The sequence below is a fragment of the Lucilia sericata genome, unplaced genomic scaffold (assembly GCF_015586225.1).
Source record: "Lucilia sericata isolate MDLA Ls3-8-SP2 unplaced genomic scaffold, ASM1558622v1 Contig001654F_arrow, whole genome shotgun sequence".
NCBI lineage: Eukaryota > Metazoa > Arthropoda > Insecta > Diptera > Calliphoridae > Lucilia > Lucilia sericata.
Window position 1 is genome coordinate 36,250 of NW_023995568.1, and position 67,008 is coordinate 103,257.

The 67,008-nt window shown below is 27.5% G+C and overlaps 1 protein-coding gene across 1 annotated transcript; it reads right to left on the reverse strand.

The window, feature by feature from the left end:
* Positions 1 to 16,823: 16,823 nt before the first annotated feature.
* Positions 16,824 to 59,747, reverse strand: LOC119612349 (octopamine receptor beta-2R-like). The gene is given in 7 exon segments (XM_037968151.1): positions 16,824 to 20,474; positions 22,545 to 22,722; positions 24,181 to 24,545; positions 29,719 to 29,817; positions 41,484 to 41,582; positions 59,083 to 59,134; positions 59,137 to 59,747. Coding segments are annotated over 7 exon segments (1,827 nt in total). The 5' UTR covers positions 59,384 to 59,747; the 3' UTR covers positions 16,824 to 19,687.
* Between the last annotated feature and the right edge of the window lie 7,261 nt (positions 59,748 to 67,008).

A 67,008-nucleotide genomic window follows, 5' to 3' on the forward strand; every position in this document is an offset into this window, starting at 1 on the left:
ATTTTTATATACTGTTTTGGTTATTTTTTCCTTTTCGATTTACTTGTTATATATAATTTTAATATTTACTTTGTGTTTTATATAGTTTGTTTGTTTTATTCCTTTAATTTCTTTGTTTTACATTTATGTATATGTCAATTTATTTCTTTTTAATATATTGTTGTCGTTTTTGTTTTCTTTATATACTACTTTATAATTCTACTATTTGGTATTGGAAAAAATCGAAAGCAATTAAATTTGTTATTAACACTGAACTTCACAATACAATACAAATACAAGAAATCATAAACAGAGACACACACAGATACACATACATTTAAAAATATATATTTATATGTTTGTATACATGTATTTGGAATAGTCATATGTTAAGGAGTATGCATGTTTATAGAATACGAGTTTTCAACCCAAAGGAAATACAATAACCAACCAAACTACTACTAATATAGCAAGCAGCCAGCACAAGTTGATGGTAATGGCCGCAGCAATTTTGTTGTTGTTTTTTTTATTTTCAAAATATATAATAATAATAGCAACTATATGCATATGACACACATTCATTTCATTCATTTGTATTTGAAACTCACACAGACGTTTATAATTTCTCACTCTCTCATACTCATGCCTACTCACTTACACATTAAAAAGAAACAATAACAACTAAAAATACTAGGAAACGGAAAGAGTCAGGTTTGGTAAGGGATGTTGGTAAAATAGTACTTTTTTTGTTAATTTGGAGTTTTGTAACCGGCGAAAAATATATGAGATATGATGTCTTCGTCTATGTGTCGCCATTCGCAATTCGATTAAATTTGTCACATACATCAGTTCTATCTCTATATGTATATATTATTATACTACAGTGGGGGACTTATTGTGCGTTTGTGATGATATTTATAACACCCAATACTCACTTTAATAGGCTGAGAATAAACTTTTGGACCAAGGACGATAAGTGTTGGTATTGCTTTGAAACTCTCACCCCATTTGATCATAGCTCTCATAACATTGAGAAGATTTGTTATAAAGAATGCTCCATCAATCTTTGTAAAATTTTCCCCATAACTGACTCAAGCTGAATTTGAATATCTTTGGAAAACCAGTCTTAACATTATGTCTGCAAGGGACTATAAGCTACTTTTGATTTCAAAATAAAAAGATATTAAAATTCACATAGACTCCTTAAATTTTTATACGGACAACTATAGCAGTCACATGAACATTTGGGAATAAAATGGGCAGACAGTCTGCCAATAGGCGTGGCATTTCCCATAGAAATAAAATATTAATTTTGTAAATTTAAGACAATACAAAAGCTGCAGTTTTTAAAAATGAATATGTAAGACAAAAATGGGAGGACTCTAAAAAGGGGCGTGGTAACTCTAGTATAAATATAACTAAAAATTTGAATATATAGGAAACTATTAGAGCAAGCATTTTTGCACAAAAAATTAAACATCAATGTAAAAATTTGGGGGTAAGAGAATATCGTCACCTGAAATACAAACAGGCGTAACAAACAAAAATTTAAAAATCGACTTTTTGATTGAAAATGGTCCACTACACCGAAATACATTTTGTCGCAAGTTTTTAGAACATTTTTATACCAGCAATAGTTTTAATTTTATTAATGTTTTTGTCTCTTCTGTAAAATTTTGAAAAGTGTTGTTACGCCCTTTTGCATTTCAGGTGACGATATGTGACCCTTTCATATTTATTATATAAAAAATTGTATATTTGGGAAACTATTAGAATTAGAATACTGAAATTTTGTACGGGTAATTTTGGAATCCAGATGGACATTTAAAAAATGAGTGAATTATATGCGTAAATAAGTTAATCCCTTTTGTGATAAATTTACTAACTTTACTGCAATGAAATCTAATTTTCCCTGAATTTGTTTATTATAAGTTTTAGTATAATTTCCTAAATTGACCGTTCCTAATAGAGATTTTAGTTCCTATTAAAATTGTTTATGTTAAATTGCATCTCTATATAATCTATCTTTAACTTACATAGCCCATCATAAGGTTACTCTATACCTTTCTGAATGGGATCTTAATGAGAATATGATTAATTATGGACCAATCATCATAAAATTTTATAAATAGATTTTCTTATGCACTTGATTATGTCCAGTTTTGTCTCAACACTGGTATTATTAAACCATGGTTTGCAGTTACAGTTAGTTTGTTTAAAAGGAGGATGTATATACATCAAATCCGAAGAAATACACCTAGGCCTCTAACGGTTCTGTTGTGTGCTCCTTAACCAGTGCCTCAGGTGGGAATCGAACCTTCAACCTCCGGTCTAGCAGACTAAAACACTAACCTACCTGAGGCTACCAGTTATAAGTGTTTAGGTCATTTTCTGAATGGGATTAGGGGGTATTGTACGATTGCTAATCCTACGGTATGCTAATTAAACTGTATGCTATGAGGGGGAACTTGCAGGGGACTTGGTTAAATCGTTGTCTGATATTGCTCATTTTCGATATCAAACAAACCTTATCAGTAGAAAATATTTCCGCAAAAGTTTAACCCTTTAGCTTCTCCTGTGTGGTCTCTATCGAATTTTCTACAGACAGACGGGCGGACAGTTGGATTCGGCTAGATTATCATTTATGACTTATTTAAACGTATTTGGAATATTTTTAACAAAAAAATGCATTTTAAGTTATTATTTTAACACGGTGATGATATTGGAGTCAAGTACTTACCACGCTCGTTAACAAGTAAAGAGTTAGGTAAGTACTTACTACGATCCCATTATATTGATGAGATATGTACTTGGCGACGAAGTAGGACAATTATTTACAATATTTTCAGCTGTTCTTCCCTGAACAAGTAAGCATGTTTCAATAAAATACAAAATTTTTTTAAATTATTTATAAACTTCATAGTTATTAGACCTTTTACAACTAAAACCAAAAATAAATTATCTAGGAAAAACTTTTATTTTAAGCTAATATACTATTAAAATCACAATGTCAAAGCAATTACGAACAAATACAACGAAAAAAGTACTAATTTCTCTTTCCTTTAAGTAAGATTTGTAATTTATATGTCTCAACTCTGGCAAGAGGTTTTTTTTAAATAGTAGAAATTGTTATAGAAATGTGGTGTAAATGTATGCGTGAGTTCATGTGTGTCAATGTTTGTCAGCCTTAAATTGTAACACATTTTTTTTTAAAACTTGACTCAATATTGATTTCGGTGTTTATTTAATTTTAAACAAATATAAATGAATATTTAATATTAAAAATATAATTACATTTTATAAACACTTTATTTTAATATATTTTTATATTAGCTTAAATTTTAAACACTTAATTATGTATTTTGTTACTAATATATTATTTTATTTTAATTTAATATTATATGTATATTAATGCTCTTAATTTTAATTTTTTTTTTTTTAATTTATTATATAGTTTTTTGTTATTTTTTGTTTATTTTTCTTCTCAATAATTGTTGTTTATATGGTTTTGTATTTTTTTGTTCACAATTTTTTTCTTAAATATTGTTTTGCTTTTTAAAGTTTTCCCGTTTTGAGTTTATCCTTTTGCTTTTAGAAACAACCGTTTTCGCCGCTATCCTTTAAATAACTGATTTGTATATATTGTAGACGCCTTTAACTAACGCTAGCATGCCTTCTTGCTTGGCCTGCTCATCTTCAGGCTTTTGCTTCTTTACAAGTTTTATTGAACTTTGTAAATTACATGGGTCGTTGAGAAAAATCTCTCAGTAATGAGAGTAATAGGTAAAAAGCGGTCTCTTATTTTCAGTTTTCTCTGATTTCTATAAGGATTTTCTTGTTTATATTAGGAAATTTTAAGGCGAATTTGTTAAAACAGGAGAGTAGGTAATACACATGCGCAGTGTGGCCGAATTTGAATGTGTATTTGTTATATACCGTTACATTGTTTCTAAAGCAGTGTTGTATTTATAAATTTCCGTTATTTTTGCTTATAGAGTTGTATCTTTAGGGTAGTAGATTTAGGGGATGTTTCTTTGAAAAATTTTTCGAGTTGGGAATATTTTCCGTTAGTTTTAAATGTAAAAGAAACAGGATGATATTATAACTAAGTGCTAAAATATATTTATATTTGAAGACAATATATCCAATTCCACTTTAGTCCCAGACTTAGCAATGTATTGATATGTTTAAAATATCCTAATTTTAAATTAACGGATTTTTGTTCAACCGTCTGTCAGGAAAAAAAAAAAACAAACAAAATCCTTATAAAAATATACCTCTGCTAAATTAAAAATGTCCTTTTTCGCAAAAATACCAATGTTAGTTATTCATACGTTGTGTTATTAGGAAAAAAATTGGTTTTTTTCATTCTCTTTCATACGGTGTATTTTCGTCATTACATTAGAAATTTTTTGCAAGGAAGTTAGTTAGTTAGTTAGTTAGTTAGTTAGTTAGTTAGTTAGTTAGTTAGTTAGTTAGTTAGTTAGTTAGTTAGTTAGTTAGTTAGTAGTTAGTTAGTTAGTTAGTTAGTTAGTAGTTAGTTAGTTAGTTAGTTAGTTAGTTAGTTAGTTAGTTAGTTAGTTAGTTAGTTAGTTAGTTAGTTAGTTAGTTAGTTAGTTAGTTAGTTAGTTAGTTAGTTAGTTAGTTAGTAGTTAGTTAGTTAGTTAGTTAGTTAGTTAGTTAGTTAGTTAGTTAGTTAGTTAGTTAGTTAGTTAGTTAGTTAGTTAGTTAGTTAGTTAGTTAGTTAGTTAGTTAGTTAGTAGTTAGTTAGTTAGTTAGTTAGTTAGTTAGTTAGTTAGTTAGTTAGTTAGTTAGTTAGTTAGTTAGTTAGTTAGTTAGTTAGTTAGTTAGTTAGTTAGTTAGTTAGTTAGTTAGTTAGTTAGTTAGTTAGTTAGTTAGTTAGTTAGTAGTTAGTTAGTTAGTTAGTTAGTTAGTTAGTTAGTTAGTTAGTTAGTTAGTTAGTTAGTTAGTTAGTTAGTTAGTTAGTTAGTTAGTTAGTTAGTTAGTTAGTTAGTTAGTTAGTTAGTTAGTTAGTTAGTTAGTTAGTTAGTTAGTTAGTTAGTTAGTTAGTTAGTTAGTTAGTTAGTTAGTTAGTTAGTTAGTTAGTTAGTTAGTTAGTTAGTTAGTTAGTTAGTTAGTTAGTAGTTAGTTAGTTAGTTAGTTAGTTAGTTAGTTAGTTAGTTAGTTAGTTAGTTAGTTAGTTAGTTAGTTAGTTAGTTAGTTAGTTAGTTAGTTAGTTAGTTAGTTAGTTAGTTAGTTAGTTAGTAGTTAGTTAGTTAGTTAGTTAGTTAGTTAGTTAGTTAGTAGTTAGTTAGTTAGTTAGTTAGTTAGTTAGTTAGTTAGTTAGTTAGTTAGTTAGTTAGTAGTTAGTTAGTTAGTTAGTTAGTTAGTTAGTTAGTTAGTTAGTTAGTTAGTTAGTTAGTTAGTTAGTTAGTTAGTTAGTTAGTAGTTAGTTAGTTAGTTAGTTAGTTAGTTAGTTAGTTAGTTAGTTAGTTAGTTAGTTAGTTAGTTGTCGAACAAAATTTAGACTGTTTCTCAATTTTCTTTAAAATAAAAGGGAATTTTTGCCTCGGTTTCGATTACTAAAAAAAAATATATCAAACGTTTCAAACAGACACATAAAACTACCAACTTTTAAGTCGAGGGATAGGTGTTGTATAAAATCCTTTTAGACGCATAATATATCCAAATACTGCAAGGTATACGTAAATCTAAGTATTATGGTATATCAAGGAGTAACTGCAACGTGTGTCATGATAGAAAACAAATGATAAACTTTCAAGCTTTAGTTGACATCGACAACTTGACATCAAATATAAAAATAATACATAATAACACATTTTTTGCACCCTCACGCACTTAACTACGAAAATACTCACGCAATTTAACATAAACAATATTTAAGACAAGACAGGTCGATTCAGTTACTCAGGCCGACACACAATCAGCCAGAAAACTTATAAATGATGAAGAAACACAAAAGAATGTGGCGTTTTCTGTTTTTGTTGTTGCAAGTAAAATATGATTTAATATGTTGATGACAGGTGCTGTTTATGGCTGACAAGACTGACAAAGCATTTCGTCTGTCATTATGTTAAATGTATGTATATATAGACACATATATTATTCAATATAAATTAATAATCAAACAACTCAAAAAAAGTATAAAAAAACCACCAGTCAGACATACATACATATATGGCAGACATAGCAATAAAACATAATTTTAAGTTTAAGGGCGCCAATTTAAACTAACAATATATTTTTATAAATGAACTAAAAACTATAGAATAAATGTAAGCAAGAGATGGGAAAAAGAAATTTTTATTTAAAAATATATACTTTGTAAAATACTTCAAATTTACATATGTATTATAAATTTTTTTGTAGGTCTATTGGTTTGTTCCACAATTTTTTTAAAATTTGGAATTTAAATTGATTTCTGTCTGGAAGAGTCTATGAATGTATTATTTTGGACCAGAAGAGCTAAATAATACTATTGTAAAGTAATTCCTTATTAAGTCAAACTTTAGAGGGAAAAAACAGAGTCAATGGAACATTTTGTTTGAATGGAATTGTATTACAGTTTTAAAATCCCGGGCAATGCCGGTTACTTTAATATAGTAATTTTATAAATCAAGGCTCTTTCTTTTAAATATCCTACATTAGTTTTGCAATATATTTTTTAAGTTTTGAAAACTATCAATAAAATGTCAAAACGTCTTAATATTAAATGTAGTAAATAACTTCCTTAGCATTGATTTTCCACAAGTGAAAATTAATTTTCATATTTGTTTTTTACTTATGTACAAAGTTATTAAAGATATGACAAATTTGTCCCTTGATAATTGTGCTGTTGCAAATAATTTTTTCTATCATTTAGTGTTTTGTTTTTCCTTGCGAAACAAGTTGAACAGGAAGTGGAAAGAGTTTTGTGTGTATGTATGCTCGTTTGAGCATACAAGGGAATTACAATTAGAATTGTAAATATATATACATAGGTTTTTGTTTTTGTAGTTTTTAAGGATTTTTCCATTTTTTTTACCACATCCTTTGGGGCTCTTAAGAAGGCATCACTCAATTATTTGATTTATTTATAAATTTTATGGTTTTTGTTTCCTTTTTAGTTGTTAGATTTTCAATTTATTATTTTTTTGTTTTATTTTCACTGGGGATTTTTTTCGGGTTTTTTACATTTTGTTTTAACACATTTCATTAAATGGTGAAAAGGTTACGGCATTTTTGAAATGATATAAAGGAAATTATTAATGTTTATATGTGTGAGAAAGGAAATGATATATTACATATACCAAGAAATTTGTCAGCCATAGACTAGAGTATATTAGAGCTGCACTGAAAACGAATCTAATTTTAGAATTTTACTGAAATTGGCTTTAAATCGTTATAACACTTTAACGATAACAGTCCTATACCCACCTCAAGGTTTCTGATTACATCCGTCCTTTCGTCTATGTGTATATGTCGTCCTTGTGCACAACATACAGGTCGCAATTTTCAAGATAATTTGATAAAATTAAGTACCTATGCTTAAGGACAAAAACATAATGGCATTGATAGTTTAGATAGTTTGATAGTTTTCGTATAGGGATTTATATGACTCTACTCCCCATATAAAGAACCCCTCGAAAAGGTCCTTTGAGCTCATAATTATTTTAAATATACCTGTATCTCGATAAGGAGCGGCACAATAAGTTTTATATAAGCCTTGATGACCTTGCCAAATTTTATTGGGCCTCATTTGACCCCAGCTTCCATACAAAGTCCCCTTCATAAAATTAGATAAATGTCCAAAATTCACATATTAACACATATCTCGATGAATTTCAACACAAATAAATATTATATAAATATAAATCTAATCGGTCCATATTTGGCCCTAGCCCCAATATAAACCCTCTTTCATAAATTGTTTAACTGTATCGGAAACAAGGTTATATTGAAGATAAATAAAATAAATCACATTTAATATTCATAAATGGTGTAGGGTATAATATGGTCGATCACTCACGACTATACTTTTTTACTTGTTATAACCAGAATTAGAATATATGGGGGTATATTGATTTTGTCATTCCATTTGTAAAATATCGAAATATCGGTCGTAGACCCACAAAAGTATATATATATTCTGGGACTTCATTAAATTCTAAGACGATATAGTCATGTCCGTCCATATGTCTGTTTAAATCATGATAGGGTCCGCAAGGGAAGAGCTAGAGGGCTGAAATTTTCTACAAATATATCCTATAGGTAAGGTTTATTTGGTATTGCAAATGGGTAATATCGGTCATCGTTTTCGTATAGCCCTCATATAAGTGGCCTCCAGAAATATAGTCTAAACCGTCATACAACTGTTAATTGTTTGGTATTGCAAATGGGCAATATCGGCTAACGTTTTTGTATAGCCCCATATAAGTTACACCCTGAAACATAGTTTAAACGATCATACAACTGTTAATTATGCAGAAAATTTGCTGAAATTCGATAAAAGATAGTTTTATGATTGATCCTACCACCCATAAAAGGTCATTTTCAAAAAAAGGCTTTAAAGCTCATAACTAGCTAAAAATACCATTTTAGGCAAGTTTATAAGAACACAAATCTCCCTACTTAAGTTTAGTTTAAAAGTACCTCTGTAGCAATAAAATTTAAAATGAACAAGTGTCATAAGAACTTAAATCGTCCAAATTCATTTTATATGGATCGATCTATAATTCACCCTACCTCCCATACAAGGTACCTTTCATAATATGACTTTAAGGCTTAAAAATCCTAACAAAAGCAATGTAGGAACTTTTATGTTCCTACTTAATGTTATAAAAATTGGTCCATAATTGATCCTACTCTCCATATAATGTCCCCTTCAGAAAATAACTTTAAAGCTCGTATCTGTGTAAATTAAAGATACCAGTATTGTAATGGAATTCGATGTGAAGAAGTTATGTAGAAGATAGATTTAGATTTGGTTCCAATTGGAAAAATAAAAGTATTTTTATATAATAAAACTCATTTTATGTTTTTGGTTAATTTTAACAATTTTTCCTTTATTTATTTACTTTTTTCAAATTTAATTATTTTTATATGTTTTTTTTTCTTTTTTTGTAGATTTTTTTTCTGTTTTTTAGTTTTCATTGTATTTAAGTATTACATTTAATAATAAATTATTATAATTATTGTAGTTTTTTGTTCTCTTTTAATTTTAGTTTTTTTTTTTTTTATAAATTACATATAGAGATTTTTTTAAATTAAGTTAGTTTTTGTTCTTCTTTTCTTTTTTGTTATTCATCATAAAAATATAATTTTGCTATCAAATATTTAAATATTTTGATTATTTTAGTTGTTATTATTAATTTAATTATAATTTTTCTATAGTTACTGTAAGTTGTTATGTGTTCGTTTTAATATTTAAATGTAATTTTTTTACTTAAACTACCAAAGACGCAACAATATATAAGTTCTATTATATAGTATTTGTTTTTTTTTTTTTGGTTTAAGTATAATATTACAACTTAAAGTTTTAAATAAAATTTGTAAAACTAAAATAAACAAATTATATTATTTACAGAGGTTTATTGTGGGAAGTAAAAAAATAAATTAATTTTTTTTCAATTTAATTACTTTTTAATATAGTTTTTTTTTTTAATTAACAACTTAATATGTTAGTATAACTAATTTATGTTTTCAACATAATTTTAGTTAATTTATTTTCTATTACTAATAATGAACCGAGAAGACTAGCTTTTACACATAGTTTACAATTTTTTTTTGTTATACAAAATATTTAAATTTGGCTTTACTAAGTATGTTTATATAAATATTTATAGAAAAAAATTATAATTTCTTTTAAATTACTTAAAAAAATTAAATGAATTCTTAAAGAATTTATTTTTTATAGTTTAGATTTTTTTATTTTTACTTATATATAAAAAAGTTAAATTATACAATTTAGTATAGCTAGTAGTTTGATAATTTTTATTTATTTTTTTAGATTTTCTATAAAAAAGTTTTAGTTCAGAGTAGAAAAGTATTAGTTTTTTTTTTCATTATTTTGCTTTGTTTAAGGAAGTTTTTTTTTTACGATTTTATTTATTTGATTTTTGTTTCGTAACTAATATTTAAATATTTTTTTATAACTGTTTTTGTCTTTGTCACATACAATTATAGTTTAATATAATTTTTACATTTTCACTATGATTTTTATATACAAATTAATGATTAAAACGGAAGCCACTCTCTTTATATTCTTTACAGCACAGTATCCGCAAATATTTCGATCAGTGTCTCTCGTAAATGTTATTTTTACATCTGGGTTAGGAAATGTTTGTTTAATAAGTTATTTAGCACTTTACTCAAACTCACTAGCAGCATAAGTAATAGAGTTATTTTCCTTTACTCCCATATCATCACACATTGAGACAATTTTAAAGAGGGTCATATTTTTTTATTTCCAAAAATTGGATTCTAAAATTTGATTTTTAAAACAGGTAAGAATTTATATTCGCGCATGGCCGACCATACGATACCCTACACCAGTGATTATGTTACAAAATTTTGATTATTTTTTTTAATAATAAACTATTTAATTTTTACATTAATTCAGGAATATTTTAACAATTTGTTGACATAAAAAGGATTTTCTAATACAAAGGGTTATATGGGGGCAGGGGGTTAATATGGTCCTATCCATGTAAATTATGGTAGTGGGATTTATGTCTACATTAGTTATTTATGAAGAATATCATCATGACATTAGTGTCTATATGTGAATATATGTGAATTTTGATCAATAGGAGATAGGGTCAAATGAGGCCCGATCATTACGAAAATCAGCAGTATCATTAACACTTATATGAAACAAATTTTTGCTGTTTTTTTGAAGTGATACGAGAACATTTAACATAGAAGCCTTATTCGGGGGTACGGTTGTATGAGGGCTATACGAAATAATGGACCGATTTTAATAGGCTTCGTTCTTGGGTCAAAGAAAGAGTATGTTCATCAAATTATCTTAAGAATTGCGGCCTGTGAGTGCGCACAAGGTTTAAATGGACACACAGACGGACGGACATAGCTAAATCGACACAGAAAGTGATTCTAAGCCGATTGGTATACTTTAACCACTAAAACATAATAGTGGTGTAGGGTATAATGATAGTCTTGGTATGTGATTGCGCATATTTTCCGTCCAAAATAGAGTTTTTATTGTTAACATTAAAACCGGCCGTAACTTTATTATGAAACGTTTAAATGGAAAATGGGACTTGAAAAGGGATGGATGGCTCCGGAAATCGTTTTTATTTTTCTGTATGTTTGATATAATAAATTTAATGGTTGACATGGTGACTAGGGTCGAATGAGACCCGATCGTTTGGCCAAAAAGAGTTAAATAAATATGTGTCAAATTTCATCAAGTTGAATTCAAAATTTACATGGACACACAGACGGACGGAGAAAAAGGAGGACATAACTAAATCGACCCAGAAAGTTTTTCTGAGCCGATTAGTATATTTTTATGTAGGAAGGGTCGAATTCAAATTACTAATATTGGCCCTTAATATAATGAGGAAGGGTATAAAAATTGTAGGAGTCTCAGAAGGGTGACCTTTATTTAGAAAGGACATAGTCAAATGTATTATTTACAATTTTCCGATTCATATATTTATAAATTTTAAAAAAATCTCACATGGTATTTACAGTGTAGAATATACATACAAGAACATTAGGGTCGCCCAAAAGATGTTCCCACCAAAAAATAATATTTGGTTGGAAAAAATTAAAAATTTTTTCGAAAAATTAAAAAATTCAAAAATTCCAAAGAAAGCGGCTTTCAAAGACCTTTCACACGATATCGAACTTTCATATCATTCCTTTGACAGAAACATGAAAAAATTGGAAAAGCTTTTTTTAACCTTTGACCCAGTCTACCAATTATTGACCCCAGGAAAACATTTTAAGAAACGGTATTTCAAATGAACCAAATTTTCATTATTGGTTAAAAGCTTATTTCTTCTCCATACAAACGGGACCAACCTAATGTACTTTTTTATAACATTTGATTAATTTTTACTTTACATCAATTTATAAGTATTATTTATTTATTTATTTATTTAATCATTTCTACTTGTTTTTAAGTTATTAAATATTTTATTGCTTTAACTTACACACTTATATATTTCTCTCTTTTCTGTCTTTAAATAAATATGTTATGAGGCGTATGTGTGTGTGTGTGTGTGAAATATTTTTCTATTAATGTATCCCACGTTGTTTGTGTGTCAATCGCAATTGCTGGAATCAAGTTGCTGACTTAATATTGCTGAGCTGAAGCCATGCTTTAAAAAGGCTGCACAGTCAACTTAATTCCAGGTACTGCAATGCACATTTTAAAAATTCAGCTTTTCTATTAATTTTTTTCGTATTTACAAAACAATTCTCTTTTTTTAATTACAGTAATTTTTACAGTTTTTTATTATTTATTTTAATTTTAATTGTATCATTGTTCACTCATTAAGTCGTTGATTGCTGTTTATTTATTTTTTTGTGGTTTTAAGTAATTTCTTTTGTTGCATTAATTTTTATTCTAAAACATTTTTGGGGGTTTTGTCATCACTTTTTTTCTTAGTAGTTTGGTTTTTGTTATTGAGCTTAATAATTCTTTTAGTTCTTATTAGGTTGAATATTTTATCGTTACATATTTATACGTATATTGCTTAATATTTTTGTTTTTGTATTTATTATTTTTGTCACTAGTTTAATGTTTTATTTGGAAGATTGTTTTTGGTGAATTGCTGTTAGAGAGTAAATAATAAAAGTTGTAATACTTTTTTCGGAAAATTTACATAAAAAAAATTAAAATTTACGAAATATACGTAAGAATAATCAGAAAAAAGCAATTTTTAAAAATTTATTGTAGTAAAAATTTTACATTAACTCTTAAATTAATGTACAAAATACACACATATAAGAATTGTTTAGAATTTTTTTTAACATTTTAATACATAAAAATTAGTTAAACATAAAAAAATATTAAAATATTCTATACGCATTATTTAATGAGTATTAATGCACTGAACAAGAGAAAAATCCGACCACCGATTGAAAATCCGGACGTCAGTGGGTCTGTGAAGTATATTATTTTCCTTTTTTATAGAAATAGGTGTCAATTTTTAGCTTATTTAGAAAAAATATGTCAAAAAATGTTTGGAATTGGTTTGGTCTAATTCAGTATTCTTTAGATTATTTTGAAATTTATATGACCCTGGTCGTTTTTCGATCAGTAATACTTTAAAACAAATTTAATTATTTTTCCCCCGATAAGCTCAAAATTACCGAATTTTTAAACCCACTTCAAAAAGATTGCAAAAAAATTGTTAAACCTATTATACTGAGATCAACATCAACATTTTATCGCGGACTAATAGTATTTTTCCCAAAAAACAAAAGAATATTTTAGTATTTTCAAGTGTTTACTTAAAGACTGCAGTACTAAAAATGTAATTGCGAGATAGCGACCTGAGGCTAGTATGGTAGGGAGCCCTTTTAAAAAAAAATATTTTTTATTTTTTCTTGTATTTAGTACTAATTTCTAAAATGAAAGATTGCACATGAAAAAAAAACAAGCTCTTATAACTAGAGAAGAGCTGTATAGTTAAGCGTAAAATTAGAAAACAGTAGTAAAATTCTAAAAATATTTAATTATTGAAATTTTTTTGAAAACTTTGGGATTTTGAATAACAAATTTATAATTTTTGTTGAAAACTAGTAGCCCAGGAAAATAAGCGTTTTGCTTCGAAATTTAAGATACCTAAATAAAAATTGACACATAGCTTCGTTTTACCACTATTAATAAGGTATTAAAAGTCACCATTAATAGCACTTGTATGCTGAGCGAGATATTGGCGGTCAAAGGTTACAAAAATCAGTCTTTTTTTACGAATGTATCACCTTTTATGCATCGTACGCGTTTTGGTGTGATTATAATTTCTAAAGAATTAAATTTCCTTCATTTTAGCTCAAGACTACTTTTGCATTTGATTAGTTATTTTCGAGCTATAGTGCATTAGCTTTTCATTGCAATTATATTTTCAAATCTTAATATTTTGAACGCCGATACAGATTAAGTCCTATTTTTCCTTTCTTATATTAGCTAAAGATACATAATTAATTTATATTATATTCCTTGTCACATCATCACTCTTTGACACATAGTGCAATGTCCGTCTATGCGAAATTTTTAATATCTTCACTACAAAGTATATGGACTATGACCACCGATCTTCTTAAAGTCTTATTCATAATTGTGACCTGTGACACTTTTTGAAATTATGCATAGACAGACATTGCACTATGGAGATATTTGTAGAAAACCGATTTTTGTAACCTTTGAAAGATAATATCTCGCTTAGTGTACATGGGATTAATGGCGACTTTTAAGTCCCTTAATTAAGATCCCAAGACGAAGTGTTATTTAAAATATTTGAAAATTATACACAGTTTTCTTGATATTAATGTATAAAGTGTTTAGATTTTTATTTCACATAACAAATAAATAGCTTTAAGCTTAAAAAAATCTTAGTATCTCGTTGTTACTTAAACATTTGATAATGCAGTTAGTCGGTTATGCAGTGCATTAGAAGTATATTAAATTCATATTCAATTTATTTATAATAAAGTAAATTATGTAAAATAAACAAGTAAGAATTTATAGTCAGGCGTGGTCGACCATATCATACCCTACACCTGTGATTATGTTACAAATTTTGATTATTTTTTTAATAATAAAGTATTTAATTTCACTTTTACCTTAATTCAGAAATATTTTAACAACTTGTTGGCAAAAAAGGGATTTTCTAAAAGAGGGGTTATATGAGGGCAAGGTGCTAATGTGGTCCTATGTTTATACATTTTGGATTTTTATCTACATCAGTCATATATGCAGAATATCATCGTGATATTAGTGTTTATAAGTGAATTTTGATCATTAAGTCATTTTCTGAAGGGGACTTTGATGGGGGATTGGGTCAAACGAGGCCCGATTATTATAAAAAACAGCAGTATCATCAAGACTTATATTAAACTAAGTTTTGCCGATTTTTGAAGTGATACAAGAATATTTAACATATTTTTGAGCTCAAAGGCCCTATTCGGGGTGTACGGTTGTATGGGGGCTATATGAAATAATGGACCTATTTTAACTATTTTCAATAGGCTTCGTCCGAGGAAGACAAATTTCATTAAATTATCTTGAAATTTGCGACCTGTAGGATGCGCACAAGTTTTACATGGATACACAGCCAGACGGACAGACAGACGGAGGGACGGACGGACATAGCTAAATCGACTCAGAAAGTGATTCTGACTCGATTGTTATACATTAAGGTGGGTGTAGGATTAATATTTTTGGGTGTTGTTAACATCACACAAACGCATAATACACTCCCCACTATAGTGGTGTAGGGTATAAAAATTAAACATTTTATACATTAATGTGTAAATTGTGATGAACGTAAAATCGCAAAATTTCTCCCTTTCATAAAAAAGTTAGTTTTTTAACATTACCAATAAATTATATTTAAACAAATTAATGGTAAACCCTTGAATTTTGTTATTATTAATAAACTTAACTTAAGGCATTATTATTGTAATAATATCCTTAATATTATCAGAAAAATATCAATAACAGTGAAAGTATTTAATAATTCATATTTATCTTTAACATTTAAATGTCATTATTCAATAATATTTTCTATTAAATATTTTAAATATTTGTTTTGTATTTAAAAATACATAAATAAATAATGTTTTTTTTTATCTTTCATATTATAAATATTTGTTTATTACTCTCTAAATTTTTTTCACAATTAAAACAATAGAGAAAAATTATCAACTATTTGTTGTTTTATATAAAATTCTATTGTTATTTTATTTAATAAATGTTGATACATTATTATTGTTATTTGGTTTTTATATTTAATTTTTTCGATTTTTTGGTTTTATATGAATTATTATGTACTACTTTGTTCATGTTTATTTCTTTGTTGCTGCTTTTGAAATAAATATAAGTCTTAATGTCAATGATTAAATTATAGCAGTTTTATTAATTTTTTTTGTTTAATTTTAATTATGTGTTGTTTTTTATTGTTATTTAATTAAATATACATATTTTGTTAGTTGTTTTAGTAAATGGGTTTTAATGGCAATTTTATTTTTTTGTCAACATTGTTTAACATGTCTAATATATAATTTATTTTTAATTTTATTTATTGTTTGTCTAATATTTTTTTTTTTTTATTTTTTAAATATTGTTTTGTCATTTATTTAGCCAATATTGTTTTGTTTTTATTTATTTGGTATTGCTTGAGATTGTCGTTAATTTTTTTTAATTATTCTCTTTTTTGTAATTATTTACATGGTTAAGTGTATTAAGAGATTAATTTATATATATTTTTGTTTAAACTAAATAAATATTTTGTTGTTTTTTTATATATTTATTATTATACAATTGGCACCTTTATACGAAGCATTGTCTTTCTCTATTCTGTCACAAAATATTTTTTTTTTATTTAAAATTTTAACAAATTTCCAGTTTGAAGAAGAGCAAAAAAACAAAACAGTTTAATTTCAAAGTTAGTTTCAGAGGAAAACCCCAAAATTTTAGGCTATAATTTAGCGTTCATTTACTACAAGGTTGGCATATGTGAAATTTCTAGTCTATATTCTCGACCATAGGTTAGTCTATAGTCTGGACTATAGTTTTGTTTATAGTATGGACTACATTATAGTTTTTAATGTGAACAATAGTAGAGTCTTTGGTATAGATTATAGTATAGCCTATAGTCTAGTTTTTAGTCTAGATTATTGTCTAATTTATATTCAACACTATAGGATGGTCTGAATTATAGTTTTGGCTATAGTCTTGACCATTGGGTAGTCTATAGTCTAGACTATAGTTTCGTTTATAACCTGGACTACATTACAGTCTGTAGTGTGAACTATAGTTCAGTCTTGGGTATAGATTACAGTCTAGCCTATAGTCTAGTATATAGTCTAGTCCTCAGTCTAGACTATTGTATAGATTATAGTCTAGCCTTTGGTATAGATTTTAGTCTAGCCTATAGATTATAGTCTAGTCTTTGGTATAGATTATAGTCCAGCCTATACTCCAGTTTTTGGTCTAGTCTATAGTCTAGTCTTTAGTCTAGACTATTGTCTAACTTACTTCCAAGTCTATAGGATGGTCTAAATTATAGTTTAGGCTTTATTGTGCATTAAGTGTTAGTCTATAGTCTGTAAAGCAGTCTGATGTATAGTCATTAGTCTGTAGCCTACAATATATTCTAGTTTGAAGTCGATACTATTATCTAGTCTATAGTGTAGTAGACTATTGCCTATATAAATATATAGGCAAGTCTGCAGTCTGCACTATAGTCTACATATTACATGAAGGGTATGAAGGGTATATATAGCCTAATCTTGTTGCGATTCATTAGTCAGGACAATAATCCAATCTATAGTATGAACTGTTTTCCAGTGTCGCAAGTCAGAACTATAAGCAGTCTGTGGTCTAGACTAGACTAAAGTTTATATTCTCAACTATATTATGGAGAGCCTAGAGCATATTCTACTATCTTGTAAAAACCACGGTCGGATCTATAGTCAGAATAATAGTTTACTCATATCTGGACCAGGCATGATATAATTAATTACATATCAATTACAATTACTTGTGATGTGTAATAACTAATTACAATTATTTGTAATTGTAATTTAAGTTTCCTCAATTACAATTATTTTTATTGTGTAATTGACCTATAATCAGTTACAATTACTTGTAATTGAAATTTACTAATTGCAATTGCTTATAATTGTATTACCAATTACCATTAAATCTAATTAAAGGAAAAAAATTAATTACAAGTAATTGTAATTGGCACTAACTCAATTACAAGTAATTGAAAATTGTTTGAATACAATTACAAGTAATTGTAATACAATAAATTGTAATACAAGTAATTGTAATTGGCACCGTCACAATTACAATTACGAGTAATTGTTGGATATTACTTTATTACAATTCCAAGTAATTGGAAATTGCTTGAATTCAATTACAAGTAATTGTAATTAGTAGAGTTTCAATTCGAATCATTACCCCCAAGCTAGACTATAATCTGCAATACAGTCTACTCTAAAGGCTGAACTTTATGTTAAATTTCTGCAGCATTACTACAGAGAACAATAAATCTGTTATTTAAATTTCCAGCAATTTAACTAAATATATTGATTAGTTTAAAAATTGTTTTAAAAACTTTTAAGCATTTTAAAGAAATTTCATTTATTTAAAAAGAAATCACTTTTAGAAATTTGTTATAAAAAAATAACTATAACTAAATTAGTACTAAATACTTTAGAGAAATTAATAACACTTTTAAATAAATAAATATCATTATATCAAAGAAATATAAACAAAATTTTAAAGATAAATCTCTTTTCAATTAAAAACTAAATCAATAAAGCATTAAGATTTGTCATTTTTTCATTGTGTAAGTGTATGTGTTTTTGAAATAAAAAATTTTTATCAATTATTTACAATAAACTTAAAACTCTCTTTGATATATTGCAATTATGTTCAACTTTAGTAAATTTGTGTATTTTAAAATTCAATTACAGAAAATTAAATTTGTAAAAATCAATAAAAAATATGATAGATATAAAGTTATCTAGAAATCTTGAATTTTAAACTTTATTCTTATAAGAATAACAGTATTTAATAAGGAACAAACCAGCTATAAAAATTGAATGTATCATGAGATAAAATTATTTTTAAGAAAAATATAGTTTTGTGAGAAAAGAGTCAAAAATAAAAAATAAAAAAAAATGTAAATGAATTTAATTATGTGTAACTAAAAACCAGCAATTTTCATCTCATTTCAACTATCTGTACATTTTAATAATTTCTCTAAATTTCTGTTGATTTTTAAACATTTCAATCTTATCTAAAAACTACAAGAATATAATTTTGTCCATTAGGCTTATATCTGTTTTTCTTTTAATGTTTTGTTTTCTTTTTTGGAAAATGTTTTGTATTTTTTAAGCTTATTCAATAATATTTACAAAATGTATTTATTTATATTTCTTAAATTTTTTGTTTGTTTATTTTTTATAAAATTTTTTTGTTTAACGTTACAAGTATGGATTAGAAAAAAATAAATCAAAATAGAAATAACTACAACCACACAATTTTCACTATGATTTTGTTTGTTTTGTTTTACATGTTAAATATTTTTTGTTGTTGTTCTCATTTTTGATTGTACAGTATGTGAGAGGGGGACGTGTATAGGGAGTAGGGGAACCTTAGTTAATATTCCTTGTATGAGTATGAAGACTTTGTTTTGGTTGATGTGATGTTTTGTTGTTGCTGTTGTTTTTTATTCATGTTGCTGTGATGTTTATTTTGTGATGTTGAGCTTAAGTTGAGTTGACTGGATAAATTTGTTCTTGTTTTTATTGCTGCTGCTGCTGCTATTGTTGTTGATAGGTTTTTGGAAAGTATTTTGTTTTCGGTTATGTTGCTGTATAGGAATCCAAAAGAGTGAACATAATGCTGGAATCCTTCATGAAGTTCCACTCTATACACATAAATTCAAACAAACGTATGAGAGAATGTTTTATTTGCAGCAGTATTGTTGGCACATTAAACCATTGTATGTGCAAATGTAGGTGTCTTTTGTTGATGTTGTTGTTGATGCTGCTGTTGTTGCTGTGTTACGGCAGTTGTATTGGTTTTATTGTTATTCTTATTCCATTTGTTGACATATGCCAACGGTATTTCAATTTGTATTTCCTGGATATTATCATCATTGTCCTCATCATCGTCATCTGCAACACCACCACTGCCACCAGCAGCTTTAGCTTTATTGCCACTATTTGTTTTGCTACCACAACTACTACCACCTCTTTTATCCAGCAACATTTTGTTTTCTTTATTCTTTAAACTCTCACTACGCCACGTCTCCAGTCGTATGGTATGCGAGGGTGTTGTTAACAATGTCATAGTTTGTGGTGAACCACTGGAGCCACCACTCGTTCCCAATAAATGTAAATTTTGCATTGATGCTGATGTGGGTGTGGGAGTAGGCGCTAACAGCGCCTCATCCCTACATTATAAACTTTCCACTAACTGACTAGTACGACGCTGTGGATGATTGGCATTGAGGTAACTTTCGGAGTAAACACTTTTCGCACGATTGTCATAACGCAGACTACTGCGTCTGATGTCAATGTCCAGTGGCATATGACGATCTTTCCACCAATTGCAGAATAGACACTGTAGTGTATTGCGGAAAGCTTCTCGAAAGTCACGATTGAAATAAGCGTATATAAGGGGATTTAGGGTGGAGTTGAAGTAACCGATCCAAAACAAGATGGCTACAACTATATCGGGTACTGTACAGGCATCACATAATGTGGTTATGGTGTACCTGGAATTGGAAAAGAGCATTTAGTATTTGTCAATTTCTAAGAAACTGTTGTGTGTTTTAATATTTTGTTAATATTAAACAAATATATTATTCAGAATATAATATATAGTATATGTACGTATATATTATTTTCATTTTTTGTAGTTTTAAATTATTCAGGTTTATGTGGTTTAAACCCAAAACATTTCTCTGTCATAAATTTTCAGAGAAAATATTTTATTGGAGTTTTTTAACATTCTTTTTTATTACTGCTTTAAAATATTTCTATACCATTATTATTTTTTCTTTTTTTTAGATAATATATTGTTTATTTGTTGTTTATTTTTATTATAAACTAACGTTCTACGTTCATATGTTCATTTAAAATGTGCAAAAATTATCAACGGGTTTAAAATTTATTGATATTAAACTTAACAAATAAACTTTATACATAGTTTAATAAGTAAATGTTGTAAACTGTTAAAAAATGTTAAAATTATATTAAAGGCAAAAAAAAAAAAAAAAATTGTGGTGACGGCTATTAAAATTGTGAAAATATTTGTAATTATAGCGTTAGTTAATTTTAATATAATTTAATTATGTAATGAAAAATGCAACTGTGTAGTATTACGAATATATTCTGCACACTTTGACTATTTTACTCTGTAGATTGTAGATAACATTTTACGTACTATATAGACTAAAGTTAGTAAACCACAGCGTCCACAGCGTATAACACCTATGTTCTGTAGAATTAGCGACCATAATCTGTTGACTGTAGCAACTGCAGTTTGTAGGCTATATCAACTATAGACTATAGTGATTAAAGTATGTATACTATTGCAACTGCAGCGACAATAGTCTGTAGACTTTAGCGACTGTAGTCTGCAGACTATAGATTGCAGATAACAGTTTACGTCGGCTAACGTCTGTAAAATATATAGTGTTTAGACTATAGCAGCTATATTCTCTAGACTTAGCGACTATAATCTTTTGACTATAGCAGTAGTTTGTAGACTATATCAACTATAGACTATAGCGATTAAAGTATGTATACTATTGTAACTGCAGCGACAATAGTCTGTAGACTATAGCGACTATAGTCTAGATTATAGCCATTATAGCCTGTATAGTCTAGATTATAGCGTCTACAGTCTAGATTATAGAGTCTATAGTCTGTGGGCTATAGCACCAGTAATCTATAGACTACATTGGCTTCAGTTTGTTGACTAAAGCGGCTACAACCTGATGATTTCAGCAATTATAGTCTGTAGACTATATCGAGAGAGTTATATGGACCAACTATTATAGTCTATAAACTATATCAACTTCGTTCAGTGGACTGTAGCAACTATTGTCTGTCAACTCTAACGACTGTAATCTGTGAACTTTAGCACCTATAATTTACAGACTCTGGCGATTAAAGTATGCACACAATTGCAGCTACAGCGATAATAGTTTGAAGACTATAGTGACTATAGTCCGTAGTCAATGAAACGACTTTAGCGCCTATAATATATGATCAGCTTCAGTCTGTGAACTATAGCGACTATAATATGTTTACTATAGCAACTATAGTAAAGTATAGCATAGCGCCATTTGTCTGTATATATGTAGATACCATAGTGCTACTATAGTCTTTAGACTATGGCTGTCATAGTCTATATACTATAGATACTATACTTTGTATACTATAGCTACTATAGTCTGGAGACTATAGCTACTACAACCTGGAGACTATAGCTACTATAATCTGGAGACTATATCTATCATAGTCTGGAGACTATAGAACGAATATAGTCTAGATTATAGCGAGGATATAGCGACTATAATCTGTAGACTTTAGCATATTTCATGTAAACTATCTTAATTAAGTTATATGAACTTACAACTATAACCCATAAACTATGGCCACTATAGAGACTTTTGCCTATTTAAAATAGCGACTACAGGGTGCTGACTGTAGCTACTATTTAGATATAATACGTAAAGCACTTCTCTTCAGATTGAAAATAACGTAATGTTATAATTTTTTTTTTAATATTTTAATTAAATTATTATTTTAATATAATAATATTATAAAATACTTACCACAAAAAGAATGGCAGCCAACAGAGTATGAATGTACCCATAATTATACCTAAAGTTCTTGCAGCCTTGTGTTCTCGTTTCATTTTAATTAAATGTTTATCTTTCGTTGGTGTATGATCCTGTTCGACCTCATGCAGTGTTAATGTCTTCGAAGAACCAGAACCGCTTAAAGCTTCACCTAATTCATGAAAGTAGATAAATTTAGCAAAAGGTTATTAAAAAAATACAACAAATTTAAGGAAAGAAACAATTATTAAAAAAATGTATGTTTAAATATAAAACATTAATACTTCTTGATAAATTTTTTTAACAGCATTTTCATGTAATAAACTCATTTATTTAGATAAATTTAAAACATATATACACACACATAGTAATTCTAACACTAATGTGTGCGAAAAAAATATGTATATTGTGTATACATAATATTTTTTTTTTGTTTAACGATATAATTAATATAACTCATACGCTACCAGAACTTTTTTCATGTTTATTTAATAATAACAAACTTTTGCCATTTATATTAGAATTTTTGTTGTAATGTATTATACACTTTGTTGCATGTTTCTATTAAGTTGCGAGTTGCAAAAAAAAAACAACTTCTGACTAGTTCTTTATTAACGTTTTATCTTTTAAGTTGCAGGTTATATAAAAACATATGTTTGTATTTAATATTCAGTAACTGTTCCATTAACAGTATTTTACACCTTATCTTAATGTCCATAAACATGCTAAGTACACCTGTAGGCTAACAAAACTCTATGTCTGTTCACACACATAAATTACTTTTACATGTATGGAATTCGCACACAAACACTAGTATTTGAAACTTTCTTTTATGTATGTATATGTTTTCCATAGTTGTTATCTGGTGTTTAAAAACCCGCATTAAAGAAACTATTTTAGGAAATAAGTTTGTTGTAAAATAATGGCAAAATAATATTCTATAGAAGCCTATTAGAACGGAGGCTATATTTACTTGTGTATTAGACTGTATAAAATGGGTTTATTGGCGATGTGTAACTATTAGTGTGAAGCATAGATATCGATATAAAGATTTAATATGGCGAATAAACAACAAACAGGATATTAATGAATAACTTATTTACATAAAGGTTTATACAAGTCTTCAAAGTAGTTTGCTGACTATATGATGTATATTAGGACAGACTGTAAGAACTGTAATCTTGTTGACTACTGAAACTGTGGTCTGTTGACTATAGATTCTAGTCTCCTCTACTGAATTTAGCTTATATGGTTTACAGAATTTAGATACCGCCTGTAGTCTAATTTCTATTGAGACTAAAGTCTTAATTCTTATAGTTTAACTTTAAACAGCATTCAAATACATTAAAACATCATTTAGTAATTTTTCGACAATTTGTATTCACTTCGTGTTTTTTGGTGGAAATTAATTATTCCAGTCATTTGACTTTACACCTGCATACAATACAAAAAAACTTTGCACTTTACAGTTAACACCTTAGGCCAACATTTTGTCTCTTGCATTCTATTTTCCACCTCAATTTTAATTACACATTGTCGCAGAAAAAAAAAAATATTGCAACAAATGAAAATGTGTTGCAGAAAAAGAAGAAGAAAAATTCATGAATTTTTCAATAGTTTTTCTACTTACTTCCGGTTCCGGCAACAGTTGAATGTCGATGCATTAACATTGCATTACCATGACGCATCATCATTTGTTTCTCCTGACGATTTGCCTCACGAAATATTGCCAAATAGGTGAAAATCATAATGGTACACGGTATCCAAAATGATATTGAACTAGAGATGACACAATACGGTTTATTTACAATGAACTCACAGCGGTCCGGATGTAATTTCACGAAATTCTTATGATCATCGGTGGTATACCAACCAATAAAGATGGGCAGGAAGGATAGTAGAGCTGGCGAAATCCATGTATTGAGTATCATAATGCCAACAACGCGTTTTGTCATGCTAATCGGATACTTTAACGGCTTAACGATGGCATAGTATCTGAAAGATGCAAATAAGAGACAGAGTGAAAAAAATGTAAAGCACAGAAATTAAACTGGTGTAAAAAAAATGTATAGAGGACCAGTGCGAAACATGGAAAATGTAGTATGGAGATTTAAGTTAAAAAATGAAAAAATATTATTGCAACATTTATTCACACACACGTTGGTAAATGTAAATGTATGGCTGATTTTAGTATGTATTTTAGTGCCTGTTTTGTGCATGCCGGTCTGTTGACTTAAGACGGTTTTGTTTGTACTACATACGTACAAACATACATACATATTCACATTTACCTTTTGATAAATATACTTCTTATTTGGTATTATGATGGCCCATTTGTTGGTTGAATGCTGTGTAACCATTTTCATTTCATTGCTCTATTCAATTTTTTTCCCCTTCCCTATAAACCGTGAAGTGATATTGTAGCTATTCTTGACGTTTATATATTCTGGGTTGTTGTATGAATGTTTGCGAGGATTTGTGCATGAGTGTTTGTTTGGGTTTTATGCATTTATGCGATGACTACGATGATGATGATGACTGTTTGATTGTATAACTATGTATGTCATGAAATGGTTTTTATGTGTTACATGTATTTTCATGCACTATGGTTTAACGAAGGAAAAAATAAGTTTTGAATAATTTAAGGCGATATTTTATGCGTGGAAAATAGTTGTGAGGAATGCATACATTTAGTATTATTTATTTGGAAGCTAAAGCTCAAATTTCGTGGTGTAGTTAATGAACGAGATTCAACTAACTAACTAACTAACTAACTAACTAACTAACTAACTAACTAACTACTAACTAACTAACTAACTAACTACTAACTAACTAACTACTAACTAACTAACTAACTAACTAACTAACTAACTACTAACTAACTAACTACTAACTAACTAACTAACTAACTACTAACTAACTAACTAACTAACTAACTAACTAACTAACTAACTAACTAACTAACTAACTAACTAACTACTAACTACTAACTAACTAACTAACTACTAACTAACTAACTAACTAACTAACTAACTAACTAACTAACTAACTAACTAACTAACTAACTAACTAACTAACTAACTAACTAACTAACTAACTAACTAACTAACTAACTAACTAACTAACTAACTAACTAACTAACTAACTAACTAACTAACTAACTAACTAACTAACTACTAACTAACTAACTAACTAACTAACTAACTAACTAACTAACTAACTAACTAACTAACTAACTAACTAACTAACTAACTAACTAACTAACTAACTAACTAACTAACTAACTAACTAACTAACTAACTAACTAACTAACTAACTAACTAACTAACTAACTACTAACTAACTAACTAACTAACTAACTAACTACTAACTAACTAACTAACTAACTAACTAACTAACTAACTAACTAACTAACTAACTAACTAACTAACTAACTAACTAACTAACTAACTAACTAACTACTAACTAACTAACTAACTACTAACTAACTAACTAACTAACTAACTAACTAACTAACTAACTAACTAACTAACTAACTAACTAACTAACTAACTAACTAACTACTAACTAACTAACTACTAACTAACTAACTAACTAACTAACTACTAACTAACTAACTAACTAACTAACTAACTAACTAACTACTAACTAACTAACTAACTAACTAACTAACTAACTAACTAACTAACTAACTAACTAACTAACTAACTAACTAACTAACTAACTAACTAACTAACTAACTAACTAACTAACTAACTACTAACTAACTAACTAACTAACTAACTAACTACTAACTAACTAACTAACTAACTAACTAACTAACTAACTAACTAACTAACTAACTAACTAACTAACTAACTAACTAACTAACTAACTAACTAACTAACTAACTAACTAACTAACTAACTAACTAACTAACTAACTAACTACTAACTAACTAACTAACTAACTAACTAACTAACTAACTAACTAACTAACTAACTAACTAACTAACTAACTAACTAACTAACTAACTAACTAACTAACTAACTAACTAACTAACTAACTAACTAACTAACTAACTAACTAACTAACTAACTAACTAACTAACTAACTAACTAACTAACTAACTAACTAACTAACTACTAACTAACTAACTAACTAACTAACTATAACTACCTAACTACTAACTAACTAACTACTACTAACTACTAACTAACTAACTAACTAACAACTACTAAACTACTAACTAACTAACAACTAACTACTAACTAACTAGACTAATACTAACTAAAACTAACTAACTAACTAACTAACTACTAACTAACTAACTAACTAACTAACAACTAACTAACTAAACTAACTAACTAACTAACGAACTAAACTACTAACTAACACTAACGAACTAACTAACTAACTACTAACTAACTAACTAACTAACTACTGTAATCCACTGACTGTGTAGCCCCACTGATCACAGAGATCTGAATTCTTCTACCATACTTCATCAACTATAGCGACTTTAGACTACGGTATAGAGGGACTAGTCGATAATGGTGTACACCAAAAAGCGATACCTTATTACGGCAATTCAAAGGCACAATCCATTGTGTCCACATTACAATTATGCTCTTCTTTTATTCCATAAAGTTTTACCTCTTTTGTTATTGACATTTAAAGCGATTTTATTTCGATTGTTGTAGTATAAAGAGTGTGTGCAATAATTTGCATTTCCAAATATTCTTTTTTTTTTCATGGACTTGAAATTTTCCTATTTGTTTTCTTTCATATACGCAACTAAAACTGCTTCGTATTAGAGTGCATAATAAATGAAAGTTTTCTTAAACAAATATCAAACATTTTACCAGCCATTGAGATTTTCCAAATTCTACGTTATGCATTTGATGTGCATGAAAGATGCAGACAGGTACGGAAATGCCAAAGAAACATAGGAATAGGAAATGGGAAATAAAAGTAAATGCAATGTAAACTGTTAATGGCTGCCATTTAAAGAAGAAATGAAAGAAAAATGAAATGTTTGCAATTTCCATTTTCATTCATACGAAATGAAAATTGAAAAAATAAAATGTACATAAAACAAGAATACATTTTCAATGAGGTTAAGTGGTAACACTTAAAAGAAATACAAACACTCAACTTCAAACACATACATATTTGTTCATATACATATGTATGTACGATGTATGCTGTTATATAAAAATATTTTCTTAGGGTTTTATAAATTAAATTCAGTTGAATAAAAGAGTGATTGAGTGAAGTCATAGGTTGCATAAAGAAAACAAACATACGCTCATGTTTTCATCCTGTTGTAAACACATCTGCTTATTTTTTTTGGTAACACGTGCATTTTGTATTGAAAACTATGGATTTAAGTTTAATTTTATTATTTTTTTTGATTTTATTATACTTTTATTAACATAATATTAAATTTATATTATAGAACGAATTTTTTTTTCGACACTGCTTGAGGTTCTAGGTATACTTTTTAGAATTTGAGTTAATTAGTGATCTACAGAATATGTTGGATTTTAAGTGAAAAATTAGCAAAGAACATAGAAACAAACATATTGTATATAGTGACTTGGCAGAGATCTTTTGCTCAAGTAACAGCACGTATTTATAATATTTAAGTAATTTTTTTCTTAATTTTGACCGAAGTTATAGTTCATTTATGGCTATACATATATGAAATAATTGCAACTACTATTAAGTGTCAATCGTTATTAAAACTCTATAACCATTTATTTTTTTTTAACCTTTCTCATCACGCTAAATACTCTGACATGAACACTGATTAACTCCTTTGTGGTCGTTAAAATGTTACATATCAGATGCATTTGTATGAATTTTGATTCAACTCATTGTTCTTAATTACAATTTATGCACATTTACCATTTATATTGGATTTGTGCTGATGTTTGTAATGCATAGAATTAATGGTCCTATACCCATCTTTTTGTATACCAATCGGCTCAGAATAATTTTCTGATTCGATTAAGCCATGTTCGTCCGTCTGTTTGTCTGTCTGTCTGACTCTTGTAATACAACTACAGGTCGCAATTAAATACATATTACTTTTAACCCAAGGACGATCCCTATTGATTTTGGTTGCTATCGGTCCATTATTTCACCTTATTGGGATTTGGAGCTCATAATTCAGGCTCGAACCACGAACCTTCTGTTTGTTAAATGGGCGCCCTAAACAAATTTAAATTTCTTTGATCTTTTCTAATAATTACCTATAAAGCTAAATGAAATAGTGTGGATGATAATGACCAATCTTTACCAAGTAATGTATGAAATAATTACTACTCATTACTAAAAATTTAAGATTTTTTGCTGGGCATTCAATAAAATAATGTTTTAAAAGTGAAAAATGTTCGTCCATCTGTTTGTCTGTCTGTCTGACTCTTGTAATCAAGCATTCAATAAAATGATGTTTTTAAAGTGAGAAATTTAAAATCTCTTTTTTGTAATGCATGCAGTACTTCTCCGAATTAGGGCTTATAAATTGATATTTAGCATAATAATAGTCTGTTGAAAATAATTAATTTTATATGCGGTTAGAGCGCCATTTTACATAAATAAGAAATCTGGAAATCTTAATCTGGTTCTCACTTAGATCAGGAGATGATCAAATACATTCTGCCGATATTACTTTTAAATTTATTTGCCATCGATGTAGCATTTTTAATTTTTTCCATTTTTAAAATTGTAAAACTTCAATTACAATTACAACTAATTGTAATTGGTTACTGCTCAATTAAACATTACTAGTAATTCTAATTGGTTATTGCTCAATTACACATTACAACTAATTGTAATTGGTTATTGCTCAATTAAACATTACAAGTAATTATAATTGACCATGTAATGAATTACTTTATGTTGCCATTGCCTCCTAATACATTACTCGATTTACCTTATTTCTAACACTCAAAGTGTATTCCCATAATATTTCGAAATTGTTTTCAATTTTCTATTACGCTTTCAAGAGTGCTTGATTAAAATTTGAACAAATTTTGCAAATAAAATTGTGAAATTGAATGTACTATATGAGAATATTAAAATGTACGTGTGTATGTGTAAATTGTTAAATGAAAATGTGTGTATTCATACAGACATACATATATTCATTTATAAATTTATATTTTCAATTGATAATTACCTATCGACTGATATACAGCATAAATGCAATATACTCGCTGTTGAAAAGTAGACATCCAAACTATTCCACAAATCGCATAGGAATGGACTGAAAAGCCAACTGTAAAGAGAGAAATAACATTTTAATATTTGTAAAAAAATATAAATATTTATCAATTTTCTAAATTGCATGATGTTTATGGTGAACACTATATGAGGTTTTGTTTTTATTTGATTATGTTATTGAAGTTTGTGGCAATTAAAGTTAAAGAACACACCTAAACGTATGATACATGAGAAAATATTTGGTTTGTCATAAAATTTTTGAAAACATTTTCATGATATTTCTGTGCTGCTGCAATGTTTATAGGTTTATTTAAAAGTTAAAAATACAATTTTTGTTGTTTTGATTTAAGTTTTTAAAAATAGTTTTATTTTAGTCTATATAAACTAAACTAATAATAAGGCAATTTTTAAATGTGTCATTTAATAAGAGATCAAATTTAATCCCATTTTTCCTCCTTTAACTAATTAACAATTTACTCCTTCTTTTACTTATTTTTTACTAAGTAATTAGCTAAGTATTAAGTTTTTAATTTTCTATTTAATAAATTCATATTAAAAACTGTTGTGTTAGAATTTCATTAGCATGATTATGTTGCAATGAGTTATATTTACCATGAATTTATAAAAGTTCTTTCTCTCTGCCAGTATTGTTATTTTGCTATGTAATATCAACAATTTTATAGGTAAACTTTTACTTTTTATATAATACATTTTTTATATGTATTTTATAATTATGTATTATAATTAGACCATTAATTATGTGCACTGAAAATATAAATATTTCATTTCATTCTTTTTTTGCAGGTAAGGCTCATTTCAAATAATACTGGAATATGTTGAAACCTAGTAAAAGTTGCGAAAATCATATTAAGGTATTAAAAGTAATTATTAAGAGGATTTTAGTTTAGAACATATTAATTAAATATATTTTTTTAAAGGATATTTCTATTTAGAACATTTTAATCATAAATATAACAAAGTAATTTTAAAATAAGTCGTCTTAACTCTTTCACCGATGTCCCAAGATTTTTTTAAATTTTTGTCGATTTAGAACGTAACTTAGAGTTCACAGCTACAGTAATTGGTTACTTCCAAAGAAAAATAAGTGAATTTTTTTTTAGACATCATATTTATGCTAATAAAGAGTTCACAAATCGAATTATTAAAATTTAATTTAAAAATATATACGTTTAATTTTATAAATTTTTCACAATTAAAATTTTAAATAAATTCCGAATTGAATTTGAATATCGAACTGAAACCATTTTTAAATATAATTCTTCAAAATTATGTCTAATTTTAAACATTTTTTACATTTAACAAAATTTTAAAATTTCTTTAAAAATTCAAATTTAATTTCGATAAACATTAGTGCGGAACCATCCATTTCGGCGATAGTAAAGTGGAGCCAGTAGATATTTCCAAGGCGTTTGGTATAGTGTGGCATAGTGCACTTGTATCAAAACTAATTGCATTTGGTGTCAATAATAACTTCACTCGATTTATTTCGAGCTTTCTCAGAGATCGTACTATACGAGTTGTTATAGCTGGAATCTCATCAAATGAGTTCAATATTAATTCAGGGGTACCGCAAGGCTCCGTACTTTCTTCTACCTCATTTCTTGTCTTCATAAATGTTCTTCTGTGACAAACTTCCAACTATATCTACACTTTTGCCGATGACAGCAATATCTATCATTCTTTTTCATTCAATTATAGGCCAAGCTCTCTAGAGATTGGAGCAACGATGCGCAAATTAATCGCTTAATCATGACTTGATAAAAGTCTGGGTGGGATAAATATTAAGGAATCGGAAACTCTTAATGTTCTGGGCATTCAAATGTTTCGGTTTTTTTAAAACGGTGTAAGACATACTTTACTCCATCTGATCTCCTTTCTATTTATACCAACAGAAAATGGAATACAACTCTGATATTTTGGAGATACTCGACCGTGTACAAGAGAGCGCGAAGGTACTTATCAGTGACAGTAGGGTATCCAACTTTATTGATTCACTTGAGCACCGTTGTAACGTGGAGTGCATTTCACTGTTCTAACGATACTATAATCGGACGTGTTCCTCTGAAATTAGGAAACTCGTTCTCGATACCTGTATATTTTTAGGCACACCAATTTGTGGTCGATTGGCCAGTGGACCGCACAACACATTACTGGGAAAAATCATTCTTCAGCCGCACCGTTCGTGTGTGGAAACATATACTCTATACTGTGTTAAAATTACGAAAACTGAAAATATTATTAAAAAGCACAATTTCTGTTCAAAATTATAGTGAAATTTTAAAAACATTTTTGATACTTTTTAACATACATAATTCTATGGAATTTTTTAATTTCCAAGAAACTTAAAAAATACTAAATAAGTTAACATAATTAATTGGTTTATATTTTTCCCCCGAAAATAAACAATAATATTTATTCTCTATGACCAACAGAGTCCTGAACAATGCCACTAGCTTGATCCCTCTTGTGAATTGTTTCTTTTGTTTGTTTAGTTTCACAATTTTTTTGCTAATAGGCTTTCAAAAAAATTTAGTGGCCAGCAAAATCATGAAACTTTTATTAAAAAGTGGCCAATTTGATTTTATTTCAATACACTACAAGCTCGTAAAATGAATTTATTTTAACATGAATTTCTCTGCCAAAATTAAATAAAATAACAATACATTCATATGTCCACCCATGTATACATTAGGGTGTATGGTTTGTATGGAGAAAAAATAAGGTGTCAATGTCCCCACATTAAATTAAAGTTTAATTGGGTTTGAGCTACCGTTTCTCAAAATTTTTATCCAGACGTCAATATTTGGTGAGCTGGATAAAAAGGTCCTTTTTTGGGGTTTTTATATTTTTTTCATATTTCTTCCAATGTAATGATATAAAAATTTTACAAATAATTTTAAAATTTCGACTATTTATGCTGTTATTCAAAAAGTTTTGATATAGCGTTGAAATCGTCCCCCAAAGACCTTTCACATGATAACAAATTTGCATATGGGTTATTTGCCAGAAATATGGAAAAAAAAGTACCTTTTTATCCTTTGACCCAGCTCACGTCAGAACAAAAATTTTGAGAATTGCTATCTTAAAAAGAACTAAATTTTCATTTTCTTAAAGAATTTACATTTAACCATTAGTAGGGATGATAAAAATATATTCCTCCTCCTAATTTGTTGAGAATCGGCCCATATTTGACTTTATCCATAAATTGCTCAAATACATCGGAATTAAGGTAAAATTCGACATAAAAGATTCTTTATGAAAAATAAATCATTTTTAAAACATACTCATGGTGTAGGGTATGATACCCAAGTCGGCCATGCCTTTTTACTTGTTTTTAAATATATATATATATATTTTTGGTTTGTATGAACTACAGACAAAAATATGTATAAATAAAGAGTGATTGTTTTGTGATATCGGTAAAAAAATATAAATAACAGCTACAAAAACTATAAATAATAATAATAATAAAGCCAAAGGGGTGGGACTAAAAGGGTCTATCCCATCTATGCTGAAATCTCTTTAGACCATCACAGAGAACCTGTACCGCATCCAAATGATTCATTTGAAACCCAGAACATGGGGTCTGACCTAAAAGCGTAATTTTCCATCATAACAACTCTCGTCCACACGTCTGTTTCGATCGATAAATGATATCCGAAATTAGCTTAATTCATTCTCAGCCTCAAAAGAGGAGTAGCAAAATCCACATATTTCAAGAAAGATTGAAAAAGTTCATAGCTTATACTTTTTAATAAATTTATATTGTAAAAATGTTTCAAGCGAAAAGTTTTATTTTGTAAATAGTATTACGAAAGAGAAAACCCTTTATGCAATTTACACTGTTCTCTGTTTCCCTATTATAATTTTGTGCAACAAAAAAAAAAACTTTGCAAATTTTTGTTTTTAAATTCCACGATAAAAAATACTTGTTAAGTTTAAAACTTATTCTGTTGGTTTTTGGTTTGGTTTTAATTTTATATAAAAAAAACTATTACATAAACAATTGGGAAAAATATGACTTTGTATTCATTTTAACAAGCAATATAAGAAGAATAAAGGAATTTTGTTAATTGTAAAATGTTTATTAGGCTGGCAGCAAAAAACTTCGGGAAAGTTAAATTTCAGAAGATTTTATTTTATAATTTTATACACATATTTCGGCAGCCAGTTACTATAGTGCAACAGCATTCCAGCAAAACATATTCAGCTGTTGTTTCACCAACTAAACTTGATTATATGAAAGGAGTGAAGGATTTCAACTAATTTATGTGCATGCAAAATTCATAAACATTTCTAAAAGTATGCAACAAGAAAAACAATAACAACATTTAACATTTTAACACTAGATGGTAAAAGAGAATAAAAAACAACACAACTAAACTTTAAGTAGACCAACCGGAGCGTGTAAAACTTATACAACTTTTGCTAGTATTTTTAAGTTGCAAAGAAGGTAACCTTAAACGTTCCTTTACAATTTCTACTCGCATAAGTAACAGAAGTTTTGCCCCCTCCCCAAAAAGAAAAAATAAACTTAATAATCCTTGTACTCGTATTAGCATTTTATAAAAACCAAAGGACAACTTAATATTTTCTTTAGTTAGTTTTAATATTTTTATCTTACATCAATTAAGTTTTAGCATTAATTCATATTAAGACTTAAGGTAAAAAATGTATGCTGGTATTTAATAGGACCATTATTATTATTTAAAGTCACTTGCTGCTATATTGCAAAAATATAATAATTTTTCGTACCATAAAGTTTTACAAATGCAATTATTTTTTTAGTTCTTTTATAACCCTTGTCACTTTTCACTCTTTGAAAATATTAAAAGCCTAATTTATTTTAATTTTCTTCTGATTGAAGTATTCTGTCTCTCTTCTTTAAGAATCGTTTTTAATGCACTTTTATTTAATTAATTTAAAAACGTGTTTCTTTTACCTCTACTTTATAGTTCTTTTACCATTAAGTTATATTTTTTTTGAACAACTCAAAAGGAACTACAAAAAACTGAGAAAAAATATGCCATGACCAAGATATTTTTTCAATGTGAATCTCATTTTTTTTTTGCTACTTTACACTTTTTTTTACAAACAACATTTACTTTGTAAAAGTTATTTTAAAAAAGCATACAAAAGGACATTTCTATCTTTTTTGCACTCAACACATGCATATTTACATAACTATACTTGACTGTTACTAACATCATCACAACGCATCAACCACATCATTGCTATCATCATAATCCTCAGCTTCTTCTTCATCATACTCAATAACAGTGAGAAATATACTTTTTCTTTAACAGAAACAAAGCGAACAAAATGTAAACTACAAAAGGACCTTTAAATGCAATTCAAAATAAACAGAAATCCAAAAAAAAAAAATGTTGCTTCAGATGACGACTACTTTTGTTTGATTGAGTGTTTTAGAATGTGCTTAGAACTGGAAATGATGATTGTTGCTTTAGTGTGGGTGTTTTTTTTTATAGTGTAGTAGGTTTTTATTGTTTGTTTAAGTTTTTTAAGTATTCCAGTTACTAGCACACTTTCACTGTAAATAAATATCCTTTTAGAGTGACCAATTTAACACTTTAAAAATTTTACAAATTAAGAAAAAGTTTTTTGAAAAACTAGGCAATTTTCATCAGAAAACATTTTTTTTTCTATAAAATGAAAACTTGTTGAAAGATTTTGTCAATAAGAATATTTTTATTGAAACTATTTTTAAAACGATTTTTTCTATAGAAAATTTATCGTAAACTTTCTAAAAGAAAAAACTTTTCGAAAATGTTCTAAAAAATTATCCATAAACTAAAATTTTTATTAAAAATTTTCTATAATTAGAACATATTTTATAGAAAGTGTTCTATAAAGTGAAAAGATATCGCAAATTTTTTATAAAGAGAATTTTCTATAGAGAGAATATTTCCTTAAATAATAGAATTTATTGTATAAAACAAATATGAAAATTTTCTATACAATTTTTTGAAAATAAAACTTATTTTCAGAAAATATTTGTTAAACATTTTCTATAATTAAAAACTGTACGGAAAAAAGCTGAAAATTTCACGAAAATACATCGTAAATTCTATATAAACTTAAATTTTTTTTTGTAAAATTTTTGTTAACAAATAAATTTACCGAAAAATTCTATAAAGAAAAAATCTTCTGTAAATATTTTTTTTTCAAAAACTTCTTATATAAAGAAAACTTTTGAAAAATTTTATAAACAAAATCTATTGATCAAAAATTGTAAATATTTATTTCCTAAACAATTTCTTCATACTCTTCACCACTTTTAAGGGTTTATTGCGTTTGTGCTATTTGTAACGCTATATCCGTCCTTCCGTCTATAAGTCTGTCAGTCCGTCTCTTTAAACCTTGTAATCAAACTACTGGATGCAATTTTAACGTCACCTGTCTGACATTACCCTTGTTTGGGTCTATGCTCATAGGGACTATTATGGAAATGAACAGGCAGGATCTGAACAACGGGATCTGCTCTTGATATCTCCAACGCTGTTTCAGTAGCAACCCCGTTAGCTTTTATCAAGATGAGTATCCTCAGATTCTATCTTCAAAAGGCTGAAAATATGATATTATGGCCCTCCTTCAATGAGAAACGCACAAGACTCCTGTTAAACCGAAGTAGACGGGATATATCGAGATTGATAGCAGTAATAACAAGATACTCGGTGCTAGGCAGACATGCAAGTCGGCTAAGGCTATCCTTCAATGAACACTGTCGAAATTGCAGAGAAAGATACGGTCCTCCATCTTCTCTGCGAATGTCCTGTCCGTTAGAAGAAACCGTTTTCTGGGCAGTTACTTCATATCTAACTTTGATGACATCCCGAGATTTCTCACTGCTAGATCTAATACTATATAATACTACATATGACGAGTGGAGTGGTCCGGTGAAAACGGAGTCTCTTCGACTCTATTTGACTGTTCGCGCGCACTGAAGTACCATTTTGATTATGAAAAATAAATCACATTTCATTATCATAACCGGTATATGGTATTATATGATCGGCCACACCTGACTATAATTTCTTACTTGTTTTTCTTGCAGCTTGAGCGTAATAAATATTCTTGTCCTGCTATTAAAACAAATTTATGAATAAATTTCTCGTAGTTTTTTTATACCCTACAAAAATATAATAGTGGAGACGGTTTATGTTTGTGCTGAGGTATGTAACGCATAGAAATATTGTTTCTACAGCCTCCTTAAAGTATATCAATTGATTCATTATTTATTTTCTATGTCGATTGTAAGTCGACAGTTAGTCCGTCCGTCCATGTAAACTTGTAAGCAAACTGAATGACATTGGGCACATAAGCTTCCTTGGACTCAAGGATGAAGCCAATTGAAAATAGTTGAAATCGAACTACTATTACTGCCTCTTTAGACTTTGAAGCTCTTACAATAATCATCTCAAAAATTAACACGAGAGGCCTTAACTTCCTTATAAACACTAGTGATGCAATAAAATGGTAGGTTAGCATATCGTCGGCCATGGCCGACCACTTATTTTTTGTTATTTTGTATTTCAGTAAAAAAAATATTGTGTAAAAAGTTGCATTGTAACTTAGACATTGAGTAAAGTGTATGACAAAGAATTAATGGTTTACCTTGACAATACAGTGAGGTGCAAAATGGTGTAAGCATTTACTTGAATAGGAATAGTCTTACATGAAATAAAAGTCGTAAAAAAATATATACATATGTATATGTATGTATACTTTACACATTAACACCTTCAAAGTTTTATTTAGCTATTTTGTTTTTTTGGTTTTACTTTTTTTATACTATCATAAAATCTGCATAAAAATAGCTGTCAATTGTCCATGCATATGAAATTTGTTTTCTACCATGGATGGATTTTATAGTTTGTAGGTACATAAATTCTATACAGTTGCTTGTGTTTCATGCATGATAGTACCGTACGAAAAAATTTATGTACATTCATTCACTTATTTCGCAATTGTTTACGACTGTTACAAACTGCATTTTTTAGTCATATATGCTTAAGTGTATATTAGGGTGGAGTTAAACTATTAGTTTTTGCGATTTCTCTCACATTACATTTAGATTTATAATATGCAATTTTATTGCCTGGAAAGTGTGATTTTAAGTTGAAAGATTAGAGTTTTTTCTTATATTTTGTTTTCATCGGTTGTACCCTAATATACTTCTTAAACATACGTTTGTATACATATATGATTGTATGAATATATTATTGTTTTGCGAAATACATATAGGCATACATACAACATATTTTCTCCAAAAGAAATCATTTTTATACACGTATAAAATATACACTTGCATAATTCACATGTCTACTGCATGTATGTATTTACGGACGGAAAAAATTAAAATGTGAATGAATAAATTCATTCATACATTCGTTTGCAACATTTTTAACTTTTACATTTTTGCTTATGTATTTTTTTTTTTTTCATTTTTTGATTAACAACATCATTCTCGTTCTTCTCTTGTTTTTATGTATTTGAAATTCTTAAACTATTTTATATCCGTAGTGTATGTTCTTACATATTTTTTTGTGTCAACATTTGAATCAGATTCTTAATCACTTAAATTTTCAGATTTACTCCATAATGTCTGAATGTGTTAACAAAATGCAATGAAAATACCCTAGGTATTCATAACCACCCGGAACCGTATAGAAATTTATTAAAACTTAATAAATGCTTAACAAAAACTATAGTTTTTTTGTTTGTAATTTTCTAAAAATTCCAAAAACTATATTCAAATATACTCAAACATACATTCAAGAAATCCTATTACTTTTGTATAAATGTTCTGATTTTTGAAAAAAAAAATGATTGTCCATTGTTTAATATTTGAAATTAATCTCTCTAGTGTTAAATGAATAGAAATAAACTGAAGGTATTCTAAAATTTGTCATTCCCAACACTTCCATTTATTATTTTCATATCTTACGCCATTATAGTGGAAATTGTAGGTATTATGCGTCTGGTAATAGCGATCCTACACCCACCGTAAAGTATACAAGTCAGCTCATATTTACTATCGAAACCGATTAAGTCATGTCTGTCTGTCCATGTGTATATTTTCCATCTCTCCATAATTGACTCAAGCCACTATAAAAAAGCCTCTTCCACTTATAATCGTCATAATATATGCCGTATTAATATATATTTTGTAATAAAATTCAGTAAAATTACGTTTATATTTTCCGACCCTATAAAGTAGGGTAGAAGGGGGACCATACGCCACTTTTTTTGAGGCGGCCTCAAATTAAAACCACAATACATATTCTTAATTTTTTTCTTGGTTCGGATACTTAGATATGTTGGCTTTAGTTTTATTCCTTGAAATATTTTCACAGCCCTTTGAAAAACAATTAATCATGTCTGCCTCCCATCATATGTAAAGTTAATGTTTCAAATTTTCAGGGATGATAGATAATCGATAAACGAAAACAAAATTTAATAATGCGATAAAAGTAATACCACTCAATCGATGCGTATTAATGTACAGAACTCAAGAAATAAAAAAAAATATATTTTTTTGAATGATCCTCAGTTCCCTACCAGCGAATGAAAATCCTGTCCTCAGTATAATTTTTGAAATATAAAATATTTTCGAATTTTTCGAAATGGGTTTCAAATATTCAAGTAACTTTGAGCTGATTATGGGAAAAATAATTTTAAAATTTTTGTAGAATATTTTTGGTCCAAAAAATTAATTTTATCGAAATGGGTGTCAAAATTGTAGTAATTTTTATCTCATACAGAAAAATATTTAAAAAATAGTTTGGCAAATGGTTTAGTCCATTTCAGACAATAAGACAATAAATGTCGGTTTGTGAACCAGAAATACACTAAAAAAAATTTTAATTATATTTCCCGCGACAAGCTCAAAATTACGGAATTTTTGACACCCAATTCGTAAAGATTGCAGAAAATGTTTTTGAACATATTGTACTGAGATCAAGATTTTCAATCGCAGGTAGGGAACTGAGGACCTTTTAATTTTTTTTATTTTTCTCGTATTTAGCACATTGAAACGCATCGTTTTAGAGGTATTCCTTCTAAAAAGTGGTACACGGGACACCCTATTAAGCAAGGTCCATCTGTCTGTCTGTCCGTCTGTTGAAATCAATTTTCTGAAGACTCCAGATATCTTTGGGATCCAAATCTTTAATAATTCTGTCAGACATACTTTAGAGAAGTTTGTTATTGAAAATCAGCAAAATCCGTCCATAAATAACGGAGATATGAGCAAAAATCCGAAAATTTCATAAAAAAACAGAAAATTTTTAGCATGCTTTGACGAAACAACAACAATCGTTTGTTTGGATGTATGTTGGTTTCATTGCTTCGCGTATTTTGTTTCGCTTGGCGTTGTTGTGGTTGTTTTTTGTTTTGTTATTGCTAAAGTAATGGTTGAGTCGGGAAAAATTATATAAATTGAAATTATATAAAATTAATCTTTTTTTATACACACTATAGTGAGGGGTATATAAGATTCGGAAAAGGCGAATATAGACTCCTTGCTGTTCTATTTGTTTTTTTCCTTTTGCATTTTTTTACATTCATATTGTCATATTTTTAATCAAGATACATTTTAAATATTTTTTTTTCACAAAATTTGCATATCCCAGCAAAAACATAAATTTAAAAAGTAAGGGGTTAAAAAGCTTAAATTTACTTATACAATAAATGAGTTCCATTTTAAATTTTACAGATTTTCCCTCATATGTACAAAATTGAACATATAAGGGAATGTTCGCAAAAGTGAGAACTGTTTTTTTACTTACATTTTTAAAAAACTGTGGTAATCGTATAGCTTTGTGCTTAAGAATTTCGTAAAAAAATTGCATAACTTTTGATTTGTTGAAAAATTTAATTTTTGAACATTTTTAGCCATATCTCGGAAAGTAGTTGGAATCTCAATCTAGATCTATCTTATGTGATTACAAAATTTTGTCAAAATCGGTGACTATGGGAAAAATCTTTTAAATTTAAAATCGAACTAGCCAATAGCATTTTAAGTCAATATTTTAAGACGGTGATAACATTGGAGGCAAGTACTTACCACGCTCTCCTACAAGTAGGTAAACACTTTCTGCGATCATGTGCTAATAAGTTGGTAACTAAATACATAGTTTGCTTTTAAGGAAAAAAATCTACAGGGATACGTCTACTGCCTCTACTATTAGTTTTGAGAAAAATATAGTTTTTTTGATTTTGTAAAAATCGAGTAAGTAGTTACGTATTTGTTATTCGTAAGCCATTACTTGACTCCTTCTAAGTGATGCAGGTGGTATATAGTAGTAATTGAAAAGTAAGTTCAAGTCACTACCATGTTGAGCTGGGTTGTTAGGGAAACTCTGAACAAATTTCAGTTTCATTTTAACGTTTGCCACATAGCAATGGTTAAAATTGAACATCACGTAACTAACACTTTTTCATTGTAAATATGAGACAATATTTTCGTATGTGCCGAAAAAAATGTTAAACTATGTAGTATCTACATTTAACCATTCATATGCATATACATCTGAATTCACTTATGTGACTAAATGTTTATATGGAATGTAAATATTTATGTGCAATTGTGTAAATATACATATTATGTATGTATATGTTTAATAGTGCATTGTAATGTGTAGGTATGTATATGGTATGTATATTTACATTACTTACCGTCCTGTTACTTGTACACTAAAGTTAAATGTCATGGCCATTATGGCGACCATAATATCAGCCATGGCTAACGAGACTACAAAATAATTCGTTATGATTCTGTAAAGAGACAAAAAGATAGAAAAACATTCATAAAGACTGAGAACAAGAGTTGGAAAGTAAAAAGGTTAAAAAATGTAAAGAATGGAGGACAGCTAGAACTATACATCCTACATATATATATATATATACATATATACTATGTATATCTAACATTTTATATCGGTTTTAGTACAGGGTTTATATTAAATAGAATTTTTGTATTTCGTTTTTTTGCTTTTGTGGGTCAAATGCCATTTCACATCAAATATTCATGTAGTCATTTATGCTAGAAATGTGCCATTTGTTGTTATGAGTTCTTGTATGCTTTTTAATAATTTTTTCTTAAATAGAGATAAAAGGCAAAAGTTTAAGTTTACTTAATGACTATAAATTTTAACATAAATGCAAATTTATTGCTTATTAATCCTTTGATGTTTATGATCAAAGGTAAATTTAATTTTATTAAATTTGTTAAAATATCTAAGGGGTCTAATAAAAAATTTGTAATTGTAATTAGAAACTATTTAGCATAAAATTCTATATGATTAATATAAAATTGATTATTTTGAAAAAATAAAATAAATAAAAATTTTTATTTATTTAATTTATTAATCCTTTGATGTTTATGATCAAAGGTATATTTAATTTTATTAAATTTGTTAAAATATCTAAGGGGTCTAATAAAAAATTTGTAATTGTAATTAGAAACTATTTAGCATAAAATTCTATAGGATTAATATAAAATTGATTATTTTGAAAAAATAAAATAAATACAAATTTTTACAAACATTTTTCTATCATAAAAGTAGATTGTTGTATTAAATTTTTTTTAAAGAGAAAAACTATTAATAATTTCTTGAAGAGAATTTTTGTGAGAATAAAAAAAAATCAAAACTTGCAATAAAAAGAGAATCTATCTCAAATTTCTGTCAACTAGATTATAATATTTATGAATAAATTTATTAAATTAAATTTTATCGAAAATTCTGTATGAAAGAAAATGAAATAATATTAAAACTAAAATTTTGTTCTTATATTTATACAAACGGTTTTTATAGCAAAATCAAAAGAATAGAATATTTTCTATAAAAAGAAAATTTATTAACGAAAATTAATAAAAAAGAAAATTAATTTTATTAAAATGTTTTCATAATAAAATAAAGCTATACAAAAATTATAAAAATATAAATTGACGAAATTACTTATAACTACAAATATTTTCAAAGAAAATTTTTACAGATTCTCCAAAAAAGAGAATTGAAGTTTTTTATAAAATGAAGATATTTAATAATCTAGAATAGAACTAGAACTAAATTAGAACTGAACTAGAACTGAATTAGAATTGAACTTGAACTAAATTAGAACTGAACGAGAACTGAAATAATATTAAACTAGAACTGAACTATAAATGAATTAGAACTGAATTAGAACTGAACTAGAACTGTATTAGAACTGAACTAGAACTGAACTAGAACTGAACTAAAACTGAATTAGAGCTGAATTAGAACTGAATTAGAACTGAACTAGAACTGAACTAGAACTGAACTAGAACTGAACTAGAACTGAACTAGAACTGAATAGAACTTAACTAGAACTGAACTAGAACTGAACTAGAACTGAACTAGAACTGAACTAGAACTGAACTAGAAACTGAACTAGAACTGAACTAGAACTGAACTAGAACTGAACTAGAACCTGAAACTAGAAACCTAGAATCTAGAACTGAACTAGAACTGAACTAGAACTGAACTGAGAAACTGAACTAGAACTGAACTAGAACTGAACTAGAACTGAACTAGAACTGAACGAGAACTGAACTAGAACTGAACTAGAAAACTGACTAGTACTGAACTAGAACTGAACTAGAACTGAACTAGAAAGGAACTAAGAACTGAACTAGAACTGAACTAGAACTGAACTAGAACTGAACTAGAAACTGAACTAGAAATGAACTAGAACTGAACTAGAGCTGAAACTAGAACTGAACTGAATCTGAACTAGAACTGAACTGAACTGAACTAGAACTGAACTAGAACTGAACTATAACTGAACTAGAACTGAACTAGAATGGAACTAGAACTGAACTAGAACTGAACTAGAACTGAACTAGACTGACTAGAACTGAACTAGAACTGAACTAGAACTGAACTAGAACTGAACTAGAAACTGAACTAGAACTGAACTAGAACTGAACTAGAATTTGAGGGGTGGCGAACTAAGAACTGAACTAGAACTGAACTAGAACGGAACTAGAACTGAACTAGAGACTGAACTAAAACTGAACTAGAACTGAACTAGAACTGAACTAGAACTGAACTAGAACTGAACTAGAACTGAACTAGAACTGAACTAGAACTGAACTAGAACTGAACTAGAACTGAACTAGAACTGAACTAGAACTGAACTAGAACTGAACTAGAACTGAACTAAACTGAACTAGAACTGAACTAGAACTGAACTAGAACTGAACTAGAACTGAACTAGAACTGAACTAGAACTGAACTAGAACTGAACTAGAACTGAACTAGAACTGAACTAGAACTGAACTAGAACTGAACTAGAACTGAACTAGAACTGAACTAGAACTGAACTAGAACTGAACTAGAACTGAACTAGAACTGAACTAGAACTGAACTAGAACTGAACTAGAACTGAACTAGAACTGAACTAGAACTGAACTAGAACTGAACTAGAACTGAACTAGAACTGAACTAGAACTGAACTAGAACTGAACTAGAACTGAACTAGAACTGAACTAGAACTGAACTAGAACTGAACTAGAACTGAACTAGAAACTGAACTAGAAACTGAACTAGAACTGAACTAGAACTGAACTAGAACTGAACTAGAACTGAACTAGAACTGAACTAGAACTGAACTAGAACTGAACTAGAACTGAACTAGAACTGAACTAGAACTGAACTAGAACTGAACTAGAAACTGAACTAGAACTGAACTAGAACTGAACTAGAACTGAACTAGAACTGAACTAGAACTGAACTAGAACTGAACTAGAACTGAACTAGAACTGAACTAGAAACTGAACTAGAACTGAACTAGAACTGAACTAGAACTGAACTAGAACTGAACTAGAACTGAACTAGAACTGAACTAGAACTGAACTAGAACTGAACTAGAACTGAACTAGAACTGAACTAGAACTGAACTAGAACTGAACTAGAACTGAACTAGAACTGAACTAGAACTGAACTAGAACTGAACTAGAACTGAACTAGAACTGAACTAGAACTGAACTAGAACTGAACTAGAACTGAACTAGAACTGAACTAGAACTGAACTGAACTAGAACTGAACTAGAACTGAACTAGAACTGAACTAGAACTGAACTAGAACTGAACTAGAACTGAACTAGAACTGAACTAGAACTGAACTAGAACTGAACTAGAACTGAACTAGAACTGAAAACTAGAACTGAACTAGAACTGAACTAGAACTGAACTAGAACTGAACTAGAACTGAACTAGAACTGAACTAGAACTGAACTAGAACTGAACTAGAACTGAACTAGAACTGAACTAGAACTGAACTAGAACTGAACTAGAACTGAACTAGAATGAACTAGAACTGAACTAGAACTGAACTAGAACTGAACTAGAACTGAACTAGAACTGAACTAGAACTGAACTAGAACTGAACTAGAACTGAACTAGAACTGAACTAGAACTGAACTAGAACTGAACTAGAACTGAACTAGAACTGAACTAGAACTGAACTAGAACTGAACTAGAACTGAACTAGAACTGAACTAGAACTGAACTAGAACTGAACTAGAACTGAACTAGAACTGAACTAGAACTGAACTAGAACTGAACTAGAACTGAACTAGAACTGAACTAGAACTGAACTAGAACTGAACTAGAACTGAACTAGAACTGAACTAGAACTGAACTAGAACTGAACTAGAACTGAACTAGAACTGAACTAGAACTGAACTAGAACTGAACTAGAACTGAACTAGAACTGAACTAGAACTGAACTAGAACTGAACTAGAACTGAACTAGAACTGAACTAGAACTGAACTAGAACTGAACTAGAACTGAACTAGAACTGAACTAGAACTGAACTAGAACTGAACTAGAACTGAACTAGAACTGAACTAGACTACTAGAACTGAACTAGAACTGAACTGGAACTGAACTAGAACTGAACTAAAACTAGAACTGAAATAGAACTTAACTGTTAAAAGAATTCTATAGAAAACTTTCTTTAAAATTAATATTTATCGAGAATTTTCTATAAAACGAAAATCATAGGATATATCTTTTCTATAAATAATATTTTATACAAAATTAAAGCATGTTTTCTATAAAAATTACTTTTCGAAATGGTTGCAACAAATTACACAAAAATAAAAATTATAAATATTGAGAAATTTAAGAGCAATTTGTATCAGAAAGAAAAGTATAAAAACATTATTTAAATACTTCTCTTTTCTGCAACAAATTATACATTGACCAAAAGTTCTACAAAATTGCGAAGGCTGATGGTGGTGTGATTTAGTTGTTATTTTGGACGGTAGAATAAAACATAAAAATAAGCTTTTTGCGAAAATGAAAAAAAAAAAAAATTAAAAAAGCACTTAAACTCAGAGCAACAACAGCCAAATGTCTATTGTTTGCAATGGTGTCGTTTAAAAGGCACACTTTTCATTTTTTATTTCTTTCAGTTTTCTTATAATTTTCCACTCCTCTACAAACAAGATAATGACAGATAATGTTTTTCACTAGTGCCTTGAAAATCTTCAAATAAAAAGCATTATTCTTTTGTTCTAGCAAAATAGTAAGTGTGGAAAATTTCTTATTTTTCACTGTTTTGTTTAGTTGAACAACTAAAGTAATAATGGAAATCCTGTAATATTTAAACGTTTTTTATTTCTTTTTTTCACACTACTTATTTTTTATTTATACATATTTCTTTAAGTATTTTTTTTCCTTTTTCGGTTAATAAGCCCACTTACCAGGTAAAACATTTAAACATGTTGAGATGTTTAAAAGTAACGTAAAAAAACGAATATTTTTATTACACCTTTAACGTAAAAGAGGGATTTTCTTTATTTTACTTTATAAGTGTGTTTTTATCTGTTGTTTTGAATTTTACGCTTAATAATTTATTTTTATGTTAGCAAACATGTTAAGCAACCATAATCAACATTAATTATCAAACTTTGTTGCTTTATTGTTGCCATTTTACAAAAATAATTTTTTTGAAAGAGCCTTTCCAAATAAAAAAGCCCATAATTTCATTCAGATTTATTAACTGGAATTTTATTGGTCGTAGTTGCGTATGCGTAATATTATAAATTTATAACTCATACAACTTTTGCAAACAATATTATTATAGAAATGAATATATATTGTATTATTTGTGTACTGCCTTTGTTAAAATATGCTTAAATATTTGTCTAAATTGCTTTTTAAATGTTTCCCATAGTATGGAGAAGAGTAATTTGTTGAAAATTCCTTAAAAAATAAAAGGACATAAATCATCGTATATTTATGGGTTGTTGAAGCAGAAAATTTATATGTGACCTTTTTTATTGTTTCTGTTAAAGGATGAATGCAATTTGTATTAATTGCTTGTTAAAGTACTCGTGGAGATTTATAGAAAAAACAAGTAAGAATTTATAGTCGGTCATGGCCGACCATATGATACCCTACACCAGTGACTATCTTACAAATGTTGATTATTATACCCTACACCACTATATGGGGAGGGTATTACGCGTTTGTGCGATGCTTGTAACACCCAAAAATATTGGCCCTACACCCACCTTAAAGTATACCAATCAGAATTTTGAGTCGATTTGGCTATGTCCGTCCGTCTGTCTGTCCGTCTGTGTGTCCATGTAAACCTTGTTTGCACGCTACAGGCCGCAATTTGGCACATACTCTTCTTTTGAACCAAAGACGAAGCGGTGCATTATTTCGCATAGCCACCATACAACCGTATCCCCCGAATAGGGCTTTTGAGCTCATAAATATGTATATTAAATGTTCTTGTATCAAAACTTAGTTTTATATAAGTCTTAATGATGTTGATGATTTTCATAATGATCGGACCTTATTTGACCCTATATCCCATATAAAGTCCCCTTTAGAAAATTACTTCATAATCAATATTCACTTATAAACATTTATATCACGATGATATTCTGCATAAATACCTTTAATGTAGACGTAAATTCCTCTACCAGAATTTATAAGGATAAACCAACCCGCCCCCATATAACGCTTCTTTTAAAAAATTATTTTTTTTTGTCAACAAGTAGTTAAAATATTTCTAAATAACGTAGAAATTAAATTAAATGCTTTATTATTCAAAACACAACAATTGTGACATAGTAACTGGTATCTATGGTCGGCCATGCCTGACTTGTTTTTTTAATAATAAAGCATTTAATTTAATTTTTACGTAAATTCTCAGTGCTATGTCCGTGTGTGTAGAACCAATATTTTTGGGCTTTACAAACATCAGTACAAACGCATAATACCTTCCCCACTATGGTGGTGTAGGGTATAAATACACAACAAAAATTTTAAGTATTCGTAGGAGATATTCGTAACTTCTTTATATATGTATGAAATATTTCTGATAAATATACATCGAAATTTGTTTCCGTATTTTCTGCCGATCAAATTCCGCCCATTTTCCTAAAATTTCCATGTTTACAATGAACTTCAAGATTTTGACAATTCAAAATATTATATTACACATATCACAATTTTATTTACTTTTTGTGGAAGGCGCCACCCTACTATAGCTAGTTTACCTTTTTTCAAAAATGTTCATATGAATGTCAATGTTCTACATACAAAATTTGAGGACTCTTTCAGTTTCAGAGGCACCTCAACCACTTTATAGAAGTAAGAGACGCAGTGAAAATTTTCAGCAAATAGGTCCAGTTTTTTAGCCGTTTTTATGCTTCAAAAACATGCAAACAAGACGGATTTGTACATTAATTTCTTCATTATATTTGTAACACATCGAAATATCAGTCGTATATCCTCAAAAGTATATACATCTGTATTCTGGATTTTTATTAAATTCGAAGACCATCTAGTCATGTCCGTCCATCTGACTGTTGAAATCACTGTAGTTACCACACAGTAGGAGCTAGAGGGATGAGTATTTCACACAAATATTCCCTATATATAAGGTTTGTTTGGTATTGCAAATGGGCGGTATCAGTCCACGTTGTTGTATAGTCCCTTATATATGTATGTAAGTGCCTCCCAAAATATAGTTCAAACCGCCATACAAATTATAACGCACATAACTAGCTAAAATATAGCAGTATAGCAAAGAAATTCGACTCAGGCTAGTTTTATAAGAAGACCATATTAGACCCTAACCCTTCTGTAAAATCCCCCAAAAAATGACATTAAAGCTCATAACTGGCCTCAAAATACCACTATTGCAATGAACTAAAATCCAGTTACTATATTTTATAGACTACGATCCATAATTGACCCTACTCGCAATAGAATATCCTCTTAAGAAAATTACTTTAGAACTAATAACTGGCATAAATTCGATATGAACTAGTTATATAGAAACCTACTTCTCTCTGACAAATTTCATTAGAATCGATCCATATTGGATTCAAGCCGTCATATAGGGTTCACTTCCCTTGACAAAGCCAAATATAACACTATTAATTGTTTATATGTATATGGGGAATTTCGTGTCAAGTGACTCATCTTTAAAAATCAATGTCTTCCGATTTGGATGAAATTTGCACTAAAGTTAGTACTATGTGATAGTAGGCCAGACACAAATTTTCAGCTCTATTGGTCAAGGAGTCAGAGTGGGTCAAAGTTGGGCATTTTGGTCTTCATTTTGGGTTTATTCAAATGAGTCTAACTTTTCACCTATTGATCCTAGCAAAAGTTGTCCAAAAAAGTTCAGAAAGCTAATTCTTCAATATTTCCAATACAATTTCCTTAATGGGCTTTATAGTCCCATAATGTGATGCGAGTGGGATCAATGTCCAAAAAATTATTTTTTAACTCAAGAATAAATTTTTTTCAATATTTGCACTTAATTTTAACCTTTTTTTTCAAAATGGTCGTTTTGTTGTATTTTTCTACTCAAAAGAAACCATTTCCTTTAAAAGCTTTATGGTCACTTAGTGGGATGCGAGTAGGATAGCTCTCTAAGTCCGGCAGTTCTTGACCGATACAGCTGAAAATTTGTGTCTGACCTACTATCTAATAGTACTAAACTTAGTGAAAATTTCGTCAAAATCGGTTTTTTTCATTTGGGTCACTTGACATGAAATTCCCCATGTAAAAATAAAAGTAATAAAATAAATAAAATTTTCTTTTTAGCATTTCTAATAAATTTAAATTATTCTTTTCAGAACAATTTTTTTAAAGAAAATTTTCTCTTTATAGAAAATTATTAATAATAATATCTCCTTATTGAGCATGTTTTCTCATAAAAGTTTATTATTATGGAAAATTTAATTTTCTCTTTTTATAAAATTTTCTCACAATTCATTCGTTTATAAAACTTGTATTCCCTTTAAGGTTAAGTTTTTACTTAAACCCAATATAAATTTTATATTTTTTTACAATTTACTACTCTTGTTTCTTAATTTCCATTTTCTTTAATGTTCGAGAAATTATCTTTGGAAAAAAGCTGCCTAATCCAATAAACATTCAAATATAATCAACGCGTGTATAATAAAATATAAAAAACCACAACACCAAAAAAAAATATTGTATTTTTCCCAAATAAAATTATATAAAATAAAAGAAAAACCTTCAAAAGTTAGCAAGGTGTCATACTGTCTGTTGTTGATTCCATCTATTGAAATCCATAAAATGTTATTTTTTTTTTTCTTTTTCATAATTTTATGGCATTTTCTTCATACTTATCAGTCTGGTAAGAAAACAAGATGGTTTTTCGTTTTCTTTTTACTTTCTTCTTTTCTCACTTTCCTTTTTGTGTATATGTTGTTTTTGTTGTGTTAAATACAATTTAAGTGCAAATGTACCTTAAACGTTATCATCATTGTCGAAGCTCAAAATATTTCGAAAATTTATTCATTTTAGCCTTAAAGGAATTTAATAAAAAAAAATAAAATAATTTTTCTTTTCCATATAGAAGTATTTTAGTATTTTGTTTTAATGTTTGTATGTGTATGAAGTTGTTTTTGATAATATTTTGGTTAAATATGTAAAAGTTGGGGGGCAAACATCAACATCAGATGTGAAAAATTGATAGAAGGTATAATACATCGATTATAATTTATTTGGCTTTTTATTATGCACTAATGAAAGCTTATGTTGCTGGAGGAAATTCCTAGAAAATTTTTGGTTATTTCATTTTTCAAATATATTCTTTGCTTATGAAGTGTTAAGTACAATTTTAATGAAGTTTTAATTGTGTAATTTAAATAACTAATTGAAAATTTGTTTAAAATTTCGATTTTATTACAACAACGGTTTTTATGGATCCAAAATAAAAGCAAACAGTAAACATTTTATATTTTTACTATAATTACAATATGGAAAATGGATTAGAAGATATGGTGTTGGACAAAATGATAAACTTTTCTATAAACTGCGTATTTTTAATTTAAAATACCAAAATTTATATTGTCGAAACTTAATTAAAGGAAATAAACAAAAAAACGAATAACAATTCCCACAATTATGAGTCCCAACAGTAAACAGAAAACAATATAAAATTGATTAAACTTTTTTGTGTTTCGGCTAAAAAACTTTTACTATCCCATTGTTAAAAAAAAGAAAATAATTTAAATAAATTTTCTATAATCTACTTTAATTAAATAGTAGAAAAAAAAAATAAAACAACTGAACTAAAAAACAAAACTTTTTTGTGTAAATTCACTTAACATTGCAGCGCTCACATACACACCTCTTGTTTGGAAAATTTTACGAAAACAGTTTAAAATGTTAATTTGTATGTACATACAAAATGTTATGAAAACTTTTTTCGTGTTAAAATTTCATTCAGTTTTGTCACGCTGTTGTCCGTAAGAACTTTTTTACATAATTGCTGTAAATTGATGTACACGACGAATTTTACGTCGATTTTTTTTTAACTAAATTTGAGTTTATTGTTATGGTCAATGCTCAAGAATACTTATACATATGCAAAATCAGCCACAGTGGGATGACTTAAAATAATACTTCTTTTACTTATAAATTGTTAATAAAGTTTAATTTTACACTCACTCACCCTGCACCACTATAGTGGAAAGAAATAATGATCACCTTAAAGTATACCAATCGGTTTTGATTAATATCCTGAAAGGATTTAGTTTAGTTTTATCTTTTTCTAGAAAGTTTTCTATAAATATTTTGTATAGAACATTTTCTTTTTGTAGGTCGTAGTATGTTAGTTAGATAGTTAATTAATTAGTTAGTTAGTTAGATAGTTAGTTAGTTAGTTAGTTAGTTAGTTAGTTAGTTAGTAGTTAGGTAGTTAGTAGTTAGTTAGTTAGTTAGTTAGTTAGTTAGTTAGTTATTAGTTAGTTAGTAGTTAGTTAGTTAGTAGTAGTAGTTAGTTAGTTAGTTAGTTAGTTAGTTAGTTAGTTAGTTAGTTAGTTAGTTAGTTAGTTAGTTAGTTAGTAGTTAGTTAGTTAGTTAGTTAGTTAGTAGTTAGTGTAGTTAGTTAGTTAGTTGTTAGTTAGTTAGTTAGTTAGTTAGTTAGTTAGTTAGTTAGTTAGTTAGTTAGTTAGTTAGTTAGTTAGTTAGTGTAGTTAGTTAGTTAGTTAGTAGTTAGTTAGTTAGTTAGTAGTTAGTTAGTTAGTAGTTAGTTAGTTAGTTAGTTAGTTAGTAGTTAGATAGTTAGATAGTTAGTTAGTTAGTAGTTAGTTAGTTAGTTAGTTAGTTAGTTAGTTAGTTAGTTAGTTAGTTAGTTAGTTAGTTAGTTAGTTAGTTAGTTAGTTAGTTAGTTAGTTAGTTAGTTAGTTAGTTAGTTAGTTAGTTAGTTAGTTAGTTAGTTAGTTAGTTAGTTAGTTAGTTAGTTAGTTAGTTAGTTAGTTAGTTAGTTAGTTAGTTAGTTAGTTAGTTAGTTAGTTAGTTAGTTAGTAGTTAGTTAGTTAGTTAGTAGTTAGTTAGTTAGTTAGTTAGTTAGTAGTTAGTTAGTTAGTTAGTTAGTTAGTTAGTTAGTTAGTTAGTTAGTTAGTTAGTTAGTTAGTTAGTTAGTTAGTTAGTTAGTTAGTTAGTTAGTTAGTTAGTTAGTTAGTTAGTTAGTTAGTTAGTTAGTTAGTTAGTTAGTTAGTTAGTTAGTTAGTTAGTTAGTTAGTTAGTTAGAGTTAGTTAGTTAGTTAGTTAGTTAGTTAGTAGTAGTTAGTTAGTTAGTTAGTTAGTTAGTTAGTTAGTTAGTAGTTAGTTAGTTAGTTAGTTAGTTAGTTAGTTAGTTAGTTAGTTAGTTAGTTAGTTAGTTAGTAGTTAGTTAGTAGTTAGTTAGTTAGTTAGTAGTTAGTTAGTTAGTTAGTTAGTTAGTTAGTTAGTTAGTTAGTTAGTTAGTTAGTTAGTTAGTAGTTAGTTAGTTAGTTAGTTAGTTAGTTAGTTAGTTAGTAGTTAGTTAGTTAGTTAGTTAGTTAGTTAGTTAGTTAGTTAGTTAGTTAGTTAGTAGTAGTTAGTTAGTTAGTTAGTTAGTTAGTTAGTTAGTTAGTTAGTTAGTTAGTTAGTTAGTTAGTTAGTTAGTTAGTTAGTTAGTTAGTAGTTAGTTAGTTAGTTAGTTAGTTAGTTAGTTAGTTAGTTAGTTAGTTAGTTAGTTAGTTAGTTAGTTAGTTAGTTAGTTAGTTAGTAGTTAGTTAGTTAGTTAGTTAGTTAGTTAGTTAGTTAGTTAGTTAGTTAGTTAGTTAGTTAGTTAGTTAGTTAGTTAGTTAGTAGTTAGTTAGTTAGTTAGTTAGTTAGTTAGTTAGTTAGTTAGTTAGTTAGTTAGTTAGTTAGTTAGTTAGTAGTTAGTTAGTTAGTTAGTTAGTTAGTTAGTTAGTTAGTTAGTTAGTTAGTTAGTTAGTTAGTTAGTTAGTAGTTAGTTAGTTAGTTAGTTAGTTAGTTAGTTAGTTAGTTAGTTAGTTAGTTAGTTAGTTAGTTAGTTAGTTAGTTAGTTAGTTAGTTAGTTAGTTAGTTAGTTAGTTAGTTAGTTAGTTAGTTAGTTAGTTAGTTAGTTAGTTAGTAGTTAGTTAGTTAGTTCGTAGTTAGTTAGTTAGTTAGTAGTTAGTTAGTTAGTTAGTTAGTTAGTTAGTTAGTTAGTTAGTAGTTAGTTAGTTAGTTAGTTAGTTAGTTAGTTAGTTAGTTAGTTAGTTAGTTAGTTAGTTAGTTAGTTAGTTAGTTAGTTAGTTAGTTAGTTAGTTAGTTAGTTAGTTAGTTAGTAGTAGTAGTTAGTTAGTTAGTTAGTTAGTTAGTTAGTTAGTTAGTTAGTTAGTTAGTTAGTTAGTTAGTTAGTTAGTTAGTTAGTTAGTTAGTTAGTAGTTAGTTAGTTAGTTAGTAGTTAGTTAGTTGTTAGTTAGTTAGTTAGTTAGTTAGTAGTTAGTTAGTTAGTTAGTTAGTTAGTTAGTTAGTTAGTTAGTAGTTAGTTAGTTAGTTAGTTAGTAGTTAGTTACTTAGTTAGTTAGTTAACCTCTTATGGGGGGATTAGATCCAATATAGACCTATTCTTATGAAATTTGTCACAGAGGATTAGATTTCCATATTACATGTTCACATCGAATTAATTGCTATACTGGTACCTTTAAGTCAGTTATGAGCTTTAAAGTCATTTTCTGAAGGAGACATTACATGGACTATAAAATCAAGTATGGGGATTTAAGTTCTTAATAAACTTGTACATTTAGAATTTCATTGCTATAGTGGTATTTCTAAGCTAATTATGAGCGTTACAGTCGTTTTGTAAGGGGATACTAAATGAGGGGTAGGGTAAAATGTGGTTCTATCCTCATAAAATTAAGTACAGAGATTTATGTTCTTCTTTTCTATGCGTTAAAGTTATTAACTTCTTTGGGGTTAGGGTCAATGGTAAACTAATTTTACAGAATAGTTTCTGTATACATAAAACTAGCTTGTGCCAAATTTTGACTTATTTGCTATATAATTAACATTTGTATGACGATTTAATCTGTATTTCGGGGGCCACTAGTGGGTCATCTTCCCTATAGGGAATATTAATGGAAATTTTCAGCTTTCTAACTTTTCCCGTGTGGTCCCTTTGATTTCAACAGATTGACGGGCAGACATGGTTAGATCATATTAGAATTCAATAAAGACCCAGAATACACATATCTACATACATATATAAATTTTTGGGTCTACGACCGATATTTAGATGTATTTCCGATAAATTATTATTAACAATATTTATTATTTTTTTTGATAAAATGTATCTTTAATTAGATTATTTAAAAAGTTTTTGAAAAATTTTTTTCTCTCAAGATAATTTTGTTTACTTTGCTTTATTTTACTGTTCATAATTTTGTCGTTTTTTTTTTTAAATTCCCTTAATCCACTAATGACAATCATTAAACGCATTTAATGCGTTTTTTTTTTATTGTGCACAAATTGTCTCTCCAACAACCTAAAAAGACAACAAAAATTACACAAAAAAATTATGGTTCGTAAAGTGTTTTTATAGTATACTTCCTATAAAAACATAACCCAATAAGCAAAAACCTTTGAAATGATGTAAATGTGTATTTGAAAACCTATTCAAATTTCATACATAGCCTTTGAGAACAAATTTGAAAATTTTTGTTTTCAAATGGAAAATTATGGCCTTCTCAAACAAAAAGGCAGTTAGAAATCAAACGTATTTTTCAAATGTATTTCAAATTTAAAAAATGCTAGAGGTAAGCTTGAAATTAAAAAAATTTTCAAACGTATTTCAAGTATTCTTTATTATTATTTTCATACATATTTCAAACCCTAATTATAATGCTAACTATTGCAAAATTCATATATTTTTTTACATCACTTGAAAATAAAACATTCATATATTTATTTTAGCATATTTATATCTCCGATTATTTCTCCTATATTTAACGTTTTTTTCGCGCCCTTGCTGTAGAAAAAATGTTCTGTTTTTATTTTTCTAAAATAATTTATTTTTTGAAAGAAACTTTTCTAAGTTCAATTAAATCAAAACTTTGAAATTTTTATAAATATCACACATTATATTTTTTTAAACGTTTTTTGAAATTATCATGTTTATTTCAAAGGCTAAACTTTAAAATTTGAAAACAATTTGGAAAATACATTATTTAGTTAAGAAAATTTTCAAAAATATTCACAGGTTTGAATCGATGTTTATTGGGAAAATTTACCTCATGACACATGCATAAATTCATTTATTTTAAATGATTTTAACCTTGTCAATGAATGGCTACCGTTTGGAGGCGACAACTGGAAATTGCCTCCATAGAAATAAAGAAAGAAAACAAAAAAAAAAAAAAAAAAATAATAATAATAATAAAAACCGAAACAAATAATTGCCAAATTTGTATGCAAAAATAACAAAAAGTCTGGCAAAAGTGTCGTTAATTATTTTTTGTTGTTTTTTTTATTTAATTTAAATTTAAAATGTAATCTTAAAAATACAATTTTTTTTTTGCTATTCCTTATCATTATTTTTTTATTTCTATTGCCCTTTCAGCATATTTTTTTTTAAATAATTTAATAACAATTTGTTTAGTTTAACTGTTTGTTGAATAATATAAAATGCTGTGAAAGTTGTTTTTGTTGTATTTTTGCTGACTTTCGTAATTATCATTTTAATTGTCATGTCAGTATTTATTTTTATACTTTTTGTTTTTGGCTTTTATTTGTCATTCATAATTTCAAATATATACATATTTTTTTTTTTAATTTATTATTTAAATGTATTTTTAATTGGACAATAATGAATGAGTTGGGTATTAAATATTAGATTAGTAATAATGAAAACTACATACATATTCAATATTTTAATTGTTTTTTTTTCAAATATTTTTTGTTGTTGTCTCAGTCTGGTCATTTTGCCATTAAATTGTACGTTACAGTAATAATTAATTATGGATTTAATATTTTTTTAGAGGTGAGATAATTGAAGTAATAAAAATTTTTAGAATTTCAAATGAATTGTTGTAGTTGTTGTAATAAGAAGAAAAATAAAATACGTGCATAGTTCTGCAATTTAAATTGTATATAAATACAAATGTTTTTAATTATTTAACAACAAAAACAATTTTTCAAATTTTAGCTTTAAGCAAGAATATCATTATTAGGAGGTTGAGTCAAAAGTAGACCAAATATTTCCGGACCATGCCTTTTATAACTTCCTGTAGAAAGTGCAATAGAACATGTACTTTTAATGGAGAGACGGACGGACATTCCAGAAAACATTTGAACAATTTGTTTATAGAAAATATTTTCATTTTATCAACATTTTCGATAAATTTTCTCTATTTTTAATGGAAAATGGAAAATTTTTTACAAATTTCCTTTTAAATAGAAAATTTTTAATAAATTTTCTCTGTTTATAGAAAATTTTCGATCAATATTAGTTTTATAGAAAATTTTTCATAAATATAAAGATTTTCAATAAATTTTCTTTTTGTGGAAGATTTTCGATTAATTTTTTTTTAATGGAAAATTTTCGATAAATTTTCTGTTTATAGAAAATTTTCGATAAATTTTCTGTTTATATAAAATTTTCGATAAATTTTCAGTTTATATAAAATTTTCGATAAATTTTCTGTTTATAGAAAATTTTCGATAAATTTTCTGTTTATAGAAAATTTTCGTTAAATTTTCTTTTTATAGAAAATTTTCGATAAATTTTTTGTTTATAGAAAATTTTCGTTAAATTTTCTTTTTATAGAAAATTTTCGTTAAGTTTTCTTTTTATAGAAAATTTTCGTTAAGTTTTCTTTTTATAGAAAATTTTCGTTGTTTTCTTTTTATAGAAAATTTTCGTTATGTTTTCTTTTTATAGAAAATTTTCGTTATGTTTTCTTTTTATAGAAAATTTTCGTTAAGTTTTCTTTTTATAGAAAATTTTTGTTAAGTTTTCTTTTTATAGAAAATTTTCGTTAAGTTTTCTTTTTATAGAAAATTTTCGTTAAGTATTCTTTTTATAGAAAATTTTCGATAAATTTGTCTTTATAGAAAATTTTCGATAAATTTTCTGTTTATAGAAAATTTTCGTTAAATTTTCTTTTTATAGAAAATTTTCGATAAATTTTCTGTTTATAGAAAATTTTCGTTAAATTTTCTTTTTATAGAAAATTTTCGTTAAGTTTTCTTTTTATAGAAAATTTTCGTTAAGTTTTCTTTTTATAGAAAATTTTCGTTGTTTTCTTTTTATAGAAAATTTTCGTTGTTTTCTTTTTATAGAAAATTTTCGTTGTGTTTTCTTTTTATAGAAAATTTTCGTTAAGTTTTCTTTTTATAGAAAATTTTCGTTGTTTTCTTTTTATGGAAAATTTTCGTTGTTTTCTTTTTATAGAAAATTTTCGTTATGTTTTCTTTTTATAGAAAATTTTCGTTAAGTTTTCTTTTTATAGAAAATTTTTGTTAAGTTTTCTTTTTATAGAAAATTTTCGTTAAGTTTTCTTTTTATAGAAAATTTTCGTTAAGTATTCTTTTTATAGAAAATTTTCGATAAATTTGTCTTTATAGAAAATTTTCGATAAATTTTTCTTTTTAAAGAAAATTTTCTTTTTATATAAATTTTTCTTTTTAAAGAAAATTTTCTTTTTATAGAAAATCGTCGATAAAATTTCCTTTTTATAGAAAATTTTCGATAAAAATTTTCTTTTTATAGAAAATTTTCGATAAAAATTTTCTTTTTATAGAAAATTTTCGATAAAAATTTTCTTTTTATAGAAAATTTTCGATAAAAATTTTCATTTTATAGAAAATTTTCGATAAAAATTTTCGATAAAAATTTTCTTTTTATAGAAAATTTTCGATAAAAATTTTCTTTTTATAGAAAATGTTCGATAAAAATTTTCTTTTTATAGAAAAATTTCGATAAAAATTTTCTTTTTATAGAAAATTCTTCTTCTTTTTATAGAAAATTTTCGATAAAAATTTTCTTTTTATATAAAATTTTCAAAATTTTTTTTTTTTTTTTTTTTTTTTTTTTTTTTTTTTGTAGAAAATTTACGACAAAAATGTTGTTTTTGTACATTGATAAAAAATATAGAAATATAGAAATGTTGACCAAAGTCTCTGGTGGGAGTTAATCTACATGCTAGTTTTATAAGTAGGTCTTCAAAGAAATCATTCTTAATTTCAATACAGAAGCAAATAGTTAAGGTCTACAACCGATATGCTGAATATACAAGTTTTAAAATAAAGGAAAACTTATTAATATAAGATTTTCTGAATAATTTGTTATAAACCAACCTAAGGCAAACCTGTTTTAAATTTTCTACTTTTATTCATTCAAATGTTTAAATTATAGTTCCATTTCCTCTCCATAGAATAACTTTATATACTTATGAAAATTTTAATATTAAAAATTTCAACTCACCTTAATTTTCTAACACGCATCACAGAAATAATAACAAGTAAATTTCCAAAATGGCGGCAATTATTATAAATAACATGACAAAAGCTTTCAAGGCTAAAATAGCATCATCAAACCAATCACCATCGGAATCTGTGCCGCCACCACCATCATCATCTAGTAATAGCGTTGTATTAGCTGTTGAAGCTGCTGCAGCAGCGGCAGCTAAAGCAGATGTGGCAGTGGAAATGACTGTATTATGCAGTAAATGTGTTGTGGTTGCATTCGGCTCCATTTGGGCTAAAGTGCCATCCAACACCGCCATGGGATACTGTAGTGAACTATCGATCGATAATGACGGTGGTATGTGTGTAACGGCAGGTGATGACGATGATGCTGATGAGTATGGTGATGCACCAGCAACTTCATATGGAGAGGAAGCTGCTGCAGCGTGTGTTTGAAGGGCGGCGGTGAGTGTAGCGGTGGTAGCATTTGTCGTTTGCAATAGGGCTGCGGCAATGGCAGCTGTAAATGATGTAGTCGTTGTTGCAAATGTAGTTGTAATTAGTGGTCGTGGTTGTCTTTGTTGCTGTTTTTGTGGTGGCGTTGGTGTTTGTTGTGTCGTTGTCTTTGTTGTTGCAACTGCAGTTGTTTGTGTTTCTGTTATAACGTATGGCCTTTGCCGCCTCGTTTTTTCTTAAAACATTATTATTATGTTTTAATGACTTTTTTGCAATTGTTGAACTAGCATTTAAAGTTGTTGCTGTTGTATTTGCTGGTGTTTGCTAGCTGTTCTTGTGGCGCTGGAACTGCATTTAGAATTGTTGTTGCTGCAGTACTGGCTGCTGCTGTTTCGTTTGTATCCTCTATTGTTGCTGCTGGTATTGCTGTTACATTGTACGTGATGTTGTTAATTGGTTTGACGTTGTGTTAGTTGTTGGTTTTATTGTGGTTTTTGTAGACATTACAAATATATTTTTATTAAAAGAAATTTCTATTTTGTATGATACTTGATTTTTTGCTTTTCTTTTTTAAATAAATTTATTTTAAATCTTTTTTTTTCCTCTCTCACTTTAACACTTTTCTTTAAGATTTTTTTATTTTATTTAATATTTGCCATATTTTTATTTAAATACATATTTAATTTTAAACTTTCACTTATTTTAAATTCACAACTCTGGGTTTTCGTAATTTCTTTTCTTTCTTCAATGGAAAACTTTTATTTTTTTATAAAGAAAAATTTCACTTTTGAAAATAAATTTTCTAACGTATTTTTTTATCACTTGTTCACATTCACAATGGAAGCGCTCGCGCGTTGTTCTTTTTTATGCCGTTCAAACGACTGAGGACTCAATTTCAAAATTTTTTTATTCGAAGTGTTGATTTTCCATAAAAAATAAAAACAAAATTTAACCAAAAGAAACAAATCACAAGATCTTAATATTTTTTCTATAAATTCTTTTAGAAAATTTGTATGGGACTCTTTTCTGACTTGTTGTCGCTCTTTTTTTTTTGTTAAAAATTTTTATATTTATTTCTTTATTTTTTTATATATATAAACAATATTATTCTTTTTATTTTTGTATCTTATTTTTTTATATTTTATTTAGCAAAACTTGTTGGAGAAATTTTTTCCTCATTTTTATGATGGTCGAGGTCGTGGTCATACACGACATCTCGTTTGTTTTGAGTGTGTTTGATTGAAAAAAACAAACCCACTAGTTTTTTTAAATTTTTTCTTGTTTCTAGATCTTCGCTCTTATTTTATGTTTTCAAAATAGTGTTAGTTTTATTTTTGTTTTAAATATTTTATTTTCGTTTCACTTAAAATTAATTTTAGTTCTTTTTCTTAGTAATTGCTGTTGTTGTGCTTGTTGCTGATGTTGTTGTTGATGATGATATTGTTGTTGCTTGTGATGTTTTTGTCGCTTATTTGTATTTTCCGTTGACGTTGCCATTATTTTCTGAAAAATAGACAAAATAAAAAAAACTGAGATAAAATAAATGTGTTTGATATCGGCACAATAAAACATTTTCATTCGATCGGTGAGGTTTTATTTTTGTGAATTACAGGGTATTAAAAATAATAAAAAAAATTTTAAAACTTTAGAAAATTGTTGATGTATATTACAATAATTTTTGGAGAATTATATCTTTTACAGAACAATTTCTTCTGGTAAACTTGCTAGTTGAGTATTTGAGAGCATTTTTCTTTAGAAAATATAAAAAATTATCTTTTATAAATCATTTCAAGATAAAATTGCCTTTTTATATAGCAACTTTTTACAGAAAAAATTACCTTTTATGGAGCAAGTTTTTAATGAAAACTTGTTCCTTTAAAAAATTGCTTTTTTATAGAGCAACTTTTTTTTCGAAAAATTGCTCGTTTATAGAACAACTACTTGTAGAAAAAATTGCACTTTATGGATAAAATTTTTCTAGAAAAATTGCTCTTTTATGGAGCAACTTTTTCTAGATAAAAATGGTCTTTTATGGAGCAATTTTTTCTAGAAAAAATACTCTTTTATAGAGCAACATTTTCTTCTACAGAAAATGGAATTATAAAAGTGCAACTTTTTCTATAAAAATTGATTTTTATAGGGCAACTTTTTAAAGAAACAATTTCTCTTTTATAGAGCAACTTTTTAGAATAACTTTTTCTAGAAAAAATTCTGTTTTATTGAGCAACTTTGTCTAAAAAAATTTGTTAATTTTAAAAGTCTTTCAGTGAGCAACTTGTTCTAGAAAAAATTTTCCTTTATAGAGCAACTTTTTCTAAAAAAATTTCTCGATATAGAGATTCTTTTTTTTTTTTTTTTGGAAAAATTGATCCTTTTAGAACAACTTTTTCTAGAAAACATAGCTTTGTATGGAGCAACTTTCTCTCAAAAAACTGATCTTTTATAAAGCAACTTTTTCTAGAAACAATTGCTCTTTTATAGAGCAACTTTTTTTTTGGAAAAATTGCTACTTTATAGAACAAGTTTTTCTAGAAAAAATTTCTTTTTTAATGAGCAACTTTTTGTAGAAAAAATTGCTTTTTTATGGAGCTACTTTTCTAGAAAAAATAGTTTTTTATTGAGCAACTTTTTCTAGAAAAAAATTTCTTTCATAGAGCAACTGTTTCTAGGAAAAATTGCTCTTTTATCCAGCAAAATTTCTCCTTTTGTAAAGCAACTTTTTCTATAAAAAGTTTGTCTTTTATAGGAAACTTTTTATATAGAAAAATATTGCTCCTTTATGGAGCAATTTCTTGCTCTATTATAAAACAACTTTTTATAGAAAAAATTTATTATTTATAGAAAAAATAGTTTTTTAAAGAGTTTCTGTTAAACAAATGTTTCTTTAAAAAAAAAAAAAAAACTCTTTTATAGAAAAAATTTTTATAGAATAAGATGTTCTTTTTTTAAAGCAACTTTTTATATAAAAAAAAATTTATGGAAAATTTATATATTTTTTTTAATAACACCCTGTATTCTACAACAAATTCAATTTAAAATTTGATTTATTTGCAACAGATGCTGTGTTTGTTGTATGATTTTTTTCTACATTTATTTATTTGTATTAAATTTATTTGCATTTTTTTTTTTGTTAGTTGTTGCTGTTTACTTGTCATTTCCTATTTCTTTGCATTTTTACGAGTGTCACTTGCACTTTAGAAAAAAAAAACAAACCAGAAGGTGTGCGTTGTAATTTTTATATTTATTTCGTCGTTTGTTTGCTTTTAGCCGTGAGTGTATGACGGAAACAGGAGGTGAAAGAAATAATTATTAAGCACTTGAAAATTAGTTTAAATATTATTAAGAAAATAATTTCAAATGTTTAGAACAAAAGAAAAAGTCAATAGTCTTAAAATATTCTTTAAACGAGGAGTGTTTTAAATTATTGTTTTTTTATTTATTTTCGTTTTATTAAAATTTTTATTTTTAGTTTAGTTCTGTGATTTATATCTTTAAATATTTGTTGGTTTTATTTTAATGTTGTTTGGTTGTTATTTATTTTTGTGTTTTCTTTGTTTGACATTTTCATATAATTTGCTAATTAAAAATATATCTGTCACCATGGTGGTGTCGCTAGTGGTGGGGTAGGTGGTGTGTGTTTAAGATTTTTGATAAAATATATATTTTTTGAACTTTTAAAAAAACTTTCTTCAAAGAGTGTGAAATTAAGCATTTTTTGAGGTTTTTCGTTTCTTTTAAGAGATTTTTGGCTGTTTTTCCATTTTATTGTCTTTATGGGGTTTTTCACTTTTTTATTAATATTATCACTTTAAATGTGTGTATATGTAAACAATTATTTTGCATATTATTATTATTATTGTTACTGCATATTATTGTTAATAATGTTGCTGCTTATTTGTTTGTTTATAGATGCTGTTGCTGCTGCTCTGTTGTTGTCGTTGGTTGCTGTTTGGTTTGGCATTGAAGCGCGAGTATTATTCGCTATTTTCATCTTCATCATAATCGACATTTTCGTTGTCAACATTCTTATTTTAAATATTATAAATGATCCTCATCATTATGATTATCGCATGTTCAGCGTCATTATGATGTTCTTCATTTAAATTATGATAAAGTTGGCTGGTTTCCAAGGTTGCTGTTCATACATTTGGTTTTTGCTTATTCTCCTCTTATCTTGTGGTCGATTTATTGTTTTTTTAACTCACATTTGTGTTCGTTTCATTTATTCCTTTTTCTCTATGTATATACAATACAATATTTTTACTCTTCAGTTTTTATTTTTTTTTAAATAAATACAATTTTTTTGTATATTTTCTTTTGTGTTGTGGTTGATGACTTTTTAATATGTTCCCCCTTCATTATCTGCAAATGAAAATACAAAAAGAGAAATTAAAATCAAAAATATATTTTTTTAAACAAAATTATTATTTTGAAAACAAATTAAAGACACGGTGAAAATTTGACAATATGACTTTTTTTAAAACATACATAAGTAACTTATTCATTATAAGGTTTTAGATTTTTATCATTTCTATTTTAGTATTTTTTTGCTCTTATAATTAAAACCCATATAATAAATTTTTTTATTTAATATTTCATTTTTTTTCTCATACAAATTAAATATTTTTGTTTGTTCTTTAATGATTATTATTCATCTAAACATTTCATCACAAAATGAACTGTATCATTTCTGGAACGCGTGTTTTATTTAATTTGTGTTCTTTTGCGAACATTTTCTATATCAAATGAAATTAATTTTTTGATTTACTAGATGTTGTTTCTTGTTTTTATTTCTAAAAATATTATTAAAATGGTTCATAAATTTGTTTTTAAGTTTTTTTAAGCAAATTTTTGCTTACCACACTTATGGAATTTCAATATCAAAAGGGTTAAATTTAAATTTTGTGGCATAGAAAAAGGTTTTTTTAAGAATTTTATTATAGTCGTAAATAGCATCACATGTTTATAAATTTTATGTCATAAATATTTGCTAAAGAAACTATTTCCCTTTTCATAAATATAAAATTATAAAAAAAAGTTTGTTTTTAGTTCTTCAAACACAAGTTTTTGTGTGTTACTAAACGCTGTTGCCTTTAGGGTAATCGACATTGTTGACAGGTTATAATTTTCTGTGTAAAGTGTTTAGTCATAAGTTGTCATAATTTTGTGAATATATTTAAATTGTTGAATTTGTCTTAGTTTATAAATAGTAAAGAGGAAGGCATATTTAAATAGTGTGGAGGAAAGTTTTTGAGGGATAGTTATGAAATACTAGATTTTGATCCCCAAATATCTCTTGAACTTAAAGAGATAAGAAATAAGCATTTAAGCGTATTAAAAAAATTATATTAAAACTTTATTTTGTTTGGATCATAATACATTTTCGTTGAAATATACACATAAATAAAAAATAAAAAAAATTTTGAAAAAAAATACCCATTATTTAGTATAAGATTCGCAAGTTTTCCAGATATACGACTTTTTGTATTTTCTTTATTTGGTAGATGTCACATCAGCTATTCCAAGTTTGGGAATTTTTTCCAAACATTATTTTGTATTCCAATTTGAATAATTTAATAATTACCAGATATACGAATTTTTGTATTTAATTGATGTGAAAGGTATCAAGTCCTCCCATTTTCCCCAAAATTTTCAGATAGATGTTAAAATTCATTGTGCAAAATTTTAAGATGCTACCTTTAATAGTTTCCCAGATAGTTAATGTGGGTGGTGACACGCCCCCGCTGCTAGTCCGCCTACTTTTTGTCCTAAATTTAGTTTTATTAGTTTCACGAATTTTTGTATGTAATTTATATGGGAGGTGCCGCCCCTCCAGGCATGGGGGGTAATGAATTACACAAAGTAATTAATTACATGGTCAATTACAATTACTTGTAATGTATAATTGAGCAATAACCAATTACAATTACTTGTAATTGTAAAATTTCCAATTACAATAATTGTAATTGGCAAAACTTCAATTACCATTACAAGTAATTGTAATTGTCAAAACTTCAATTACAAATAGTTGTAATTGGCAAAACTTCAATTACAAGTAATTGTAATTGGTAAAGCTTCAATTACAATTACTTCAAATGTAATTGTAATTGTGATGTAGTCATTACCCCCCAAGCCTGCGCTCCTCTTATTGGTAGTCCGCCAATTTATTACCCAAAATATTTACATAAATGTTAAAATTCTTCGTGCAATTTCAAGATTCTAACTGTAATAGTTTCCAAGATAAACTAATTTTTGTATTTCATTTATATGGGAGGTGCCATGCCCCTGCTGCTAGTTCGCCCTACTTTTTGTCCTAAATAATCATATTGACACTAAAGTGGCTGCTGCAACAAAATTTGAGGACTCTAACGTTATATTATCCAAGATATAATGATTTAAAATTTTCTTAATATGGGCGTGGCTCCTCGCCAAAATGTATTTTCATAAAAAAGTAGTATATAACATCTTCCAGACATACAGGAAAACGGATCAGCCGTTTAGAAGTCTATAAACTTCAAATATACTTCAAACTTATAAATACACATTCATTTTTATATACATATGTATGTGTGCATATAGATGGAGGGTTCCAAGCCCTCCTAATGAAGGTCCACGCATTTTTCTCCCAATTGTTCACATAGATGTTTAAATTCTTCGAATATAACTTGAAGATTCTAGCTCTAATGTTTTCCCAAAAAACGATTTATGTATTTAATTCATTTGGGAAGTACCACGCCCCCTATTTCTAGTCTGGCCATTTTTCATCTCATATTGACTTTAGTGTCAATTCCGGCAAAAATTTGAGGACTCTAACTGTTACATTGTCTCAGATATAATAATTTAAGATTTTCTTAATATGGGAGTTGCCACGCCCTATAACTAGGCTTCTCGTTTTGTTCCCATATTTTCATATGGATGTCAAAGTTTTCATTCAAAATTTAAGGATTTAAAAATCAAGGATTTAAAAGAAAATTAAGCTAAACTGATTTCTTTTAAGAAAGGTGCTATTCTGAAAATCATACTGATGCTCATATATACGATGTACAACGTTTCGATTGCAATTATATAAGAATCGTTAAAATTTAATATTTTAACAAATAATTGCTACAAAAATTTAGTTGAATGAGTTTATATTTTCCAACTTTGATCACCTGTGCTACCAATCCATTATTTAACAGCCATTCTCCTATAATTCGTATCAGTGTGTTTCCTGTGTATTGTGTATATGTGTTGGTTAAAAAATTGTTATCAAAATGGTGTTTGCAGATGCTTGTTCTGCTGCTCAGTTTAAGAATAATTAATTTTTATTTGATTATATGTACCATATCTACTGTATCTATGTATTTGTTCACAATACACATTTTTCAATTTTATTGCAAAAAGTTCAAGGCGACAAAGAAATTGGAAAAGACACTACAATTGTAAACGCAAAATGTTTGGTGTGTAAAACTAAGACAGCCGTAACAGTAACACATTTACTTTTAATTAA